Here is a 72089-nt window from a genome sequence, read left to right on the forward strand (position 1 = left end):
GCTAGAGCCTTGAGGTTTCATAGCCAGCGACAGGAGCAAGGACTGATGGAGGCTTGAGAACCCCCCGAGGCAGTGGAGGAGGCAGCAGCACGGGCAGAAGGGCGCCCCGAAACCCCAGGAAAGGGCTTGATGTGGCGCGGGATGCCAAGCAGGTGGCTGCCCGGTGCCCTGCCTGGCTATAATTACATATGAAATCACTACATGAACCCCCGAATCTTGTCTCTTAATTCAGCCAGACTCTTTTCCCAACTTTATAAAATAGCTCCTTTTTAGGAAAACCATTGCAATATTTTCTTTCTTTTATAAGCAAAAACCCTCCTTTCTGAAGCACTCTCCTTCCCTACTGTTACTCTGAAACAATCTGAATTTGTGAGCTGCTTTTCATCCTTGAAGCACTATCCTCTTAACTAGATATTAAACCTTCTGTAATAGTACTGTTATCAATAGTAGCAATATGCTACTAAGGTTTAGATAAATATAACATTTTTGTTTAGTATAGATCTCCTTATGAAACAATTTGATACAGCTGTAATTGTACAGGAAATCATGCAATATTTTTATAAATACATGGATTAAGTTAAAAATACAAGATAATAAAAGGAGAAATTAGCTAAAGAACAGTACAAGTTCATAGAATTATAAGGAGATATTAGGAATCACTGGCTTTATTTAGCGTCAATGTGGAGCTTCATTTCCCAAAGCTCTAAATTACAGTCCACTAATCTATTCGATCTGTTTTTAATTAAAATTCACTACTTCCTGTAATCCTAAACTAATCCTTGAAAATTAGAAACATGAAAAAAAAAAACAGAAAGAAAGTGGTTTTTGTTGATAGATGCTAGAGAATTATCTGGAATTTTCAGTTTATCACCTGCTAATTTCGGAAGTCTGGATTATCCTCCGGTGGGTCTCTGATATTTTATTTCATCTTCAAATAAGGAGCTGTGACTCTCTATAGTGGTGCCTGTCATTTGAGTTTTGGCTTTAGTCCTTTCCCTGTCTCAGACGATATAACTGAGGATCCGGTTGAAAGTCAGATAATAGGAATATTTTCATACCGATGACATATAGGCTAAGAAGGTTGATGCTTGAGATGTGGAAAAACCTGGATTCCCATGACTGCAGTGCCATTGTTCTTGAAAATAAACCACATTTGTGCTGACCCCGTGCTCATGCTCTGTGGGTGTGAAATAGCAAGTTTGTTACACATGATAATCTGTGATTTCCTCTAGGATAATTCTGGGGATTAAATGAAATGTGCATCTTAATTTATTTTTGTATTAAGGCACAATTTACATATTTAGTATTCATTTTGATGCTTTAACAGTCTATGTACCTGTATAGATAAAATTGTGGCAAGCCCCCGATTCTGTGGCAGGTTGAATTGACTTCCATGGCCTCCTTCCTTTCGAGCTCTGGTTTCTACCTGAACTGCTGCTTTCCACACATAGCTTCTAATACAACAAGAAACCAACCCTTTTATGAGTTTCAACTTTAATAAATTTGTAAACTCAGTCATCTTTTTCTAAAGATTTGCGATGGTCGTGACAGAGAAGGCTAGCTGTCCACTTGTGCTGATCTGCTCGGGGTAGAACTGTTCCTGGGAAGTAACTGCCTCACCAGGACATGGTTCCTGGCTTATATTATTCCACTTCCTCTCCTCTGCTCTGACCCTATGTGCTAATTGGGGGTGAGGATGTTCTTGTGGGTCTTGAGAGTCCTCCTAGCTTCTGTGCCGCACCCTTACTGACGCTATCTCAGGTCAGATAGACCCTTTTCTCCAGAACGGTACCGTCCAATAGAACCTTCTGTGATGGTAGAAATGTTATGTTGCACAAAACTGTAGCCACCTGCCATAAGTGGCTTTTGAGCCCTTGAAATGTGGCTAGTGTCACAGAGAAACTGGATTTGAATTTTTATTTGAATTACTCTGAATTTAAATAGCCACACTTGGCTAGTGGCCATTGTATCCTTGCTCCAGTCCTTGCGATTAAATACTCAGAAAAGTCTAACTCTAGTCTTCCCTTAATAGAAGATGAACTTCTTAAAATCCCGAGTATAAATTATGATTAGCATCTGTTCTAGTTTGCAAGCTGCTGGAATGCAATATACCAGAAACAGAATGGCTTTTTAGAAGGGGGATTAAATAAGTTGCAAGTTTACAGCTCTAAGGCTGTGAAATTGTCCAAATTTAAGCAAGTCTATAGAAATGTCCAAAATAAGGCAGCAACAAGAGGTATCTACACTCAAGAAAGGCTGATGAAATTCAAGTTTTCTCTCTCAACTGGAAAGGCATGTGGTGAACCTGACAACATCTGCTAGCCTTCTCTCCAGGCTTACCATTCGATGAAGATCTTCCAAGGATGTTTTATTCTTCATCTCCAAAGGTCTCTGATGGAGTGGGCTCTCTGTTTTGTCGTTCTGGTGGCTGTCTCAGATCTCAAGCCTTTTCCATAATACTTCCTCTTTTAAAGGATTACAGTAAAGTAATCAAGACCCATCTGGAATGGGTAGAGTCACATCTCTAATCAAGTCTAATACCCACAATTGGGTGAGTCACATCTCCGTGGAGATAACCTAACCAAGTTCCCAACCTACATTATTGAATAGGGATTAAGTAAAATGGTTGTCCCCACAAGATTGATAAGGATTAAAACACGGCTTTTCTAGGGTGCACAAATCCTTTCAAACTTGCATAGCATCCATGTGCAATTCTATCTCTTTTTAAGCAATGGCACTCAAACTTTATTGTGCAAAAATAAATAAATGAATAAATAACTTGGCAACTTGGGATTTTGTCTACAGAAATTGTGATTCAGTAAAGCAGGGAAATTGCTCCCCAATGTGATCAGGAATTCAGGTGATTCTCATGTAGGTGATATAGACCAAGTTTTGAAGAAAACCGTCTTGAGGCTATTAATAAGGATAAACTTGGAACAATTTAAAGCAGCTTTTATATTAAGCTAGTCTATACACATTTAGGATTTTTTTGTTAAAGAAAAAAACAAAAGCTCTCATGCTTGGACCAGCAAGGTTGGGCCATACCTCTGGACTCCCAGACAGAGTTTTCTCTCTTTCCCTTCAGAATTCTGTGGTGGAAAAGATGAAAGGTACTGGGATTTTAACCTTTAAAAAAAGAGAAGGAAGCCATGTGAAAGAGATTTTTCATTCCTCTTCGCTGTCATCATTCATCCACCATTCAATCACTGTTTTTCTGACTGCTGAACGTGCTATAGGTAGTGTATTCAATGTTGGGATACAATGCTGCTTTCGTGGTGCTTACTGTTTAGTGTATGGGGGAAGCAGGGATACTGAGCACTTAGTATGTTCCAGGCATCCTGTTAAATGATTTCCAAGTATTATCTCACTTTTAATCCCCCCACAACAGCCATACGCAGATAGATGATGCTGTTGTTAGTCAAATAAAAACACTTCAGAAGACACCAAAATGTTCTATATAGAAATCTCTAGTCCAGGCCATAGTAGGAAAGGAAAGAGAAAAATACTGCTTGGGAGCTTTAATAGAAGCAGGTAGAACAATTTCTAATCAGAAGACAGGAAAAAAGGAAAGCAGGTAGAACAATTCCTCATCAGAGGACAGATTGTGTTCTTCAATACAGAATCTAGTCACCTTTGGATCTGGGAGCTGCGAAGTCTTGGGATAATGGGAATATTTGGGGAAACAGATGATATAGGTTATCTACCACCTTAGGTTCAACTCTGAAAACTTTTCACCATAGAAAATTATTGTTATATCAGTCATTCATTTCTTTTGGAATAGTACACTTCAGTGTACTACGTGTTTGATCAACTTATGATGAAATTTATTTCTAATATACATTGTGAAAGTAAAACATGTTGTCTTTGGCGTATGAAATTAAGCTTAACTGTAAGAAATAAATCAGACAATATCACTGTGCAAAAAAAAAAAATCATTGTGCATTGAATGAAATCTACCACCCACAAATACTACTCACAATGTCAAAAGGTGACTTGAGTTGCCAAGGAGAGTCTTTGAGCAGGATCTTGGGAGAATGATTTTATTGACATGTAAAAGTTGTAATCTATTGAACTGCATTTTATCTAGTCTTGAAAGAAAATGAAGAGAACAAGAAAAGACTAAAGAAAGAAAAAGACAAAGCAAAAAGAAAGAAAGGAAAGAAGAAAGAGTGAAGTGACAATGAAAGAGAATTGGTGAATAAAAAAGGAGAAGGAAAAATAGTAAGATCCTTTGGCAATGTGTCATCAGCAGTGTCTGGGGAATATAAAGTTTTGGCTCCCCTGTGTAATATGTTGTCCTTATAATACATGTGATAACTCTTCATTCTTACAATGAAGAAGGATTCATCAGCTTAACAAATGTGGTAAGCCTCATTTTTTAAAACTTTTTTTAAAATTGTGAAACATAAGATAAACACACAAAAGCAATAAATTTCCAAGTACAGTTTAACAAGTAGTCATACAACAGATTTTAAAGTTTGATATGGGTTACAGTGCTATGAGTTTTTGTTTTTTCTTCTAGCTGCTCCAAGACACTAGAAATATCAGTATAAACAACAGAAACATCAATATAATGATTCAGCAGTCATACTCATTTGTTAAATCCTATCTTCTCTGTTATACTCCTTCTCTTTAAATAACATATATACAGAAAAGCAATAAATTGTAATAAATACATCACAACAATTAGTTGTAGAACAGATTTCAGAGTTTGGTATGGGTTGCAATTCCATGATTTTGGGTTTTTATTTCTAGCTGCTCTAAGGTACTGGAGACTAAAAGAAATATCAACGTAATGATTCAACATTCATACTCATTTGTTAAACTTGACCTTTTCGGTATAACTCCACCATTGACATTTCTCCAATTCTTTAGGGGTTTTTTGGCCATGTCCACTCTAACTTTTTCATGTTGGAAGGGGCTGTCAGTAATACAGGGTAGGGGGATGGAACAAGTTGACGTTCTGGAGAAGCTGGTCCCTCTGCATTTCAGGATTTATCTGGTCCATGGACTCATCTGGAGGTGGTAGGTTTTGAAGAGTTATCCTAGTGCATGGAACCTTTGTAGGATCTTATATAGTGTCCTAAGTATTCTTTAGGATTGGCAAGAATGGTTTTGGTTGGGGTTTGGCCAAGTTTTGATAGGTAACAATGTCTAACTGAAGCTTGTGCAAGAATGACCTCCAGTATAGCCTCTCGACTCTGTTTAAACCCTCTCACTCTCAGCCACTGATACCTTATTTGTTACACTTCTTTTACCCCTTTTGGTCAGGATGGTATTGTTGATCCCACAGTGCCAGGGTCAGGCTCATCCCTGGGAGTCATCTCCCATGCCACCAGGGAGACTTTCATCCCTGGATATCATGTCCCACGCAGGGAGGAGCTTAACAATTTCACTTGCAGAGTTGGACTTAGAGAGAGAAAGGCCACATCTGAGTAACAAAAGAGGTCCTCTGGAGGTGACTCTTAGGTATACTCAAAGGTTGTCTAAGTTCCTCTGCTATATACATAAGTTTCACAAGAGCAAGCCTCAAGATCAAGGGTTTGGCCTATTGACTTGGGTGTCCCTAATATTTGGCATAGTAACTGGGGTTTCTCTGGTGTTAAAGTTAAATAGTTCCATAAATTTCTCCAATCCCTCAAAGGACTTTGCCAATACTTGATTATCTGCTTAATATACTCTGGGATGTATCCAGGCATTACATTAAGCTATACAGGTTTAAAGGCTCTCATTCTTATTCTGGACTCTGTGTTTGGATTGTTGAAATGATCTTTTCAGACAGGTTGAGTTAGATTATGTGCTACAGAAAACCTAGGTTCTAGGCATAATAAAACTTTTTTCTTTTGTTCTCAAGGAATAGGTGAAGTTGTAAAATACAGGCAATGTCTTCCTTACTCCTGTATTCTGAAGTATCTTAATCCCAACTCAATTGGCTTCATTCTTTCTCTAAATACCAGGTAACTCTCATTTTAAAGACCTGCAAATTTTCTTTCCTAGTTTTTATTTCACTCTCTTATGAATCTACCTAGTTTAATCTACTTTTTTTTCTGCTAAGTGAATATTAGGAATGTTTCTTATTGTAAATTACTACAACTCTTGTTTGTGAATTTGCTGGTTGTGAATTATCCCCCAGTAGTAACCAAATCTGTATTTACTGAGCCACTGTTGTTGAGGCCAAAGACAGAATAGACTGATCTGAGCATTACCCTGTACCCAGAAGCCCAATCTAACCTCCAGCTTCATCATATTTTGACTGTGACCCAGATATTTGAATCAAAGCTTTTTATCCTTATTGCAGTTATTAACATCATAAGGAGAAAAGTTAACATTAAGTAATTTAACAAAAGTTAACATTAAGTAATTAAGTAAGAGCCCACTATGTCCAGGTATGATGCAATGTATTTTGTGTTCTTATTTGTTCTTCATAACAACCTTATTAAATAGTATTGTAATCCTCAAAGAATAACCCTCTAAACTGGAAAGTTTTTTTCATCAACCAAGTTTCAGGGTCCAGAACAAGCCATTGGGGAGGAAGAGACGCCTGCTTTGTTAGCTTGACTAGCAAAATCAACCCTGACTATAAATGTGTTGTTAGAAATTGTAGCCGAATTTCTCTCACATCCATGTGGCTGCTATGATTCCCACTTTATAGAAGAGAAAAATAAGGTCCAGCTTCTGAAAGTGCTAAAGTAAACTTCCTCATAGCCATGAATTTAGTTAGTGACAGAGCCAGGATTTTTGCTCAAGATTGCCTGACTTCAAAGTTTGCATTTATTTCCTCAGATATGTTTACTCCCTAACATTTGGTAAGTTGGATGTTAGCTTTTCATTAAAAACAATAAGTATGCATTCCTAAACCATTAAGTAGACTGAAATCTGCCTGTGGGAAATTTGGGAGATCTGTCTTTGGCTGTGAATTCTGAAGATACCCCCTGTAACTTAAATATTTGCACATGTAGAAAGTGAGTCACAACTGTGGGAAAACTTTCCCCCATTGACTAGCAGATGTTTGAAATTTTACCAGTTAGGATTCTATCAATTTAGCATGAAAACTCATCTGGCTTCCTCAAGCCCTCATCCATCCATACCCTGGGACAAACTATAGTTTTTACTCTGCAAATTAAGGAATGAGGAGTCTGAGAACTTGGGGGTGGCCCAAAGGTGAGAGAGACTCTAGAAGAATAGAGGAAAGAAAATACAAACTTGACCAACTAAATAATACAACCTAACAAAATTACTAGTAGGATTCCTACTGGTAATTATGGAATGGTGTTCAAGAACCAAAAATGTAGAATTCGTAGCAATAACTCTTGCTGTTGCAAATAAACTACTGATGCAAAATCATTCTAGAATTACAAGTCCCTGCTTGACATTTCTTATTAACCACAAAAATGACTCTCTATAAATGATGGGAGTGGAAACACCCTGCCCTATGCCAGCCTCCATACCTTTTCCTACTTCAACTCTCAGGCTTCTCTTCACTGAAAGTCAAAGCCCTGTTGACATTCAGAAGTCTACTGGATTTAGGTGTTTAAAGAGTCCAGCTGAATCAACAGGTTAGTGAATGGACTCTAAGCAAGGGCTAAGCCCCGGGTATTTCCTCATAGCCAGTTGCCTCTTGATTTCATCTGTGAAATCTGCCATTGTTGTGCTCCCTGTAGGTATTAAGGTGAGCACAACTCCATTGACTGGGATACCAGTGTTTACAAATAGTTGAGCTGAACTCCATATTGGAGGGTGACACAACCAGAATTTAAATTTCCTGCAAGGTAGAAATAATTGCAAATGTCTTTTTCTCTGAGACTTATACCTTGAACCTAAAGGAATTATATGCCTTTCCTGACTGGATCCTTGAGCTTCATCATGACAAAGTCATGCAGCATTAAATTTCAATTAAAACAATAGGAGCAAAGCCAAATATTTGAGCTTCCTATAAGTAGCAGGAACTAGTGTGACCAGTTCTGGATCAGAATTCTCCTCAATAACAAAAAAGAAACTGAGTTTACTCCCATGCCTCTATAATGCTCTCAGAGATGTGAGAAGCTAAGGACAAACATGATTCACTCTACTGCCAACCCCTTTGGAAGTGCAAAACTTGTACCCACAGAAATAAAAAGCAATGCCTTAATAGAAAGCCATTCCCCCCAGCTTTAACCTTGATTGAAATCTGTTTTCATTTTAAGTGAGAATGCTTAGATCTTGGGGACTGTGACCCTAAGACCACACTAAAAAGTTAAAATGAACCAGAATCAAGGAGAAAGAAATTATTCAGCAAATTCTCAAACAATTTTTCTACTCCTTCTACTTTCTATGTAATTCATATCATGGTTACAAACCTATTGAGTTGAAACACACATATGAAATAATAATCCATTCTTTTGAAGAAATTTTTGAAGAACCAAATCTATAGACATAAATGAAATTGAGTTTTTAGTAGTGGGAGCTAGGGTGAAAAGTAATTTATTGATGGACAATACACACACACACACAAAAGTAATTTATTCAAATATGTGCTTTTCCTAATATATTTTTATTATATGAGTGTGAAAGAATCAGGCCAAGAACATGGAGCTCCTTTCTAACATTATAATTCTCTGTTAAATCATACTTTAAAAAATGAATTTAAATCTGCTGGCCTTTTTTAAGTACTAAGTTTATAGCACTACCTCAAGTTCTGTTTGTCCTTTAAAGGAAGAAAAAAATCTTATTAATTAATATCTTAAAATAATTTCAAAATGTTGACTTTCCTTAGCATATAGTACATTCTCTTTCATTCTGAAATGAAGTTGCATTCAAACTCCTAGCACTAACAAAATCATTCTAGTATAGATTTATCCAATAAGCATTCATTGAGCATCTACTTTGTTTAAGATCAAGCTAGGTCTTGAGGATATACAGAAAATCACAGTTTCAGGCAGTGGGGTTGACCATATACGCAAGTAAAATTGATGAGGTATACAGAACAGTACATAAAGTATTAAATCCAGTGGAGCTTAATCATACTTGGAATTTCCCCTAATCTTCAATAGCCCTTAGCATCTCTTAAAGCTACTGAAAAGAAATAGAGTCTGAGCTACTCTAAAGAAATATAAGAAATAAAGAGCTGTTTAATTTCATCATGTGGTAACTATTAGGCACAGAGTCGTTAAAGAATCCACTCAAGATAGTGAGTCAAAGTTTAACAGATTTATTGAGGGGAGAAAGCAGGGAGAAAGCAGGCAGGCAGGAGCCAGTGAAACTTGCCACAAAAAAAAAAAAAAAAAAAAAGGAAATGGCTCCAGCTCTCTTTCTGAGAGCTGCATTTTAAAAGAAAAATCATACCAGGTGTGTTATCAAACAGAGACGCATGCCTGTTTATCATCTTCTGATGGGTGTGATGCCAGGCCGGCATGCCTGGGGATCTTGCTGCCACAACTGGTTCTGCAAAAGAAGTGAGCCACCTGAGTCAAAAAGTCTCTTTTATATGTAATGTTCTTTTTCTGAGACCTTACATTAACAGAACATGCAACTGATATGTGTGAAATATATCCCAAGAAGTCTTTCTCACTATCACAGAGAAATGGCATAGTCTATCTTCTTTTTCTCCTTAGTAGGTCTCACTCATTATTTCACATCTAGGAGATCTCATTCATTGTTTCACGACTTTCTTATCATTATGAATTCTTCCTGTTTTTATAAACCTTGCGCCCAAAAAATTAGATAAGAAGATATAAGACAACAGTATATCCCAGGTTTCCTCTCTCTGAGAACATTATCTGGGAGAGTCGTACAGAGATAAATAAGGACAGAATGAGAGGCTGACCCCGAATTAGTCATGTCAGACTGTTAAAACTTTCTGTCAATGGGGTGCCAGATATAAAAATAAGATCACCCTTACCCTCCTTATCACATATCTATTTGTACATATATCCATTCACCCTTCCTTGTAATGTGGCTCTATTGCAGCTTGCATTTATATTCATTTTATGTCATGAATAAATATGCCAGCAATCCATATACTCCTTTTCAAGGCACAGGGGATGCAGCAATGAGCTAGATAGCACTTGCTCACTAGTGAGGGATACACATTTAATTAATAATAATTAAACACAAATATGAATAAATGAATTCATGTAGTGGCAAGTGCTGTAAAGAATAATGAAGTTGGAAAGAACATGGGGCAAAGAATATTGGGGATATAAAATAAGGTCTTTGGGAGGCCCTTTCTGAAAAATAACTTTTGAACAGACACCAGAATATCTTGAATGAGAAATACATGGAAAACTGGTTGAAGAACACTTCCATGTAGACATAAAAATAAAGTTCCTGATGTGAGTACGAGGTTGGCATGTCTAAGATATGACAGAAGACAATATTTGGAGTGAGTAATTGAAGGAAGAGGGGGCTCAATTCATCAACAGATAAATTATAAAGAAGAGAAAGGGATGGAGTACGACTCTTTAGGTTAAAAGACACTTAAAAGACATATTGTGGTCGGGCAATGGTGACTCAGTGGCTAAGTTCTCACCTGCCATGCAATAGGCCCTGGGTTCAAATCCCGGTGCCTGCCCATGTCAAAACACAAAGCAAAACAAAAGTCAATAAGATAATGAATTGCAATGTAATAAAACCCCAGACAAGTAAATTCAATAGGCACTCTACAGAAGAAAATGTTAAAAAAAAAACAAATGCATACTGTGAAGAAAAATAGCCAAGACTAAACTGACAGTGTCTAGGGAGGCACATTTGGGTGATAGAACCATAAAAAAACTCAAAAAAGCAATTAATATACAAGTCAAGCTAATGGTTACTTTTGGAGGCACTGAAGGAGGAAGTTATGATTGGAATGGAGCATATGGTGGGGCTTCCTGACGGCTGGCAAATTTTTGTTTTTTGACTTGGTTTTCAGGATGTTTAACTTAGAATAATTCATTAATCTTTTTTTTGTGACTGTGGTTTTCTGTATCAGAGTTTTATTTTAAATGAAAAAGTTAAAATAATGACCTGTGAGACAAATGGGAAAAAAGGAGGAAGCAAGTATTTCAGCTCTTTAGATGCCAATGAGAAGTCTATTTAGATGAAGACTTAAAACTGGACATTGAACTTACTGCAATGGAGTCATTTGTGATTTTTACAAGAGCTGTTGTGAATGAAAATGATGGAAAAAACCCTGTTGGGAGGAGTTAAAGAGAAATAAGAAGAGAAAAATGGAGGCAATGAATATAGTTGTCTTACAAGTTAAAACACAAAGGGAAGCATAGAGAAGTGATTGATGGATGGAGTAGATAGGATCAGGAAGGACCTTTTATGTAACTGGGAGCTATTATAGCATGTTAATATGCTGATGGGAAAGATCAAGGAAATATGAAGTAGAGGGACTGAACTCAGATAGGAGGATGGGAGTTCACCCACTTAATAGGAAGAAAGGTAATACGTACGGGGGTAGATATAGGCATGTTGGTAGATTTTGAGATGGGGAAATGATTGTAGATCTTTTATGATTATTTCTACTTTTTCATTGAAGTAAGATGAATTAAATTTTGAGAGTAAAGAGGGGCACACATGTGATGGAGGATTAAGGAGAGATATGAACAACTGTCACAGAGATTTTTGGAGTCAATGACTAAGAAAATGTGATAAGTAGTTCAGAGTCCATTGAGATTTGTGGAAATAAATTTAAAATATACAAAGCTCAGTCCATCCAAGTTGGCCCTCATATTCTTTGCAAGAATCTAGATATTTCCTCTGTTGTCATTATTCTTTGCTTATCACACATCATGAGAAGCATTTGGGAAGCTGTCTTTCACATGAGCCCATATACCTGTGCAATTACCTGAAGGAGCAAGTCTGTAGCCCTGACAAGCCACTTTTATTTTTGGAATGTAACTCTTCATTCATTACACAGGGATAATAGGAGCTGGTATGCTGGCACCTACCATCATTCATGGATTTAATAATCCTTTATTAAGCACCTACTGTGTGCCAGGTACCATGGCAGAAAACAATGATGAATCTAATAGGCACAGGAAGAAATAAGGTAATAAAGTGTAACATACATCACATATGCACTGCTATGGAAGCACATTGCTGTACTTGGGAGTTGTCCAAATTCAGCTTATATTTAACTCTGGAAAGTTGAGTAGCTGATATTTGAGTTTAACATTAATGGAAGGATTATATCAGTGGAGAAGCAATCAAAATAAACAAAGACATGGAAAGCAAATATATTCAGGAGACTGCAAATAATTCAGTATAATTGAATACTTGGACAGGTGCAGAGTCACAGAGTAAAAGATGAGACTAGAAATGTAGGTTGGGAATTTAATGCCTTGTGTGCGATTGTGATGGTTGTATTATATTTAGTATAATTTAGGCATTATAGATTATATATTGCTTATATACCCATATATTTATATAATATATGAATCTATGATTTAATATGTTTTAAATTTTTTAAGTGTAAATCCTAAAATGTTTTGAGAGACATTCAAGCTTACTAAAAAGATGCAAGCCATTATATATTTTTCATCTTAAGAGGATATATCAATATCACAAAAGGTGGATTAAAGGATGAAAGTAAGAGACAGGGATATTAATAAAAATGTTATGTCAGTAGAACTGCTGTGAGAATGTAGAGGAATAACAGATGCATTTTTTTCAGTGTAAATTATCATAATTTTTGGAGGTTAGGGTTTTTATTTTATACCACTGCCAATGATTTTTTAGATAAATAATGTTTTAAAAGATAAAGATTGAATGGAAACATATATTGGATTATTACTGATGAACACAAGAGTCTGAGGATGTCATCCTATTCAGTCCAACTCTGCATGAGTTATTTCTTAGGCACGCCAAGAATTTCAAAGTATAATAGTAATTTTGATTTTTTGTAATGTAATGATGAAATCAAAACAATTAAACAGACTGTTTAAAGACATGCCAATACAGATATAAATTATAATAACTGTATTAGTGGTAGGGCTAAAACTTAAATCTCATCTCTGCTTTCTGTGTTAACTCTTCAAGCCTCAGTTTCCTTATCTGTCAGAGGAAATATCAAGAGTTACTTACTCGAGTTGTATGAGAAATACAACTTACTAGAGTTGCATGAGAAAGAACTTAGTTAATAATTTTAAAGAACTTAAATGAGTGTATGTGGAAGTGCTCCACATATATTTGAAGTATTACATAATGTTTTAATGCTAGTTTTATAAATATACATGAATATTTGAAAATTAATATTTCTGAACTCTCTACTTAAAAGATATACTGAAGTTTATTTCATTACTTTTGTCTTAAATAAACAATAACTATTTAGTGATTACCTCTTTCAAATGTACAGGGGAAACTGGACAAAGTGAAGCCTGAGAGAGAAGAAGGCTTTTTACTTTAAATTTATATATGAGTGTGTTTGGGTAGATCTATATAGATGTGTGTGATTTTTGAGCCATGTGACTGCATTACCTATTGAAAGTAGTAAAAATAATGATAGCAGTACTTAGCAATTAGTGAGCTCTAACATTGCAGCATAAACAGAATTAGGCACTATATATATTTTTTCCTTGTTTGATTATTGCAGGTAATATGTATATGAAAGTGGTGGAGGACAGTTGGGAGAGAAAGTGACGTGAGTTGAAAACCCACTGGGGAGAGGGCTTCAGGGAAGAGGTACAAACCTAGTGAAGAACTGATTAATGGTATACCTAGATAGATGGGTCTTGAGATAGATTTGTAAAGTTCCTTGATACCCAGAGTATTATGGCACCAGCAGAACAGTTTCCATTCTGACATGTGAGGAGAGGTCGTGGTCTCTGATGAGGCTTGCAGGCTGGGTGACCCAGTGTAACCTGCAAGGACCCAGGCAGCAACGTGGGTTACCTCAGCAAATACCATTGTGACACTCTCATTGAGCAACTGGTCCCTCCACCCTACTCCCATTGTTTTGGCGCTGTGAATCCCAAAGTTAGGCACGGTTTAGGGAAATTAAGGGAGGAAACCCCAAATTAACTGAGAGTAGATTTTTGCCTCCAGGTAGAACAAAGCATGACATTGATACTGTTCAAGTGTAGGCAATTCTAGAAAGACAAACTTATATATCTTGTGCCCTTGAGTTGTTGACTGAGATCCTTCTTCACTACACGTGTTCAAACAACAACCTTTAGACAAATATGTTAATCATTTAATACTGCATTCCCAATTAAATCAAGGGATTATGGGTGTAGCAATCATGGAGCACTTACATTTGGAAGACTCCGCTTATATTTAGTGCAATAACTTCATTTTACTGGGAGGAAATTCAAGTCCAAGGAGAAAAAATACTTGCCTAAATCCCCATAGAGAATTTGTGGCAAATTTGAACACAGAATATATTTTCAATCGCTTTAAGGGAAGTAAGCTTTCCCCTGTCAATAAACAACTCCATTTACTCCTAGACACTTGAATCTCCAGTTTTTTATATAAACACCTGGATGGGTAAAGGAAGTCTAAAGTACATTCAAATCTGACCAAATTTAAACATTTGAACTTTTCTAATTGTTCTCCATAGGTCTATGAACATATGGAGAAAAGGGAAACGTTTAATTAAGCATTAATTCCATCAACAGCAAATATAAATGTCAGTTGTTTTACCACAACACAATTGACAGTGTATTTAATGATACAGGATTTTTTGAGATTAGATAAACATGAAGGATAAAAGCCTTAAAATATTGATGAGTGAGGAGAGGAAGAGATGGTGGTCTAGGATTTGAGACATGGTAAAAATTATGTTTCCTACAGTAATTGTAGAAAATTTTATAGAGACAATGGGATTTTACCCAGGGTTAAAATGTTAGGTCTGAGTGGGCATAGAGAATTGGTACAGACATTCCAGGTGAGAAAAAGGAGAAGACCAAGTATGCTGCGGAAGCATAGAGGATATTTATCACTCACCAGAAACTTATTCTGTTAGCATTTATGGTCTGTTGTGTTTTGTTACATTCTTTCAGACTGCAAGTAACAGAAGCAAACCCATTGAATCTCATATAATGGTGCTTGTTTAAGTATGAGCTAGTAGTTCTGCTCTATAGTTTCCCTGACATCATTGCTCTGTTTCTGTATCTTCTTATTTATATTTGCTTCTGTTTTTCTCTAACTCTCTTGCTTCCCCCATTCCTATTCTGGAAGGGGGTAAGGGAGCAGCGAAAGATGAATAAAATATTGTTCGACACATTTTCCTTGACCTTTAGGGTTCACATCCTCCTAAATAGGAAAGACGAGAAAATGGAATGATACATGCTATAATGGAAGACAGCAGATGGTGCTATGCGGTCAACAGGAAGGGCTCCTGTTTCTGTGTGAGCAGTATCTACCAGTTCCTGGGGAGATAACTGGAGGAGAAATCCATGAGCAGAGTCTTGAAAGATGAGTCAGCTAGGTCAAGGGTTTTAAGTTTGCAGGCAGGGGAAACACAATGGACACCAGTATGCATGATTCATCGTGGTATGCCATGAAGTATTATAGTAATCTGGTATTTCTAGATTATAATGTGAGAAATGAAAGAGATAAGTAGCAACCAAGTAATATTTAGACTTGTATGCCCTGCTATAGATTTGTACTGGTCCCACAGGCAGTACATTGCCACTGAAAGGTCTTTAGCAAGAGAGCATAGAATTGCATTTGAAAAGATCATACTTTTGGCTGGGTGGAGGGTGGGTATGAGAAAGGAAAAGATGAACACTGAGTAACATAAAATATACCTCGTAATATTTCTGAATTCTATATACTTCATCCTAGTTTCCTTTTATTTGTGTCCTGGAATCATCTGTCTGTGCATTAGACAGGGTGGAGGAGATATTGTCAGAGAAGAGAGAACAATGTGGACACATTGGAGGAAAGAAAAATCTCTTTCCTTCTGGCTCCTAGTGATGCACTACAGAATGAACCAGAGATATTTTTCAGCAGTGGGCTGAGCACATCAGATCCATTTTTCATCGCAGTGTTCCCATTCTTGAAGAAAGCTAGTCAACAAGCCTCCATTGTTCAAAAGGATGAGCTGCCTGTGCAACTCATGCAAAATGCGCAATTTTAGTTTCATTTGTATGCAATGGGATTTATTGTCATCACAGAATACAAAATTCAGTGACAGACCTCAATACCAAAATCTTATCATACTCTGTCATTGATAGCATACCAAATCTCAATTGATTATTCTAGGAAAATTTTATCAAAAATCTCTTTTAGACTTGCTTGAATGTAGTATTTGTATTTTAGAAGAATAAAAGTATCTGTAATAGATAAGCACTCACAAAAGAGCCATTAGCAAATCCTGTAAGGATCTGTGAGTCCTCAGATTTCCTCAGCACTATCTCTCACCTTATTTGTCACAACTTTTGAGGTGATTGAACTAGCTCGGTTTCGAAATTAAGAGGATGTAAGGGTAGGTAATTAATTAAAGTAACTCCAAAACGAGGTTGCCAACACAGGAAAACAGATTCTATGATGAATTTTATTCTTCATAGTAAAATATCACTCAGAACAGTTATATTCTTCATACAGGATCCTGTAACAATAGATGTCGGGGTAATGCAGTAAAAATAAATTTGTTATTGAGAAAAAAGAAGAGATAATGGATTTTTTTTTTACTTGAATTACTCAGGTTATTTTCTTAGTGAATTTAGTGGATAATTTGGGGACATTCCATCCAACTTTGCTTTTTACCAACTACTTAAGATAGTGTAGTGAATGCCATAGGCTTTCAAATATGCCAGACAAAAATGAAGAAAAGGATCGCGTAACTACTAACCCAGACAGACATGTGGATAAGTCAGTGGTGCTGATGCGAGATGCAGGCTTTGGTCCATCTGAACAGGACCCTAATGCACATTCCTCGTGGCTGCATGTTAGAATGTTCCATTTCTATTATGTATATTTTCCAAGGAAAAGGCTGAGTGTATTCTATGAGAGGATGTTTACTTTGCCAATAATTCCTATTCCACAGGGAAAGGGTGGGCTAACATTGTGTAAAAATCTGCAAGATCCCACTCCAGCTCTGGCCTTATTTCCATATTGAACTCCAAACAGCCCTTTCCTACTGCAGCTGGCCATACCACTGCTCCAAATTCACCAAGCTCCAAATGAAGGACCAGGGTGGAGAGTCAGAGAAATGGAGCCATTCAACTCATAAGCAGTATTGCACTCCATAAGGAATCCAGTTCATAGAACTAATTAAAGTTGATTGATTATTTTTGTGTCAAAATACACACAGAGAAAGAAGCCAAATCAATAGCATTTGGCTTATTTTTGTTTTAAGGATTTTTGTTTTAAAAGCAACACTTTGGAAAGACCACAGAGGATGCCAATTTTTTTTTTTTTTTTTTTTTGCAGAATTCCCTTCCCGGCTTCACTGCACAAAAGAATGTGTTCCTCTGAAGTTTGTATTTGGCTGGAGAATCTTAAATATCAAAGGTCATGGGTGAAATAGGATATCACTTTTAGAATGTTGGTTTTTAACCCATTGGCTCTTTACTATGTCCTTTTTACATTTACAATAATTCTTTCCACCACAAGAGCTGAAATATAATTGATGCTCAATAAATATTGAGCTACTTAATCATTTAAACAAGAAATATTTGAAGCAATTATCTTTATAACAAAAACAAAATCACCTACTTCTGCAAATCTTGCCAATAATTTGTTTAACACTGTTAGTTTTTATCTGCCTTAATATACATTCCTGGATTAACAAACATATATCCAGGTTTATTAAACTTTACAAAAGGAGATGTTTCTTTTCCTGAAATCTTTGTGCTTATAGTGAATACAGGCGAACAATATTTAAAGCAACGATATATTTACTTGAAAAAAACTTTTGGTAGTTTTATTTAGTCTTTTAACATTCTCATTTTTTTACTGGGAGCTTTGTCTTAATCTTTTACACTTGCTTGCATTGTTTAGATAAGCACACATGGCTTCCCTAGAGTAGATTTATTCTGGGTTGGGTCATAGAATGGGTGGGGTATAAAACATTAATAGGAAAGGAAATAAGGGATGGCAATATTATGACAAGGAAGAAAAGTCACCAAAGTTCACTTTTAATATCCGCAGATGTGTGGCCATCACACTAAAAATGATCCATCAAGTTTTATTACAGTACTGTATTATGTACTTTTTCTTTTATATTTTACAGCAAGAAAAAAAAAAAGGTCTGCAGGAATTCATTGGATTGATCTGTTTTTTCTTGGCTGTGAAAACTCACATGAAATCCTATTAACTGGCAGTTGAATCCCACAGAGCTGTTGCCTTTTAGGGATGGTCTCAGGGTGGAACTGCTCCTGGCCGAATTTCTCCACATCTGGTTACTACTGGGAGATTTTATACAAACTTTATCACGCCTTTTTAATTAGAAAAAAACAACAACAACAATCACACTAGTATGTGTCATAGCAAAGGGCACTTTCAGAAAACTCAACTGTAATCTTAACAGACACAGTCTGCAGCTGGACTTGACAAGGAGTCAATGAACCTTATGAGGAGGGAAGACAGCAGTTGCACTTAAGGTGGTTTTGTTTGAGTCAGATGGTCAAGCTGCTCCTGTTTTATCTTAAATGGTTTATGTTTCTGATGAGGGCAGCCAAATAATGCACTGGTAACCCAAGCCTGTTTATCCTCTCACCACGGGGTGTGTTACAGTATACTTTACCTTTCAACCTTAGGGGATGATCTAAGTTACAAGGTGTCATGGCTTTCCCCTCAACTGAGGTCCATCTGTCACATTAGCTTTGGAAACTTTGCGGTTGAAATAGGTCTTCATTTTGGATGAGGCAAATTTGTGTTAAGGTTCAGTGAGTTACCATAGAAACTTACATTTCTCTTTTGATGTTTGTGGGGGTTTTCCTTTTAATTGCTTTAATGTATGCTATCACCAGTGATGACCTCAACCAGTGTTGACACTGAGGTCAACATGTCTTCCCTTCTGTAGCCTGTATGTTAACTGATGGTACCGATTCTCATTAGCTTTTCAAACTAGAGAACTGGCAGTCATTGAATCCTTCCACTCACTAACAGTTTCAACTCTAAGAGAGTGGGCTTCAGGAGCTGATCTGTTCAAGCACCTTCCACGTGCTTACTGTACTCTCACTTTGGAATGCTGTTGCAAAAATAGAAGGGCCCAAGATTTGGGAATCTCTGGGTTTGTAGTTTGATGTCCCATCACTTTGACTTTGTTTTCCTCATGTGTTTCCAGTAGTTTGCACAACAAAAACATCATCAGAGGACACTAAGTTCTCTTTGGAATAAAAGAGGATTTCTGGGCAGGCCACGATGACTCAGAAGGCAGAGTTCTCGCCTGCGAAGCTGGAGATCTAGGTTTGATTCCCAGTGCTTGCCCATGTTAAGAAAAAAAAAAAAAAGGTTTCTATACCAAATTTCTTCTCCCATAAAAAGAAGAAAAAAGTAAAATGGAGAAGGAATCTCAAATATTTTCAAACATTTATCAAATACATTACAAGATTACAAAAATTATATCATTTTCCAGATGACTAAAAAATATTTACAACAATCATAATTCACTGATTTTTCTTCTGTTGATTTAGAATGTATACTTTCATCCTTTCTAAAAAATTGCATTATTTTATACAACATAGCATATATATGATAAAGATTTTAAAAGAGATACTAGAAACAACAAGTATTTTAAAACACAAGCACACACACACAGTAGAAGCAGAGGAAGAGGCTTAATTTAGAGTTGACACAATTAAGAAGATAATTACATTTGAGTTTCCCGGTAGGCAAAGGATGAGAGAAAGAAGCATTTAGGTTTTCAGAAGATATCCACTTAGTTATATTTATATAGCTCATCACAGGGAAATGGGCAAGTTCCAGGGATTTAAGAAAGATTCTTCTTCTAAACACCTTTGTGGAATCTGAAGTCTTTTATTTATCTTAGGCAACCTTTCTCCCACAGACCCACCCTCTCCAGGAACACACAGTTATGTTATCCTCAAATTGATCTTTTAGTTCCTTCTCAACATGCATCAAGAATGTTGACACTGGTTTTACTTGTTTATCCAAATTTTCCAGAGCTTAAGAAGCATTTCTAGCTATGAATACTTTTAAAATCATATTCATTCCCTTAGGAAAGCATCATAAATCAAATTAATGCATTTGTAAACATAATAAGATAATGACCTAAAACCTATAAATGTATCAAAAGCTTAGTATAAATAACTGATTATGAAATTAAATATTTTTTGCCATGTGAACTTTTCAGCAATATGATTTTATATTCTTTTGAATTCAGCACTTAAAGTATCCTAAGCTGACTTTTAGCTATGGATGGGTAAATTCATACAGGAATCTCTTACAGGGAATGTATCATTTTACAGTTTAAAAAGGGAAATTGAAATTCTAGGAAATAAAGGTAAAAATCTTTGCTCTCCATTTCTGACATGTTTCTAAGGCCTGACTTGTGACTTTGTTCCTAGAAGGACTGTATTCCCTTAGCACTTGAACCCTGAGACATTTCACCTTTTGGGTGGCTTGGCACATACTTCTTTAAGGTTTATCCAATAATTGGACCTATGATAAGCAAAGAAAAGCTGCCCTTTTATTCCAGTAGTTCGGTAAAGATTGTGTGCTTTCTATCTAGATTAGCAATTAGATCTGACATTGTCCTGAAACAAATCAATTGGTCATTCTATAGAGAAAGCCAAAATATGCATATTGACCAGCCTCTGTCTTCTGTGCCCCCCAAATCTTTGTAAACAGAGTATTTGCAACGGGGGGTATCTCTTCCGTGGCAGGTGAAAGGTTCACAGATACAGAGGTTGCAAAAGAACATAATTAGGTCAAAGTTCATGGTGGTTTGGTGAATAAACAAGGATCACAAAAGCTGGAAATGCAGGCAGACTTAACAGGTTTCATATTTCTGCTGACTCAAATCTCAGAAAAACAAAGGATTAGGTGTCAGTAACCAAATCAGGTGCTCTTTTTCTTGGCTGTTAAGTCAACCATATTGTGAAAGGTATCTTTTCTATGATTACCTTTATTCAAAAAGGGGCTAAAGATTAAACAACTGAAGAGAAACAAATAATGCTCTAGTTCTGTTCCATTCCATGCCATTTAGTTATTGAGCCCATCATAGTCCAATATGGTAGATGAGGAATTAAGCAAGGGGCTAAAAATATAGTTGAGGGAATAGCACAATTTAGCTATATGTAGAATACAAAGTAAAAAGCAATAAATACTGAAAGATAGTGAAAAGTGCTATGATATACACAAAAAGAGGCAGAGATTATTTCTGCCTGTGAAGATCAAATACATTTCATCATACTTAACAAATGGGTATAATTTTCACATACGTTGATCTAGATAATGGATAGGCGATTAGCAGGATTTTTGTTGTTGTTAGTCCTTACATTTACTTTGGATTGGAGAAAAGGTAGAACTAGTTCTGACGTAATCTTTGCATGGTCTATTTCCACTAAATTATTTAATCGGACTTCAAAATTCTTCACAATCTACCACATGTTCTCTAAAGGCTTTCTGAATTTTTTACAGATTCCCTCAGTAACCAGCCTTTTTCACGTTTTCTCATTTTGTGTCTTTTGCTTCCTCTGCCTAGGCTGCTCTTTTCTTACCTTGTGTATATATTGTTCTTTTAAGATCAATGTAGATTTGAAACCTTCTGCGACCTCCTAAGGCATTGCTAGTTACTAATCGTTCTATCCTTGCTGCACCCATAATCATTTATATTGACTTCTTTTTGCATTATTTCATTGTATTTGTCTGCTCTTCATTAGACTGTGAACCTGTGTTCAGTAGTTCCTCAATTTAACTGATGCATGAATGAATGAAGACGGGCATCTATCATTAAGTCTTTTCCAACTATTTCTAGTTGGAAGCATTAAAATACAAGTAATGATCCAACCTTATTTGAATTCTTGGTGAGCTTATAGCATTATAGAGTTCTGGAAACACTTTACCAGCTATTCAAATGAATATTAAAAATTAACTTGCTGGTAACATTTGGAAAGCTTCAGTAGGATTGTCTTTACACAGGCATGCATGTATTTATTCAATAAGTTTTACTGCGTGTCTTCTGTGCTCAAAGCATGGTACTACATAATATGAGAGATACAGATATAATATACTCAGAGCACTTCATAAATCTTTATAAAATGATGGTATGGTAAAACTGTAATGCGACACCAGAGAGGAATAGGCATAGTCTTCTTGGGAATTTGGGGTGGGGCACATGGAGAGGGAAAGAGCACCATCACCGATTTCAATGAAAACCTTGCACTTTGGAATCATGTTGCCTTTATTTGAATCCTACTTTGCTATTTATTGGCTGTTTTTCTGTAGCAAGTGACTTGACTTCTCTGAGTTTCAGCGTGCTCCTTTGTAAAATATAATGGAAATAATGCCTACTCATTTCCTGTAATGTTGTGAGGAAAGTCTCTGGCAAGAAAATGTCTCTTTTTTCTCCACCATCCCCCCCAACCCCGAAAATAAATGCTTAAAAGAATGTGGGTTAACTGAAATGCAGAGAGGCCATAAACTAGCTCCATCCCCCATCCCATATTATCAACAGTCCCTTTCAACATGAAAAACTTAGAATGGGCTTAGCCCAAATACCCCTAAAGAGTGGAAGTGGGAGAAAGAACAAAGTTGATGGTGGAGTTATACAGAGAAGGTAGCACTCAACAAATGGATTATGAGTGCTGAATCATTATTTTGATATTTATTTTAGTCTCTAGTATCTTAGAGCAGCTAGAAGTAAAATCCTCAAATTGTGGAATTGTAACCCATACCAAAGTTCAAAATCTGTTCTACAACTAATTATTGCCATGTACCTTGAAATTTAATGCTTTTTTGTACATATGTTATTTTTTCACAAAAAAATTTAAAAACTGTGATAAAAAAGAATATAGCTTAAAACAGTATTAAATAGCTAACTCTGAAGACAGGTGTGAATAATTATAGATGGTAAACATTTCTACACTCTCTGAACATTCTAATGTTACTACAATGACAATATATTCTGTCATATATAAATTAAGTTCTTCTGTGATATTTAGAATCTTTTTCAATTTTAAACTTTCTCCTTAGCCTTTTCCAACCCATTTACTTGAAAATTAATTAAATTTTGTTCAATTCCATGCCAATACTACTGAAAGAATATTTTTCTGGATCAAGGGATAAACTCAAAACTTTCAATAGTTTGTGCCTTTTTAGTTTTTTACTGAAGATTTGATCTTGATCTTGATAAGAAAAACAGACATTTTTATTTTTAGTTGCAAATGAATATATTACCAAGGCACATCAATATCAGTATTTCACTGAGTGATCAGATCAGAGACTATTTTGAATAGGTCACATTGTTGGGGACATTGATTTTAGCCCCAGAACTTAAAGTCTATTGGAAATATACGACCGACTGCCACAAAAATAACCAATTCCATCTATATTTCTCTCCCTGTTCTTTAGCCCATTGTTCGCTGCTGTGAACCAGTAAGGTACTTGTGCTACAGATGATCTCATTTTAGAAGTGAAGAATGTTACAGTTTTTACCCATGGGCTCACAGTGAAAAGAAATAGGGATAAAATCTGGTTCTTTATTTCAACATAGAATTCTTTGTACTATACCACCTCGCTGATCCCCTATCATGCCCGTAATTCCAACGCTGTCGTTAGCTATCACTCTCACACCCCCATCTGGTTGACCAAACTTTAGAGGACAGACAGATGTATAATCCCTGCTCGTATAGCTAGTCTTCACATTGTGCAGTCAGTACAGGTTCTATTTCCCCCTCACCCAAAGCTGGACAGTGGCTAATGGAAAAAGTGAGGAAAGCTTCTGCTGGCAATGTTTGGAGTTCCTATAAAAAAAGTTACTGAATTTACATCTTTTTGTAACCCATTTCATTTTCAAAGGCTGTGTTGGAGGCTTCACATTTACTTGTTTCTACCTGTCAGGAGAACAGGCCCTATAGAGAGATTATTTTTGCTCCTGCCCAAATTCAATCCATTTGTGCTCAGGAAACAGGTGGTGAAAGTCCCAAAGTCCTTCCAGGCTCTGAACGATCTGGGTGAAACCTCCCAGATCTCTGTCATCCAGCAAACCAGAGAGAGCTCAGTGCAGAAGTGTACAAAGATGGACCATCCGTCCCTTCCTGCTGCTTTGGTCATTTTGATGCCAGAAGAAGAATGTAACAAAATGTTTCCAAGTTGTAAGTACCCTCCCACAACCACATTTTTGTCCATTTTACCCAATTCAAAATAAAAGGCTCAGAATACTTACATGATATTTGCCTAGATTAACTTTATATCTTGAAGACTTTATTTTTCATAATTGTATTTCTTTCATTTTCACCTTAGTTCTTTTGGATTGTGGACTTCTGCTAGTTTTTTTGTGTGCAATATAGATTCAGACTCATATCTCTTTGAAAAGTGTTATAACAATGTTATTAAAGTATCATTATTATAGTAAATGATATACATATTAAGTATTTACCAATTTGTACTGAAATTGCTTCTATTGCTCTAGGTTTTATGAATTATATTTTAATTCATGCAATTCCCATTTATTGTGCATTTTATTATCAACTGCAGTACATGTAAGGAAGCATTTTTTTATAAGTTAGGTAATGTTTTAGTTTGTGAGCTGCTGGAATGCAATATACCAGAAACAGAATGGCTTTTAAAAAAGGAAATTTATTACATTGCCAGTTTACAGTTCTAGGGCCATGAATATGTCTAAATTAAGGTGAGGCTATGAAAATGTCCAAATTAAGGTACCAACAAGAAGTTACCTCCACTCAAGAAAGGCCACTGAAGTTCAGGGTTTCTCTCTCAGCTGGAAGGGCACATGATGAAGTCTGCTAGCTTTCTCTCCTGGCTCCTTGTTTCATGAAGCGCCCCCAAGGGCAGTTGCCTTCTTCATCTCCAAGTTTCTAGCTGTATTGGCTCTAAAGCTTTTTCCAAAATGGTTCCCTCTTAAAGGGCTCCAGTAAGCAACCTCACCTTGAATAGGTGGAGAAACATCTCCATGGAAACCATCTAATCAAAAGTCACCACCCACAACTGGGTGGGTCACATCTCCATGGGAATGATCAAAAAGCTCCCACCCAGCAATATTGGATGAGGATTGCAGGAATGGCTTTCCTGGGGTACACAAAAGATTTAAATAATCTTAGGTAGTGAAAAGTGATGTCTTAGATGTGAATTGCTAATGATTCCCATGCAATATCCCATTTATTCTCTTAATAGCTTTCTGGCATAGTTTGACCACAGTTCGCTGGTCAGAACTTAGTTATATGACCTCACATAACTACAAGGAGGGTGGGAAATATAGTTTATCTGTGTGCCAAGAGAAGAAAGAAATGCATAAACACATGGCAATATCTCAACAGAAGAGTTTTTACTACATGTTAAAGAAATAAATTATTTCAATATTTAAAAATGTAGAAAAAGATGGAAATCTCCCACATTCATTTTGTGAAAAAAAGTGTAGAAAACTCTAATGCCAAAACAAAATAAGAGTATGAGTAAGGAAAATTTCAAGTCATTTTCACTTATAAACATAAATGCAAAAATGCTAAACAATATCCTAGCAAACTTAAGTAATGTAGAGAAAATGTAATACATAATTTTCCTCAGAATGTAAAGTTGCTTTAAATATATATATAATATATTTAAATATATATTTATATATTATATATGTTGTCAATAATATATTATATATAATATCATTTTATATGAGCCCCTCAAAGAATGATGAATTTTATAAAAACATGGTATTTAATGTTAAGTAATCAAAACTCATTTCTTTAGGAAATGATTCCTTTTATCATTTCTTCTAGTCAATATTTTACCAGAGAGTTAAATTAGTTCTATAAGACAAGAAAAATGAATAAAAGACATAAAAATTTGAAGAAAAGAAATATAACTGTCACTAATTGTAAATGCTACATAGAATATCTAACATAATAAAAATCCAAAAGGAATAAATTGCTAGAAATAATGGTTTCAGCATGTGTGTAAATATAAAACCAATGTATAATAGCCCATTATAGTAGTAAGGAGTTAATAAATGAATACTCTTTAAAAGACACCAGTTATAATACCATAAAAACATAAAGGAAACTAAGAAAAAATCTACTTAACCATGTTTTAAAGACTATACGGAGAAATGTACAAAACTCTATTGAAAGATATTTTAAAAAACCTAAGTAAAGAGATAGATTTATCATATTAATGAGTTGAAAGATTCAATATTGAGAATGAGTCACTTTTTCACTACTTGATCTAAAGAATCAATGAATTTACAATTTCAATCATTTAAAATTCTTTTTGATAGAATTTGGATAGATGAATGAAAAAATTATGTTGAATTGCAAGGGGTCAAAAAGAGTCAAGACAACAATTGAAGAGCAAGTTGGGTGATTTGGCTCTAGCATATATCAAAACTTTATAAGCTAGGGAGGCAGGGTGTGAGGCTTATGGAGGTGTGGGATTTAAGGCAGCTAGTAAATAGCAAGGAACTGTCTGGAACAGCTCTTTGGGGGACTTCTGTGACCAGACACACTTTGCACACCATCCTGAAATGTGTGGAAGGGCTAAGATCTCAGCATAGAACTACAGGTAAATAATTCCACTCAGTGGAGGCTGGTGCCTCTTCCCCATGGCATGGCAGACGGTTCCAGAGTATCGCCAGTTGGAAAGAAACAGAAGCCCTCTCTACTAGGAGCAAGGACAGGAGAGCTCAACCAGGCTCCAATTGCAGATTTGATTAATAAATTCAGACTGCTGAATAGAAGCTCCCAGCAGTGATGAAACTATAAGGCAAACATGAAAGAAATCAGGATGTCTCTCCCCAGTAGCAAGGAAGCAGGGCTGATAAAAAAAAAAAAATCAGGTTTTTGGAGTTGGCTGAGCTCAAAATACTGGAAAATATACAGGCACATAGAGCCTGGGTCTTGATTGGTGAACCAAGGAGGCTGGGAACTCTTTTTCTTTCTTCCTTTCTTCCTTTCTTTCTTTCTTCCTTCCTTCCTTCCTTCCTTCCTTCCTTCCTTCCTTCCTTCCTTCCTTCCTTCCTTCCTTCCTTCCTTCCTTCCTTCCTTCCTTCCTTCCTTCCTTCCTTCCTTCCTTCCTTCCTTTCTTTCTTTCTTTCTTTCTTTCTTTCTTTCTCTCTTTCTCTCTCTCTTTCTCTCTCTCTTCCTTCCTTCCTTCCTTCCTTCCTTCCTTCCTTCCTCTCTCTCTCTCTTTCTCTCTCTTCTCTCTTTCTTTTTATTTATCATTATTTATTTTCTTACTTTTTAAACAGCCCATTCAAGAAAACAGCAGGCCATCACAGTGTTCATCACTGCCCCCAGGCAAGGGTGGAATTAAGGAGTGACTGAGAGGCAAAGAAACTAATTAGGTGAAGGAGAGAGTTACCTAAAGGGCACATTTCCCAAAGAAAGGGAGTGGGGAGAGGGCCCAGTGCAAGAGGCAGCTCTCATTCAGAGAATTTAGACCCCTGGGCCTAGAATACCAGCAGCAGTTTCAACCTATAAAAAGTGTAACACAGCTTTTCTCAAACATGCAACTGCCAGGGGGTAAAAGGGAGTCTGCTGGAGAGACTTGTGACTCTTCAGCCTGTGGGGAACGGTGGGCTGAAAAGGGGTCACTTCCCACCTATAACAATGAAAGAATAAGAGCAAGGCCCAGAAATAGGCCCTTTCATATAAGGACAATTGATATTTGATGGGCAGTCAGATGACTCAACTGGGACAGAGCTGCCGGCATCTTCAACAAATGGTGTATAGAGAACCATACCCCACTTATAAATATATATGGATACCATTAAAAATGTATATGGGTTTTTCATCTGTATTCATTAAAGAGGTTGGTCTGTTTTTTTTTTGTTTTTTTTTTCTGTTCCTGGCTTTAGTGTTAAGGTGATATCAGCTTCACAGGATGAGTTAGGTAGCTTTCCCTTTGCTTCAATTTTTTGAAGAGCTTGAGCAGGATTGGTACTAATTCTTTCTTAAATGTTTGGTAGAATTCATATATGAAGCCATCTGGTCCTGGACTTTTCTTTTTTGTGTATAGAGAATCCATATCCAAAAGAATGAAAGAAGACCCATATCTCACACCTTATACAAAAGTTAACTCAAAATGGATCAAAGACCTAAACATTAGAGCTGAGACCATTAAACTTTTGGAACAAAAATGTAAGGAACTATCTTAAAGATCTTGTGATAGGAGGTTACCTAGGCCTTACACCCAAAGCACAAGCATGAAAGAAGAAATGTATAAATGAGATTGCCTCAAACTGAATACTTTTGTGGATGAAAGGACTTTGTCAGGAAAGTAAAAAGGCAGCTTACACAATGGGAGACAATATTTGGAAGCCACATGTCAGATAAGGGTTTAGTATCCAGAATACATACAGAAATCCTACAACTCAACAACAAAAAGACAGAAAACAGGGCAGGCCACAGTGGCTCAGCAGGCAAGAATGCTTGCCTGCCATGCCAGAGGACCTGGGTTCGATTCCCAGTGCCTGCCCATGTAAAAAAAAGACAGAAAACACAACTTAAAAAATGGAGAAAGACATGGATAGACACTTTTCTAAAGAGGAAATGCAAATGACTCAAAAGCACATGAAATGATGTTCAACTTCTCTAGCTATTTGGGAAATGCAAATCCAAATGCAAATCTCACACCCACTAGAATGGTAGTAAAACACAAGTGCTGGAGCAGGTGTTAAGAAATAGGTACACTTAACTCAACAACAAAAAGACAGCCAACCCAATTACAAAATGGGAAAAAGACTTAAACAGACACCTACCAGAAGAAGAAATACGGATGGCCAAGAGGCACATGAAGAGATGCTCAATGTCCCTGGCCATTAGAGAAATGCAAATCAAAACCACAATGAGATATCATCTCACACCCACCAGAATGGCCATTATCAACAAAACAGAAAATGACAAGTGCTGGAGAGGATGCGGAGAAAGAGGCACACTTATTCACTGTTGGTGGGAATGTCAAAGGGTGCAACCACTGTGGAAGGCAGTTTGGCGGTTCCTCAAAAAGCTGAATATAGAATTGCCATACGACCCAGCAATACCATTGCTAGGTATCTACTCAAAGGACTTAAGGGCAAAGACACAAACGGACATTTGCACACCAATGTTTATAGCAGCGTTATTTACAATTGCAAAGAGATGGAAACAGCCAAAATCTCCATCAACAGAAGAGTGGCTAAACAAACTGTGGTATATACATACGATGGAATATTATGCAGCTTTAAGACAAGATAAACTTGTGAACCATGTAATAACATGGATGGACCTAGAGAATATTATGCTGAGTGAATCCAGCCAAAAACTAAAGGACAAATACTGTATGGTCCCACTGTTGTGAACGGACATTCGAGAATAAACTTGAAATATGTCATTGGTAACAGAGTTCAGCAGGAGTTAGAAACAGGGTAAGACAATGGGTAATTGAAGCTGAAGGGATACAGATTGTGCAACAGGACTAGATACAAAAACTCAAAAATGGACAGCACAATAATACCTAATTGTAAAGTAATCATGTTAAAATACTGAATGAAGCTGCATCTGAGCTATAGGGTTTTTTTTTGTTTTTGTTTGCTTGTTGGTTTGTTTGTTGTTGTTGTTTTTTACTATTACTACTACTTTTATTTCTTTTCTTTATATTAACATTTTATAGCTTTTTCTGTTGTGTTGCTAGTTCCTCTAAACTGATGCAAATGTACTAAGAAACAATGATCATGCATCTATGTGATGATGTTAAGAATTACTGAGTGCATATGTAGAATGGTATGATTTCTAAATGTTGTGTTAATTTCTTTTTTTTCTTTCCGTTAATAAAAAAAAAAAAAAAGAAATAGGTACACTTATTCACTGCTGGTGGGAATGTAGAATAGTGCAGCCACTCTAGAAGGCAGTTTGGTGGTTCCTTTAGAAGCTAAGTATGAACTGCTGTTTGATCCAGCAATCCCATTATTAGGTCTATACTTGGAAGAACTGAATACAGGGACATGAACGGACACTTGCAAACTGATGTTTATAGTGCCATTATTTACAATTGCCAAGAGATGGAAACAGCCCACATGTCCATCAATGGACGAGTATATAAACAAAGTGTGATATATGCATATGATGGAATATTATGCAGCTGTAAGATTGGAATAAAGTCATGACAGGCAACAATGTGGATGAACTTTGAGGACATTGATAGGTTATCAGGCAATAGAAAGAAGGTAGAGATTGGGCATTTGATGCTGAGGGAGCACAGAATGCTCAAAAGGATTGAGTGTGAAGATTCAGAAATGGATAACATAATACAGTGTGGTGGTAGCATAATATTGAAAGTATAATGAACAAAGCTGAGTGTGAGTATGATTGAAGTGGAAGGCTACAGGCATGTGTGATACCAGATGGAAAGACAGGATAAAAACTTGGATGATGTAGCTTAGCAAAATGTACAGTAGACAACCATTGTGATTAAGTGTACAAATATAGAAAGTTTTTATGTGAGGGAGAATGAATGAATGTCAACACGGTAAAAATGGGATGGTATATGGAAAAAATACCATTAATGCAAGTTAGCGTCTATAGCTAACAGTAATATTGTAATATTATATCATTAATTGTAACAAAGGTAATATACCAAAGCTAAATGTCAATAAGAGGGAGCTACATGAGAGGTATGAGATTCTTGTTGTTTCTCCTTTTTCTTCTCTGCTCCTTTCTTTGTAGAAGAAATGGATATATTCTCATATGGTGGTGAATGCATAACTATGTGATCATATTGGCAGCCATTGATTGTACATTTAGGATGGATTGTATGGTGTGTGAATAGAACTGTTTTAAAAATAAACAGAAATATATAAGTCCTGGAGAAGACATGGAGAGAGAGATATAGCTATTCACTTTTGTAGAGACACAGAACAGTGCAACCCCTCTGAAGGGCAGTGTGGTGGCTCCACAGAAGGCTAAATATAGGGTTGCCATATGATCCTGCAGCCCCTTTATTTGCATATATACTTGGAAGAACAGAAAGCAGGGACACAAATAGATATTTGCACAGTGGTGTTTATGGCGGCATTATTCATGATTGCCAATGGATGGAGGGGCCTAAGTGAACATCAACTGATGAACAGAAGGGCAAAAGTGTGGTATGTACATACAATAGAATATTGAGTGGTTTCAGGAAGGAATAAAGTTGTAAGGCATGCAGTTAGGTGGATAAGTCTTGAGGACATTATGTTGAGTGAAATAAGCCAGAAACAAAAGGACACGTATTATATGATCTCACTAATATAAACTAACTATAATGACCAAGCTCTGAGAATTGCATTCAAGAGCATTGGTTATCAGGGGATAGAAAGTGGGCAGAGATTGAGCAACAGATGATTAAAGAGTACGGAATGCTCAATAAGGCTCATTGTGATGGTTCCTAGATTGTAATCTCTTACAGCAGTCATGTCTATTCTTGAGTTTTAATTGTTATTTCTAAATTCTGAGATACAGCTCTCTTTGTGTATACCCTGGTAGGTCCCTGGGTGTATGGTACACCTGAGACTCAGTGTTAAGAGTTCTGCAGCTCTGGAAGACAGCATTACTCCATACAGTAACTGTTAAAGAAGATGAAAAAGGGATCAGACTTCCATTAAAGATATGAATGAAATGGACCTCGTTAGAACTAAAGTAAATCAGAATACAGGGTAAAAGATAATATTATCTATATTTTAAAACCTCAACTTCTGTGTGAGACTAAAGGAAGATGTGTTTATTTGCTCCAAAATTTAAATTTTCTGTAGCACACTGTCTAATGTCTGATCAGTTTATTTAAGCAACATAATTAGATGGTACCTAGAACAGGGAATGGGAGCTTGTTATTTGGTAGAGGTTAATGTAATACTCTGATATATTTCAGAATTTTGGTGGCAGAAAATAAAAAGTATTTGCAAAGTCCTCTTGGGGGATTGGGGGAAAATGTGAAACTATTAAACTTCCCCACCTGGGGCATTCTTGATATTCTCTCAAGCATCAGGGACTCCCAATTTAATAAGCCAAGCCCTCAATTTGGAGCCTGTCCTTATGAAACTTATTTCTGCAATGGCAAAGGTAAGTCTGCTTGTAATTATGTCTAAGAGTCATCTCAAGAGAACCTCTTTTGTTGCTCAGGTGCAGCCTCTCTTTCTAAGCCAAATCTGCAAATAAACTCACTACCATTCCCTCTACATGGGACGTGACTACCAGGGGTATAAGTCTCCCTGGCAACATGAACATGTCTCCCAGGGATGAGTCAGTCCCTGGCATCATAGGATTGAGAATGCCTTCTTAACCAAAAGGGAGACAAGAAATGAAACAAAGAAACTGAAAAAAGAATCCACAGGGTGAAACAAAGTTTAATTTCTGTCTAGGAAATGGCTAGTCAAGATGTCATTCTGGAGATTACTATTAGGCAAATTCCAGCAGATACTGCAAATTCCATGGTATGCCATGTTCCAACTAACAGTATTCCTGAAAACCCTAAAGAATACCCTGGGCTCTATTTAAGATTTGATAAAAGTTTTTCTTGGTAAGTTTATTTTTACAGAAATTTGAAGCCTCCAGATTGTTCCTATGCCAGATAAGCCCCAAAGCCCAGATGTACTTGTCTGTTCAAGAACATTAGCCATTTTCGTTCCTCTACCCCATAAGGTGAACACCCCTTTCCAGCATGAATTTGTTAAAATGGTCATATCCCTGAAGATTGAGAGAATGATCAAATGAGAGGAAGGAGGTGTAACTGAGAAATTAGGATTCAACAAATGATTATGACTGCTGCCTCAATATATAGGTATTTCTTCTTAGTTTCTAGTGTATCAGAATAGCTAAAAGGAAATACCTGAAGTTGTTGAACTTTAATCTGGTGGCAGTAACCTTGATCTTTTATAATGGTTGTATAACTATAACAATGATTGTATAACTACGTAACTTTTATCGTGTGACCATGTGATTGTAAAAACCTTGTGACTGACACTCCCATATCCAGTGTATGGGTAGATGAGTAATAAAATAAATATATTAATAATGATATTGAGAGGGAAAAGGGATGTGGGATGTTTTCAGTTTTCTTTTTCTTTCTATTTCTTTTTTAGAATAATGAAAATGTTCTAAAATTGATTGTGGTGATGAATGCCCAACTATATGATACTGTGAGTCATTGATGGTATACTTCGGTTGGATTATATGGCATGTGAATATATCTCAAGAAAACTGCATTAAAGTTCATTTTTAAAAAAAACTGCATTAAAATACATATTTTTTAAAAAACTTTATAGACAATGTGATACTTGCACAGGGATATACAAATCATCAAATGAAGGTAAAATAAATCCTAGTATATGTCACATACAAAAATACATTTGGAATATCACAGAGGAGATACTACAGATCAGTAGAGAAAATCAGGGCTTTTCAATAAGTAGAATTGGAACAATTGGTTATACACATGGGGAAAAGTTAATTGAGTTACTACCTTGTAACTTACAAAAAATCCATCCAGGTGGCTTAAATATAAAAGTGAATAACAAAATTTACAAAGATTATAGAAATTAATGTAGGATACTATTTTCATAGACTTGGATTTTCTTTGAAAAAAATGCAGCAAATATTAACTATAAAGATAATACTAATAAAGTTAATTAAATTAAAGTTCAAAACTTCTCTTAACCAAGAGATACCACAAAGAAACTAAAAAAAGAATACGCAGGGTGAAAGAAGATATTTGCAAACTTATATAATCAACAAAAGTTAATTATTGAAACCTATGAATAATTCATGTGAAGAGATAAGAGTAAGACTAAAAGACTTGTAGAAAATCAGATAAAAGGTATAAATTGATGTGGCCAATAAGCTGTACAATTATACACACATAGGGTTGGCAAAATTAAAAAATGGGATCAGATCAGGCATTGCCTTATGGTGTAGGCTAAGAGTTCCCGTAATGATTAGGGGAAACATTGGAGAATTTAAAGCAAAGAAGTGATCAGATTAATGTTCTGAAAAGATTCCTCTAACTGAGGTATGGAGATTGGGAAAAAAAAAGCTTGACCATATCTCACATTGGTGAGAATATAGAGCAAAGGGAATTCTTATCTTCTGCAGGGGTCAATTGTCACAACCAATTTGGAAATAGTTGGCATTTTCCAGTATATTTGAAGATGGACATTCCTCATGAACCAGGATTGTACTCTTGGTCCATACTTAACAGAAATTCTTATTTACATTTATAAAGTAACTTAGGCAACAATTTTGAGGGAAGTTTTGATGTACTAACCCTAAATAGAAACACCCAAATGCACACCAAAAATTATTGGATGACTAAATTGTGGAATATACACGCATTACAGTATTATTCTGCAGTGAATATGAACAAATAACAGCTATATACGTTATCATGGAAGAATTCTGTCAGCATAATGTTTAATGAAATAAACAGAATATACACAACGTGGTTCCATTTTAATGACATTCGTAACAGGCAAAGGATAAAATTAAAAAGGCAAAGCTAAACCATCTGTTATTTAGGAATGTGTGAATAGGAGGTGAGACTATTACGGAAAGAATTACCACAAAGGTAGGGATGACAATTACTCCTTATGGTTGACAGCAGCTGAGCTGAACTGAGAGAGCTCAGATGAGCCACCAGGTGTCAAACATAGTCAGTTAAGACAACAAGCCAAAATGAAAGTGACTGTCGAGCCTTTAATCACTCCCTGTAAGCAGGAAGCTAAGGTGGAGAGAAAGTGTTGGGTCTCCTGCTCCATTTTCACCCCTGGACGGCCAACACCAGATAAGAGCCAGCAGACTCACTGCAGACCTGAGGGATCATCTGACTGCCTGATGAGTCTTGAACAAAAGTCTCCTGCTGTTTTCATGGTCCTGGAGAACTTAGGGAGGGAGAAAGGGCTTGGGGTGGAAAAGTGTCTTCAATGTGTCCTCCTCTTCCTCTCCGAGGAAGTCTCAGTAGAGGTGCCTGAGGAAAGCTTCAGCCTAGGAATGGAGATACAGGTAAGGGGATGACCAGCCAGGGGGCCTGAGTCCTTGACTACAATTCCCTGCAGATATTGCAATGCGCTACGTCTAGGGCGCAGGTGGCGGGACGGGAGGGTGCTGCTTTCCCCCTTTGTGGCCTGCCAGGTAAAGCCTTTGTAAGTGCCTGTGGTCAGGATGGAAAAGGCACACATAGGATTTTAGCCAGGAGCCAGACTCCTTAGTGGGGAGGGGGAGGAATTCCTTTGGAGAGATACATGGGCAGCTTCTAATATACTATCAATAGTCTATCAGTTAGCCTAAATTACAGCTATAGGGGTGCTTGCTTTATTTTTATTATTCAAATTATATATATTTATATATGCTTTTGTGTTTGATTTATTTCACAAGGAAAAAAAAAAAGGAGACATTGTAATATAATACTTTCTTTGATGGATTATGCCCGATAATTTTTTTCTTTACTGTGAGAAATTAAAAAAAAAGACTATAGGTTTATTCCAATCAAAAATTTTAAAAACATAAAACATGTAAATATGTAGAATGTCAATGTATGAGCTGTGAGTTATTTATACTTTCTATAAAAAATAGTCCATACAGGGCAGGCAATGGTGGCTCAGTGGCAGAGTTCGTGCCTGCCACATCGGAGACTGGGGTTCGATTCCAGGTGCCTGCCCATGCAAAAAAAAAAAAAAAAGAAAAAAAAAATCCATATGAGTATTTCTGTTATAATTTTACCATTATTGGCACCAAAGTAGAACCATTTTCTGTTGCTAGAACTCCAAATGATATATTCCACAAGCACCCAATAATTAAATCAGCATTAATCTGAATATAAAGTCCTTATAACACTAAAAATAATAAATGTCTCCTAGCTTCCACCCTGGACGTGATTAACTTACTGAATTTTAATTTGATTTGTTGTTTATAATTTATTATCATTTAAATATCATCTAGCTAATGATAGTAAAACAAACCAAACACTCCTTACATTTGCATAGGACAGCACTACATACAAAGCACTCTTATGAGATAGTAACAACAAAGATAATTTACTGAAGAAGCAGGATGTGCAGACAGAGTCTTGTTGGCATACATGATATTTTCAAGTCTCACAAGCACCATGTGAAGAATATACTATTATTATCCTTATATTACAATTGAGAAACATTATGCTATGATGTTATCATCTGGGGAAATTGAGACAGAGAAATTGATTTCCTTAAATTACTTAAGAACCAAGAAAAACCTGTACTTTGAGGTGATTTCCAAGGCTTAGGCTATCTTAAACGAGAGTTCATATCTTTTTACTCAACGGATTGCAAAGTTTATTTGGGAGGTGTGGAAGCCGTGTGTTGACTGGTGCTGGCACAGCGTTAAGCAGTTTGTTTTTTTAAAGAAAGGACATGAAATGTTTTTGTTAGTATACTTGCTAATTCCCAATCTGACATGGTCCACACTCCTCACGTTGATGATCACACTTCATTTACCTCCTACACCCCTGTAAATTTTGGATTTTTTTCTCCTGAACAAGCTATTTTCCTCACAACAACCGTTCTTTATAATTATTATCTAAGTTAGGTAAAAACAGCCCTATTTCATAGATGGGGAAATGGATTCTTAGTGATGTTATGACAGACCTAGACTCAAATGATTCAACATTTTTTTTTCATTGAATTTTTAAAAAACTTTTTGGTGCTAAGATTCTAAAGATACAAGGGCATTCAAAGCAGAAAATTAAATCTGACCAAACAAAAATTAGATTTAATTTGGCAGATTTCATCCTCTGCCTAGGAGAAAATAAGCACATGAACTTCACCGCTGTCACAAGCCTACTGGCTTTGCTTTCATCTTAATTAGAGGAACTTTTGCCCTCTCTGGAAAAAGAAATTTAACACAATCCCAGAGGAAGGGATTTTCCTCCCTAGATTTCCTGATGTGAAACTCATTCCTCTAATGTCTCCCACCATCTCAGGGCATGACAGTTCTAAATAATATTTGTTTTCCCATGTTTCCAAGAAACAAACCAAAAAAGAAGGATGACTTTTTATCATCATCCATTGAAAATGATGACATGCACCATCAGATTCTAACTCAAACCGTGGAAACAAAATATTCTCCGTCTGTTAAAGAGCTATATACTTATTTTCTGTGTGGAGGCTTGGGATAGAATGTGGGAGGAGGTGTTGGGTAGGAAGGGAAGAGGAGTTAGTCAAGAAAAATAACGAAAAAACCAAATTACTGACACTCCAAAGGATAAAATTGAAAAGAGCTCAGTATAATTTCAGATTTAAAAAATGTTGAGACACTTTCTGTTCCTCCAACCTGTGGATCATGATTTCGCCTTTTAGCTTTAGGTAAGACATGAAAGTATCCAGTGCTGGCACAAAGCTCTGCCTAGCTGCACAAACATAAGGTTTCTCTGTACTTAGAAAACTAAGAAGTACAACCCTCAGTTGGCATGATCAAAGAACTGCTCTCCTATCAGCCTGAGAAAATGCAGGAAAAAATTACTGATAGGTCATTTTCCCAGGGGACTCATTTGAAAACACTTGGCAAACTTACAAAGAAACTAGAAACAGCCTATGAAGGCAAACATGCTAAGCAGGTGCCATGGAGTATTTTAAAATTAACAGCATTTCTTAGAGCAGACAGCCAAAATGACTGCGACTCGAACTGATTTATCTGCGGTTGATTGGTAGGAGCCAGGTCCTGAGTTTCAGCTTGAACCAGTGACTTAGAATAGTTAATGCAGATTTACAGCCTGGTGAAATCAAATATTTCCTTTAAGGGAACAACATTTTTCTTGCAATTTGATTAACATAACTACCAGAAGTTTATCACAATATGGTAACAATTTTAATCAAGGCAACTTGCCAACTTTAGTGGCTATCTAAGGGTTCTGCTTCACGGGATTTTTCCCCAAGAAACTTTTAAGAGAAAAGACTGAGATCACTTAAAAAGTGTGTGAGTCACCATCATCAATAAAGCAGAAAGAATTTATTTATTTATTTATTCACTCACTCACTCATTCATTCATTCATTCATTCAGTATTTGAGTCAATAGAGGCTTTGCTACATTCACAGTGTACTGATTGATGAATGCAGGTTCTACGTTGGGAATTCAGATGGAAAGCCCTGGGCTTCCTCTCCCGTCTGCCTGATGGTACCACTATTCTGAAGTCATTGGGAACCTTCTAGCTCTGATTGTAATATTATATATTAGAACGCTTAATACATTTTAATGAATGGATATATGTACCCATTCATTAAAATGTATTAATTTGTAGGTTTTTCATCATCCACAAATGTTCAATTTTGTCATTTGATTTTTTCATTCACCACGAAGCAGGAATATTTAATGTATAGTTGTACATTGTTCAGTATATAATTTCCCCCACCGATGGACATTTAAATTATTTCATTTTCTTTGTTATTGCTATCAATGCTACTTTGAACATCCTTGCATTGTTCATCATTTACATATGTGCAAGCATTACTCTGTTTTTCTTAGAGATATATATTAGATACAGTTAAACTGCTTTTCTAAGTATACCAATTTTTACTTCCACCAAGATGAGATATCATTTTTTCAATACCTGGAATTGCTAGGCTTTCCAAATTTTTGTAAGTCTGAGGGGTGTGAAGCAGTTTTTTATTTTTTTATTTTTTGCATTTCCATCATTTTCAGTGAAGTTCAGCATCATTTCACAGGTTTAATGGTTTTCTTGATTTCTTCTTTTGTCAAGTGCCTGTTCATATCCTGTGTTTTTTTCTTGTCTGTTGCTTGTCTTGTTGATTAGCTGGAATTGTGATTGTGAATCTTCATCAATGATATGCATTTAAATTACCTTGACACACCCTGTGATTTGATTTTTAATCTTGTTTATGGGTCTTTTGTCTAGAAGTTTGAAATGTATGTTGTTGAATATATCAATATTTTAATTTATAGTCTCTTTTTTGTGTCTTGTGAGAGAAATCTTTTTCAAATCAAAGTTCATAAAAACATTCTATTTTTCCTTCCGTAAATTTTCAAGTTTCATTCCTTAGAGGGTTTTTTGCTTCCGTTTTTAAATAAGTCAGCACTTCATAATGCTACTCTTGCATATATTAAGTTTCTATTTGTGTATGTGCTTATTTGTGGGCTCTCTATTCTGTCCATTGGTCTATTTGATTGTACCTTTAGTTCTAATTCCTACTACTCCTCGAGATTTTCTTATATTGCTGGTTTCTATACTTTCACGAATGAAAGATTAACTTGTTAAGTTCTATGTAAAGACCTGTTAAATTGTTTATTGTTATTGCTTTACATTTATAGATTAATTAAATTCACAGATTAATAACAGTTATAAATGATGTCTCTCTCCCCCACTTTCATAGTCCCTTTTGCATGCATTAGTAAATTTATTTTTTTCTACATATAAATCTTACGCCTATTTTGTTAGCTATATCCCTAAATAGTTTATAAATTTTGAGGCAATTTTAAATAACTTATATATTTAACTATTTTTTCATGGGTTCCTGCCAGCATATGGGAACACTAACATATTTATATGGACACGTAGATATGTGCTCACTACATACATACACTGAAAGCTGTTATTCTAAATGAATTTCATGGGTTATCTATGTGTTCAATCATATTTCCTGCAAATAAAGACAACTGGGTTTCTTCTTTTCAGTTTTGTGTACTTTTCATTTGTTTTATTTTTCTTGTTTTTCCATGTGGTATCTAGACATGATAAACTAGAAGTGGAAATTTTCATTTTGATCCTTACTTCAAAATGAATGCTTCTACCACTTTATAATTAGGAGTGTGGGTCAGTGGTTCACAAAGCCTGGCTGCAGACTCTCAGCATTGCAGTCACCTGGGAACTTATTAGAAATTCAAATTTGGAGAACTACCCTAGAAATACTGAATCAGAAATTCTGGGGAGAAGGGGATGATGCCAACAATCCATATTGCTAACAAGTCCTCCAGGTGATTCTCATATAAACTAAAATTTGGGAACCACTGCTCTAGAGAATTTTTTTCGATACCTTTCTATTAGGTTTTCCCTTGTTGAAATGTTGCTAAGAGTTGTCATGAAGAAATATTACATTTTATGGATTTTTCTTTTTCTGAATCTATTAAGAACATTTGGTTTTCAACCAATCAATATGGAAGATTTTATTAATGGATTTAAAAAACAATTTTTAAATATTCTTGTACTTGGAGGACAATCTCTACTTATGCGGGATGTATTTTTTTGCATGTGATTGTCAATTGCATTTAATTATAAGGTAAAATATGAAAATAAAGCAACAAAGGCTTGCTTCTCGAACATCTAAATATATAACCCAGTCGTTATTTCAGCAGCCTGTTTGCTTTCTTCATAGTAATTATTACAGTTTGCAATTATTTTATTTGTCTTGAGTCTGTGCTGCCATAGTTTATTTCCTCAAGTGCATTTAGCACTTCTGACTTACCCAAGTGTGTGGTTCCCCAGCGTTCACACAGTGCCTCGATGGAGCTAGCGCTTAGTTCGTGCGTTGGAGGCATATGCCCTCTTAGATGGTTTGTGCTGTGGACACACTTTATGACAGTCTCGGCATCGGGGCTCCTTTCCTGCTGATGTCCTTCAGTTCCCCATAGAGAATGAGCCAATATTCCTCTGTTCACGTGGGTTCTACGTCATGCCTTCTGTCCAAACTGGGCTTAGAGTTTTGCATTTTCACTGCAGATATTTTTTGACAAACCACAACATTATTTCCAAGGATGTTCTGAAATCGTGTACAGTGAGAAGTGGCTGCATGAGAGGATAGAAAACTGATTTCAGCTAGCTACTAGTTGGGTCACTTTGGACAAGTTGCTTCATGCCTCACCTCACAGAGACCGAGGCCTCATTTGCAGCATGGGATAAAAATACCTATCTTGCCAGATATTATTAGATGTGTGAAGATTAACTGAGAAAATAATTGCCAATATTTAGTGAGTATTTATTCTGTGTCCAGCATTGTTCTTAGGACTTTTATGCACTGACTCATTTAATAAACGAGATAATGAGTGTGGTGCCAGGCTCAGTGTCTGTCCCAAAATAAATAGTAACTAAAAACGGATTTTAAAAAATTGTTCAACAAAAAATGGACTGTAGATGGGAAATGAATGTGCACCAAGCACACTAAAAATGGATTTAAATTAGTTTATAAATAGATAAGTCACAGTTCTTGTCTTCAGGAGCTCCTGGCCTATTTCTTATTGTATTTCCTGAGCTTCTGGAAGGAAATGATTAATAGAAATTATAATTTCTAAGAAATTCCAATGGGAAATTTTGATTTATTATACATGAAAGGCAAAACATATCAATTAGCAAAATAAATATTTTAAATTATGCTGTGTTCACTTGGAGACAGGAAAATTAGATGATTAAAACAGGAAATTCTTCTTTTAGGTAGTTATAAAATCTGAAAGAGTAAGCTATAATTTCAGTAGGATTCCAATGATCTTTTTCTTTCTATCACAAGGACTGAAGTCACTCTTTCAGAAAATTGACTCTGTGGGTGTGGCAGCTCTTTAGTGGAAACAATAGAATCATGGAAGAGAGTGGCAAGGCCTAAATCATTTGCCATGGCAAGTTTGCGTAAAGCCCTAAATTCTAGCCAAGTCAAACAATCTAGCAAAGTGATTTAAGAATTATGCAATAAAGGTCCTTGCCTTGATCAATGGTCAGCATATCTTAGATTGAAAAGAAACAAAGGAGAAGCATTTCTATCCAAGCATTATCTACTCATAAGCAATGCATGATTTGGTTATTCAAAGTTATATGGAATTAATAGAGTTGAGATAGTTTTTATAAAGAATGATACATCACCCAGAGTTGCATAACATATGATAGGAGTTTAATTTCCTAAGCTACTCCAAGCAAATACCATGAAATGGGTTGGTGTAAACAATGGGAGACTATTTGATTAACATTACAGTCTGGGAAATTGTCCAAATCAAGGCAACATCAAGGCGATGCTCTCTTCCCAAAGATTGGCAATCCTTAGCTCCTCTGCCACGTGACATGGCACATGGTGGTATCTGCTGGTCTCCCCCTTTTCTTTCAGGTTTCATTACTTTCATCTTATTGCTTCCATGGCTTTCTCTGCTTGTCTTGATTCTGTTAATAAAGGACTTCTGAAAAAGGATTAAAAGGCCCATCTTCAATGGGGTGGGTCACACCTTAACTGAAGTAACCTCATCAAAAAGTCTTACCCACAGAAATGGGTTAAGTTTAAGAACATGTTTTTCTCTGCAGTGCATGGCTCCAGACCACCACAGTCTACCCTCTGGAATCCAAAGATATGTTCTTTCTACATGCAAAATACATTCAATCCATCAGAACATACTAAAAGCCTTAAGTTACTTCAGAAACAATGCTAAATACAAAATTTCATCAAAAATCAGTTATGTGTGTGGTCTGTCCTGGGGCATAATTCCCCTCTGTTTGTGAACTTGTGAAACCTAGAGAACAAATGATCTGCTTCCAATATATCTGGTGGGACAGGCATAGGATTTCCATTTCCAGAGGAAGAAATTAGAAGGAAAATAGGAGTCACAAGTTCCAAACAATTCTGAAATCCTGCAGGGCAATTCCATTAGATTTCAAGGTCTAAGGGTCATCTGTGGAAAGATGTTTCTTGGCCCCCCCCCCCCCCAAGTGCTTGTGCAACCCTACCCTTTCCCAGGCTCTCCCAAACACTGGGTTGGAGATTCCATACTCTTTAAGCATTGGGATGGCAGCCAGGCTCATCTGGTATGCCAGGGTACAGGTTCCAAACTCCAAGAACACTGAGGTGGTAGCTCTCTTCCTGAACAATGGGGTGAAAGATGCTCCTTTTCCAAGTCTGGTCAGACTCACCCTTTCCACATATATGGGTGGGCCCATTCTTTTGGTCTGAGATGGCATTGGTCCAGACCTCACCTTCCATGTTTCTGCCCTTGAGGTGATTTTCCCCCCAATCTGTCCCTTTTCTGTCCTATTTAGTATAGGACAGTATAGCCTGACAGTGGTTCTGTTCATACAGATCTTGTAAAATAAACTTGGCAGTTTCGCATGCAGTACATAGGCGCCCAAACCATCAGACAATACGACTTTCTGCAGATCCTTCCTGAATAACTGCACCTCATCAAAAAGTCCTACTTATATTGGGTTTACACCCATAAGGATGGGTTAGATTTAAGGACATATTTTTCTGGGGTACATACAGTTTCGAACCACCACAGTAGAGTATGCAACTTTTTAATCTGTGGATTTCCTTAACATATGGCCTGTGAAACAATGATGCTTTCTAAGGATTATGATTCTAAACAGCAGTGATTCAGACTGTTTCAGGTCTTGATGTTTGAATAATAGTGGCTTCTACAGCATTTTCTGAATTTATTTCCACATATACCTTTTATTGGCCTCAATCTTTTTACTCCTTTAAGGGTTGTTTCCATCATGATTCCTTTGGCTCAGGGTTTTCCAAACTTAAATACTCTCCTAAAATACATCATTCATCCACTCACCCAACAAATATTTATGTGACAGGTGCTGTCCTAGATGCTAGGGTACAGCAGAGAACAAAAGAAAAGCAAAACATTTGGCTCTTAGGAGATTTACCTCCTGGTGGGAGGCTTGAAGACCTCCTGTTTTTCTCTGTGGTGTTATATTATGTGCTTGCTTGCAACATTATCTTCAGTTCTTTCACCTCATGCCTGGCTGACCTCTCTAATTATGCAAATATTAACTTAAAAGTCACTTCTTCAGGTAGGCTCTTAATCTATTTCCCAATACTAGGTTAGGCTTCCAATATATAAATTCTCATAACTCATTTTATTTTCTTCAATGTATTTATTACAACATCAGTAATGTACTTGTTTGTGTAAGTAGGCTCACTAGACTGTGAGCCCCCTTAGGTAGGACACCATGCTCTGGCTTATTTACCACTAAATTCCTAGAGCCTAACACAGTACCTAGAATAAAGAAAATACTATGATAATTGTTTTAGTTTCCTTGTTGCTAAAGAAAGTACCATTCAATGGGCTGACTTAAACAATGGGCACTTGTTGCCTCAGAGTTTTGAAATTAGAAGTCCAAATCAAGTTATCATCAAGGTGATGCTTTCTTTCCAAAGGTTGGCATTCTGGGGCTAGCAGCCAGTGATTCCTGGTCCTGTACTCTTCTGTCACATGGCAATGTATGTAGTAGTCTCTCTTGGGCTTCTCCTTTCTCTTCCAGGTTCCACTGACCTTCAGCTTCTTATTTTCCATGGCTTTCTCTTTAACTGTCTGAATTTCATTTTGCTCATAAAGGACTCCAATAGTAAGATTAAAACCTATCCTGATCAAGTTGGGTCACACTTTAACTGAAATAACTTCATCAAAAGTTCCTTCTTAGAGTGGGTTTATATCCACTGGAATGGATTAAGTTTAACAACATGTTTTTCTGAGGTATATAGCTCCAAACCACTACAGTAATCCATTTGTAAGAAAACTTTGAAAGAGGAAGATTCATTTCAGGTCGAAATTGGGATATTTTAATTTATGAGCACACATATGTTACAAAGACATTCCAATTCATTGTCTGGTTGCTTCCTTCCCTGTACTCCACCAGGTTGCTGACTTCAATATCCCATAAGTGCCTCCAGGTCTCATCCTTTGGGTCCAAAACACCAATACCAACCTCTTGATATGGATATTCCAATTTCAGTGTTCACATTTATTTCCTTTGTGATACTTGCAGGTATCTTTAGCTTTTCTTTCTTGCTATATGGCATAGAAAACCTGACAATAGCACAGATAAGCTTCACAGAGCACTAGTTAATGACAATGAAGCAATATTTAATATCCTGTTCTTCCCAATTTCTCTCCATCCCACCCAACTCAGTGTTTTCCCATATTCACCAACAACCTACTATGGAAATCCCATTTCACCTCCTGTCTCTTCAATCTTAACCGTAGTAAAATGATTTTTACATTTCTTTCTTTCCTCTCTTCAACTTTTCTTCCTTTATCTTCCCTCTTCAGGACCCACATAATTTGTGCAGCCCAGCACAAAATGAAAATCTGAGACCCCTCATTAAAACGTATTAAGAATTTCAAGACTGTGATTGTGGAGCCAGTTGCTATATGGTGCATCGCTACGTGGTATATCATGGCAACACAGGCTCATGTACGACAGAAATTTTCAACAAATGGCTGCTTTATTATTTACAGAGCACATAGGGTCCAAAAGAGCAGAGGTCAGCCGACATGGCTGGTGGATGGCAACTCTACAGACCCCACTTAGTATCATAGAGGAGAGACAAATCTGTGCTGCCCAAGGACACTGTATTGATACAACTTGGGGGAAGAGGGTCCTGCCACTGAGAATTCCCACCCTGATAAGAAGCTGGGGCTGCTTTTTCCTGGTTTTGTGTTTAAGGTATGGCCAAACTTTTTCATTAGACCTGACATCTCCCCTGGGCTTCAGAATGGAAACATCCGCACATAATAGAAAAGGAGGCAGGGATGGAGGGCTGAGCATTAAACTTTCTAAGTGCAAGGCCCTCACCACTGCACAGATCAGAGGTCCATGAAGCTGCTCCTGTCCTGAATTTTATTCTGCCTATTCTTTTCCTCACGCCAGTGCATTCCGCATGATAGCCATCTCTCGCTGACAAATGCCCTCATTTCTCTGTTCTTTCTTCATGAATATTTCCAATTCCTGGATGAGGCAAATTGGAATGAAATTGAAGTGAAAATAAAAAGTAAACTATAAAAAGTAGAAATATGAGCTTGTGTTTAAACTCATTCACCCAGGATTTATTATATGAATGTAAAACTGCATTCTTTGAATGAATTTCCAAGTGATAATGAGTTTTACAGGGAGCTAGCTTTGTTTTTAAAATAAATAATCCCTGGTAATTCTTCCAGGATGGCTACTCTCTTATTTCTGGTTTTACTTAATTAACCTGGCTGAGAGGAACAGGGAGTATGATGAGAAAGAAAGAATCTAGGGAGTGCCATCTTTTCTGGGGTCTGCTTTCCTTATATTGCTCCCTGGCCACCAATTCAAATTGGGTTTCCTCATCCTGAAGCCCACTTCCCCCAAATTTAGCATCTCACTGTCATGAATCCTGCAAACAGCACCCAGCCACAAGGAAGCCAGTATATCTAATACTTGTCTCCTTCCCAGTCCTATACCTGGGACAGTTCACAGCCTCTCTTTCATCTCTGCAAGTCTCTCTGCTCTGGATTCCTGCACCCTCGAGTGCCAACTCTGTTTTGCAATAAACTAACTTGCTCCCAGAAGGCAGCCCTCTTCACTGTTCTACAGAGAAATCCACTCCCATGCAGCATTCCAAGATTCAGAAGACTTGACTGAAGACTTGAAGGTTTAAAGGAAAGGATCATCATATTGTATTCCCTCTGTCTTCATCCATCTGCCTCCTCACTCATTCTCATTTTACCTCTGCAACCTAACCCTCCCATCCCCACACCTCTGCTAAAATACAAGCAAATTCCTCCTCTACTTATGCAAAACAAGAATTTCACCTACCTCCTATTCCCTTAGGGTCTTATCTACTATCCTCAAGCCTTCATCAACTTATGTTTCTAAATACGGTTCCCTTCTTAACATGCATTCCTGTGACAAATGTTAAATAAGAATATTTTTCATCTTGTTACATCTATATAATAATTTCCCCTCATGGAAATTAGCTTCTCTTGTGTTCCATAATTTCATCAACCAGGAAATTTGGCCTTTCCTTTTTTCAAATTTCAAATATTCTGTCTTATAGCCTGCATGAGCATCCTCTACTTATATACAGAAGTAGTGCTAATGTTTAATTAGAAAATGTATCCATTACATATTTCTCTCTTAGATATTTGACCCAGATAGCAGGTTTCCTGCAACAGGTAATAGGTTAAAAGAGACCCCAGCTCTAAAATGAGACTGCCACTGTAGATTATTCCCATATCCCTTGACCTATCATGTTGTTAGCTGTTGCCATTTTGACCTTGGGTTTGCTTGGTTTGACTTGCATATTTGTTTTCCATGGAATCTGGTTTGCTTTATACCTGACCTGAACTGCTTTCTATCACAGAAACCTGCTGACAGGTTTTCCCACAGAAGTTTTATTTTTGGGTTTTGAAAACAATACATGGTCACTGAAAGAAATTTGGAAGCTATAAGAATGTAAAAAAATAAGTAAATAAAAATAATTTCTGATACTGCTCCCAGAAATAGCACTTGCTAACACCCTGTTTAATATATTTTTTCTAGACATCAATTTAACAAAACTAGAATTATTTAGATATATAATTTTGTATTCTTTTTCTCTCACATAACTTTATATCGTTATCATTTTCCTATGTGTCTTTACCTAGGATTCTGATAGAGCAGGCCCTGGGACTTTATTTTAGAATATAATCTAGAGAGCAGGAAGGAGCAGCAAAGGAAGGAATGCACAGAAGAGGGAAAACTAATATAAAGATGTTATCTCAAGCTGTTTCAAAAAGTGCATTGCTAATTTAGTCTTGGGATACATTCTATACAAAATTATATAAACTGTGTCAGGAGATTTCATCTAGGAGAAAAAGAAGGATAAATTCATACACTGATTCCATTTCCTACCGAAAAATTCTCCATGGGACATGAATGTGCTGTGCTAGCAATTAGAGATAAAAGAATAAATGAGACAATCCCACTTCAAGGTGCTTCTAATCCAGTGAGAAGCTGCCTTCTTGTTACAAATGAAACTCTTTATAAAAAAAAAGCATTTCTCAACATAATTTGCAGGTGAGAAAAATGGGACAATTTATTTGCAATTTGAATAGTGATATAACCCAGAAAATCGATTCTAGTTCTCAACAAAAATCAAAATGCTGATTTGAAATGATGTATGTACCCTAGAAAAGCCATGTTTTAATCCTAATCCCATTTTGTAAAGGCAGCTGTTTCTTCTAATCCCTATTCAGTATTGCATATTTGAAACTGTAATCAGATCATCTCCCTGGAGATGGGATTTAATCAAGAGTGGTTGTGAAACTGGATTAGGTAGAGGTGTGTCTCCAGCCATTGGGTGGGTCTTGATTAGTTTCTGAAGTCCTATAAAAGAGTTAACATTTTGGAGAATGAGGGAGATTCAGAAAGAGATTCAGAGAGAGCAGAGAATGCTGCAGCACCACAAAGCAGAGAGTCCACTAACCAGCACTTTGGAGATGAAAAAGAAAAACACATTCTGGGGAGCTTCATGAAACAGGAAGCCAGGAAAGAAAGCTAGCAGATGACGCCTTGCTCGCCACTGAGAGAGAAACCATGACAGTGTTCACCATGTGCCTTCTCACTTGAGAGAGAAACCCTGAACTTCATTGGCCTTCTTGAACCAAGGTATCTTTCCCTGGATGCCTTTGATTGGACATTTCTATTGACTTGTTTTAATTGGTACATTTTCTCGGTCTTAGAATTGTAAACTAGCAACTTATTAAATTCCCCTTTTAAAAAGCCATTCTGTTTCTGGTATATTGCATTCTGGCAGGTAGCAAACTAGAACAATCAAGTAGGAAAATAGGGCAGTTTTCAAGGCAGAATGTTTTTGAGAGTTAGAGAAGATTGAATCCAATGTAGCCTCCTAGCAACAATGGCATTGAATGGGAGAAAGATAAAATGTCATTGTTGAAACCTCTCATTTTGCAGTTGTTTCACCTAGAATTAGTTCTTTGTGCCAAGGGAGAGCTGAGTCAGTTCTCCTCTGTCTTGTCCTGGAATGAGGCTGTGAGTGAGGAAGGGAATTAGCATCTTTGTGCTGGATATTAAAATAGTCTCACATTGCCCATGATGTGGAGCTGAAAATCCTATGAGCTAAACATTCAGTATCTTATACCTCAATGGTTACAGTGATAAAAATTTTAAGATGAAAGTTGAAGCTTAAATTGAATCTGAATCAGGTCCCCTAATTTGAATCTGTGTGACTGCCAAGGCACCTATTAAACACTGCTCATTTTGTGGTTTAGCACCTTGATTCTGTTTGGCACAATGTGAAAGCTGGTTATAACAATCAAAGCAATAATTGGGCTGTCTTTAACGGATAGTTTTCACAAAGTAGTAATGATGTCTGTTCCAAAATCCTGACAGGGATCTCATTGGAATTACTGGAGTCTGTGTAGTTAGAAAATCACACTGCTTTTTTATTGCACTACCTTCCCTGAAGTGATTAAAGCCATAAAATATTGTAAAATGGGACAAAGAGAGAAGCAGCCAAATTGATATTGGTTGTGGGACCCCTCAAAGCAATAATGCAAGCTTCTCACTGTCTTCTCTGTTCTGCTCTCTGCTCCTCTCTCTTCTTCCTCCCTCCTTTCCCTTCTTTCCTTCCTCCCCACTCCCTCCCTCCCTTCCTTCTTTCCTTCCTTCCTTCTTTTCTTTCTTTCCTGTAGTGCTGTGATCTTTCCTCCCCCCATTGGTAAAATTTTAAACAAGTATTTCTGGATTTCATTTTAAACCAATACTTCTCACTCACGCCATTAATACTCATCTCCAAAAAGATGTTGGAAAATAATTTGCTGAGAGATGCTTTGTGAAGAATTTTGGAATTATAGCAAAGAAGATGATTGTTTCAAATTTATTCTGTTTTGTATATGACATAAGTATTTTAATCCCATCAAATATGTTTGCTTTGTTAAATGTGCCTTTTTGAAAGCAATACTTATAAAATTGAGCTTTTTCAGTAGGAGTACTTTTCATTATTGACTACATGATTTCTTCTTTCTGAACATATTGCCTTTGAGCTATAGATTTTATAAAACCAGAATGAAAAGGTTAAGAGGATAATACTTCTACCTTCTATTTTCTGTGTAGTTTCTGACCTGTTAATAGCTCTTGCCATTAATTAACTTCCTCTTTGACTTTGTTCCATTTCTGTAAGTCTTAGTTTTACTTTGCTTCCCGAATACCTTTTGTCTTCTTGGTCCCATAAGGAAAGCCTCTGAAGTTTCCTATCAGATAATCTGGAACTGATGGAATTGTGTGTTCTCTCTCCAGGTAGCTTTTGTGAGAAAGCTCTGCTGAAAAAGTCTTGTGTTGTTTCCAAGATAGTGGCACCTATCCAACAACATGTCCAAATTGTCAAGAAGGTCTGGCTGAAGCCCTTTATTATCATACGTTGGTGAAATAATTCGCCTGAAGGGGAAATGGCACATTAGTGAGGGAATGAATTGCACATTGTTTTTGCCTAATACTCACCCAGCTTCTTCCTTGTACCATACATTCCTGACATTTCCTTCAAATGGTCGACTTCTTTCATGAGCCTGCGTATTAGAATTGAAACAGCAGCCTTGTATACACATAGAAGATGCCATAGTTACCTGAGAGAACAGAATCAGAGTTGATCAGAAAGCCTTTTATATTTTCTCTTATAGGAGAAATTGTTACAAAATGTATCTATTTAGTCTCATAGACATCTTTTCAAACTTGAAGCCTCAATTAAACAAAGGATTTGTCAGTTCTCAATTCCTGTGCTGCATCAATAAGAAACAAAGCTAGCTTTGCACTAGACATCTTGCAGCACAAACATTTAAGGTAGTTGGACTTCTTTACAAAACCATACTCCCCGCCCGCCCCCATCTAAATGGTTTTCTTTCTGGGTCTTGACAAATACTATTACTAATGAGACACTCTCTCATTTTTTTCCCATTTAGAAATTGGAATCGATTTACAACTTTGCACAGAAAATGGCCAGAGGGGAAATGATTTACTTTAATAATATGCAGCACATGAAGCACAATAACTGAAAGCTGACAAGTCCCTTGTTTTTCACTGGCTCGTGCAACCGCCAGGGAACCAGAGAACAGGAGAACTTTTGAAAGACTGAAGTTTCTCAGCAACACGCACTAATAGAAGCCTTAGTGAGAACAACTCAGGATAAGTTGGGTTGGAACAAATATTTACGCAGAAGAAAATTCAGTAATGCAATGTTCTTGAGATCACTGTTTGTGAAAACAAATGTATCACTACAAATTATAGTCTCTGAAGGGAAAATTTATAACTAAAACTATTTTAATTGCTTTGTACTTTCCTTTTAAATGATTGTTTTATTAAGAAAATGTTATAAAGAAAAAAATATCTGAAAGCAAAGGCCCTTCATTCTTAAGAGAAAGGAAAATGCTATATAAGAATTATCAAAATGTATGAATAGAAAAACAGTACATGGTCATTAGAAATTGCTATTAGAGTTTTCTCATTTCTTATTAAAGAATTCTACTGTAAAGGTACTTTTCAAGGACCCAGGTGTCTAAGAAAGTATGATTTTATTTCCCCTGAAAAATGAAAATAGAATTTTTTTCATCTTTTAAGTTACTCAGGACTCAATAATTGTTATATATACACATTTGATTTTCCTGTCACTTCTAAGAATAATGACGTTAATATTTGTAGCTTAAAAATAGCAAATAATATGATAATGTTAATTCTTTACTTATGTAGCAGTTGATTTTCATCCCTTTTTGTTATTTGTTGAACAAATATCATCTCCATCCTGAAAGCAGGAAGCAAATCATGACACTTGTCTACCCCTCCTAGCACCAGGCTTAGGAGGGAAGAGGCCTTGCAAGGCAGACTTAGATGACAGGGCCTTTGGGAGATGAGCACAGGGACTATCATAAGACAAACTACATTCAGCACCAAATTCCAAGTGAGGGAATAGTGTCTCCACCAGGAAGATGGAACACAGAGGCAGAAAATCTGAATTATGTCATTATCACCTGTAAGGCTCAACCGCTTTAAGGTTTTTGCTCATTTGTTTTTGTTTTTCAGAATAGGAACTGACAAAAGAAAAATGGCATGCAGGAACCAAAGCTGAATCTCGGTCTTAGGGACTGAGTTCATTTTGTTTGGGTATAGTGTCCCCTTGTCTAAATATTCCAAAATTTATTTGTCTATTTCACTGCTCAAGGACATTTGGGCTATTTCTGGTTTGGGGCTATTATGAACATTCTTGTGTATATATCTGGGTGTACCGGCGAATGAGTTCTTTAATTAAACTTTAATTTTATGAGCTATAATTTTTTCCATATTTTACAATATTACCATAAAAATAATTTCAGTTGCAGTACAGTATTCTAGTTTGTGTTTGTAGCAAAACATACGTAATTATTACTCTATTTAGGGCTTTTAGATGATTCCAAGTTTATCTCTATCATAAATAACACTCTAATGAATATCTCTGGAAATACATTTTTCCTTTGCTAAGTTATTTCTACAGAAAATATTTACTTACTGGCCTTCTCAGGGCAAAGGTTATGAATATTTAAACATTTTTTTATTTAATAGGGGAAAATGACTTGCCAAGGTTGCTACACACATTTATTTATTTTTTCTTCAATGATAATTTTGGTTGAGATATAATCATCTAAAGTATATAATCAGTGGTTCACAGTATCATCATAGAGCTGTGCACTCATCATTACAATCCATTTTTGAACTTTTCGTTACTCTAAAAAATAAGAATAAAAGTAAAACAGAACATCTAAAACACTCCATAACTCCCATACCCCCTATTGTTTATTTATTTTTATCTTCTTATTTTCTTATTCATCTGTCCATACATTGGATAAAAGGAGTGTCAGTCACAAGGTTTTCACATTCACACTTTCACACCCTAAAAGCTCTATAGTTAGTCAATCATCTTTAAGAATCAACGTAATTGGATTGCAGTTCAACAGTTTCAGGTGTTTCCCTCAAGCTACTCCAATACACTAAAAACTGAAAAAGGTTATCTATATACTGCATAGGTATAGCCTCCAAAAAGACATTTTGATTCTCTTTGAAATCTCTCAGCCACTGAAGCTTTATTTCGATTCATTTATCTTCCACCTTTTGGTCAAGCAGGCTTTCTCACTCCCAGAATGCCAGGACCAGGCTCCTTCCTGGAAGTCATGTCCCACACAGGGGGAGGGCAATGAATTTACCTGGGAGAGAGAGAGAAGCCACTGGTGAGCAACAAAAGAGGTTCTCTGGGGGTGACTCTTAGGTAGACTTAGCTTCTCCTCTGCAGGAATAAGTTTCATAGGGCAAGCTCCAAGATTGAGGGCCTGTCCCATCAAACTGGTAGTCCCTAGTGCTTGCAAGAATATCAGGTCTTCCCTATGTGGGGAAGTTTAATATTTCCACCTTTTCCCCAGCTCCTCAAGGGAACCCTGCAAATATTTATTTTCATGATTTACTTTCAGTAAAAAAATTGTACTTGAGAGACCCAGAATATCAGTTGGCTTTAAATTCAAATGATTTTTGTATTTTAATCACTTATCCACATTGTTTTTTAGATAAGTCAGGAAGCTGTTAACACTTTCATCTTCATTGCTGGGCCTTAATTCTATCTCTGATGGAAACTTTGGTACAGTATCCAGAGAATTTTACCTCAACCAACTTTCTGATTGGAATATGGGAACGTTAGATTGATTACAAATAATAGCAATCTAAAAATTTGATTATCCTGGTGAGAAAGAAATAAATTAGAATAAATATGCATAGTAATTGCCTGTTAAATAATTACATGCCTAATTTTAGTAAATATCCCTGAAGTAGAATTCTTTACTAAAGATTGGTATATTCACACCCAAACATGTAAAACCATACATAAAGAAAGGGAAGAAGACAAATGCTTGAAAATTAATGGTAAGATTAGAGTATGTTTTGTCTTCATTTAGCAACTGATTACATTCTGCCCAAATCCATTTGACTATTTACAGCATCATATACCAAGTTTCTTAGGCTGACCTGACTACACTTTTTATTTCCCTCTGTGATTTGAAACAAGCATTAGAAAAATGTGAAAGTAGAAGATGACAAATGGTGCTGCTTCTTCCTCAAAAGTAGACTACTGTGAGCATCATGAGTCTATGCAATTGTGATATTTGTGGAAAGGAGTGATGAAACAATGCTTCTAAAATGAAGTGTCAAGTCAGCTTCTAATAATACAAACTGGGTGAATTCAGTAGTTCTGCTTCTCAGTTGTAGAATTCACACCAGAAGAGTCCATTTATCTTACATTTGTGCCTCCCAATTAAAACATGCCCTACTTTCTGTACCAGTCTGTAACACTATTTTTTGCTTGTTATCACAAAAGAATAGAAATGCAGTGTGTATGTATGTGTGTGTATGTATACAAAACAGCACCTTTTAGGAACAAGCTTTAGATACCTTGTATTTTAAAAATGGGAAATGCATTTTTTTTTAATATGTTGACCATAGCATCAACCATGCCATTTTCTTAGACTCATAAATTAATGTTAAAAACATAAGTTTTACATTTTTATCTCTAGCCTTCTTGAAAGGGTTTCTTTCTAACTAACAGAACACCCAGTGTTATATCTAGATGTTTTCACATCTCTAACTGCAACTGTGACTCTTTTTTTTTTTTGCAGGGAACATTCCTTACTTGTTTAAATCAGGCCTCCTGGTATTTCTAGAAGGTAAAGAGCTAGAGGGCTCTAGACGGGGTTTCTAGTTTCTTTAATGTTGCCAATAAATTAGTTAGCAGTGACAATTTCAGCTAAGGATGGCATGATCCTCTTCTCTCAAGTACATCAACCAATCTTGCCATAGTACAGAGAGATTTTACAAATTGTTTATTACTTTATCATCACATTCCTCCATAAAATTCTTTAATGGTCATGGAGTTCCCTTAGGCCTCAAGGCTTTCCATCAGCTGGTCCCAGCCAAACTCAATAACCTCATTTCCCAACACCTATACCTCGTGCTCTAATCACATGGATGGCTCTCATTTCACCAAGTAAAGAATTTATCTTGCTTAAATTCATTTTGGCATGCTCTATTCCCTATTCCTAATCATATAAGAATAAATGGCCTGTCACGCATTTCTAAACATGGAAGAATCATCTTAGGGGTTACCTCCCCCTACATTTATTCCCTGACACTCTTGGCTAATCTTCAGTGTTATCCCACAAATCCCTGTGCTCGCTGTTAGCATGATCTTTATCCCACTATATGTGTTCAGATGTCCCTGCCCACCATTGCTCAAACACTGTACTAGGCACAAGAGTGTCTGGCATTTCGCAATAGGTGTTTAAAATCATACAATATATGAATGGATAAAAGTCACCAAACACAATAGAATAGAAAATAAAGCTCTAACTTCATAACTTATGGTATAGGTCCAGATAGTTGGAAAATAAAGAACCAACACATTTGCTTACCTGTTCTTAATTAAGTAATTAAGTAAACGCCTTTAAATCCAGTAACTAAATGATATGGTCTCAATTTTGAATGTAACTCATTTTATCAAGTCTTAAACATGGAACGTAGCAGTTCTTATTTAGGGGGATTAAAATGAATCTTTATGAATACTCTTTCAGGGAAGCATTTAATTTACACCTTTCCATTCTCATGAGTCAGATTAAGCATGATGCATTCAAGGCCAGAAGTCAGCAAGCAAGCTTAGATTTCATTACCACTATGGCATGATGGACACAGAGGAGGTCCACAAAGCTTTTTATGCAGAGCCGTGTCCATTTCCCAGATCACAGAAGGAGGCTGGGATGCAGAATCCAAACTTCTGTGTTTTTTTCCATGTTCCTACTTGGAACAGAGATGAGAAAATGCACATTACAGCATCCACATCATCAAAATCAGGAGAAATTGCTACCTAAGAAGCAATTGTGCTTTAGTTTTCTTCTTTGATTTAAACTCATAGCAAAATTAGTTCATTAAAAACATAAATAAACTCGTGTTACTACAAAAGAATAAAGAAGATGAAAGCTAATTTGGTAACTTATAGTGAAATGAAAATTTACAGCTGGGGACACAAGGCTTCTCTCACAGAGTTTCACAGAGAGGGTTTTAAACTTTCTTTGTCACAAACCTCTTTGAGGATCTGAAGAAAGCAATGGTCTCTCTCCTCACAATAATACATAAATACTCATCCACACATAATTTTGAAACTATTAAAATGTTTATGAATCCCTCCCCACTACAAACCCAATAGTAGAAACCTGTTTGTGTCTCATATTAGGAATCTCTTTCTAGGCAATTTTTGGTGAAGTGGTAGAAAGAATTGGTTGCACATTCTCTACTCCATATAAAAATTATAAAACTGGACAATATATTAAATACCACTATTTACAGTCATTGAAAATAGTCTAAAATCAGACAGAAGCTGGAAAAGAACACAGTCTTGAAAATCTGCAACTGGAAAGAGTAAGAATTGTGAGTTTTTGGCTTTCTTACCCAAGAGATTCTCTATTCCCCTGATCACAATGGTAGAAAAACCCAGCTTTCCTGTCTTAGTTCTTGGTGGCAAAGAACAGTGCTCAGTGTTGAAAGATCAGCTAGATATTGGGAAAATAATCCTTACAGTAACAGAACCAAAAGGTGAGAGTTTAAATCTGAGTTACATTTCTGTACAAACTTCTGGCTGACTGATAACCTATGCAGTGTGGAAGAAAAGCAAGAGGCACCAACAAAAAGAGGTGGGGGTGGGCAGTACGACAGTGGCTCAGCAGGCAGAATTCTTGTCTGCCATGCCTGAGACCTGGGTTTGATTCCTGGTGCCTGCCCATGCCAAAAAAAAAAAAAAAAAAAGAAAGAAAGAAAGAAAAACCATGTAAAGAGGCAGGGACCAGAAAGGAACCTAACCCTGAACGTGGTTGTTGCACCAAGTGAGATTATTGTGAGTTTTCTATTCATTTAATTTAGTACATTACTCAGATCACGTGTAGATCAAGTTACAGAAAGCCGAAGCCTTGCTAGTTTGAAGTGTCAGAGGACAGAGCCCAAGTCTAGCTGAGAGGCAAGAAATATAGGGGGATTCCCCAGGAACGATGAAATTACAGAGATTGTAAATCCCAATATCTGAATATAAACTCCACTCACTTCCTTGGCTGAGAGCTAAATTATGCAAATCCAGGGGGATAACTAGAGAAGCAAGTTAAAAACAAAAAACAAAAAGCTCAAGCTGTAATAACTGAACAGATATATCAGCTACTGCACACAATAAGAGAGATACAGTTTGAAATTTGAGTGCAAAAAAGTTAACTGTCTACTAGAATAAAAATAAGCAGTAATTGAAAGGCTGCAAGAGAATCAGAGTTCCTATTAAGTATTATCTAGATTATCCAATTTACAACTAAACATCATGGGACCTACAAATAACCAGAAAACTGTGACCCAAATTCAGGAAAGCTAAAATATCAGTCAATTGAAATGGACAGAGAATTGGTATAGATAGTGTATTTAGCAGAAGACTTCAAAGACACTGTCAAAATATGTTCAAATAATTAAAGAAAAACACGTTTAGATGAGTAAAATAAAATTGATCTTAATGAATGAAAAGTTAAAATATCTTAATGGAAAAAAATGGAAACTATTACAAGATAGAAGTTGAAAAGTGCAATATCTGAAATGAAAAGTTCACCAGATAGCCTCAAAAGCCAACAGCATATATCAGATAAAAGAATCAGTGAATTGAAAGTATATCAATAGCAATTACCCAATTCAAAGAACAGAGAGATAGAGGATTTACAGAAAATGAACAGAGCTTTGTAGACCTGTGGAACGATCTCAAACACAACATATATGTAATGGGAGTTCCAGTAAGAAAGGAGGAAGAGAAAGGGACAAAATATAGCGGAACAATACCTGAAAATTTCCCACATATGGTCAAAAATATTAAATTACAGATTCAAGAATCTCAAAAAACACCAATCAGTGTAACGCAAATAAAACTACTACACAAATCAGAGTCAAATTTCTAAAAGCCAATCATAGTAAGTAAAATTTTAAAGCAGGTAGAGGAAAAAAGGTAACCCATTACAATCAATGTCTGACTTCTCATTGGAAGCAATGGAAGCAATAAGATCGAGAAAGGACATATTCTAACTGCTTAGAGGAAAAAATAAGTTTTGGAGACATTAATACACCATTTTCATTAATAGATAGAACAACGAGGCAGAAGATTAACAGTACTGATTTCCTTGGATTTCCAGAATTCATCTTTCATTTCAAACAGATACCCAAAATTTTCAGCACCATTTGTTGAATAATCTTTCTTTCTCTGTTGAATTGTTTCCATCACTAAAGAGGAATGTGTGCACTGCTGCTGCTGTCTTGAATGTTCTACATGTACCTATTAGGTCAGCTGGGTAAACTATTTGAACAGATGTTTCCAAAAGCGAATACACATTAAAAAAAAAAACTTGGCCACTTCATAGAAAGTAAAGCATGCACTTTTCTCAATGGCCAAGAAATCGCATACTTATGAATTTATCCAAGAAAAATGAAAACATGTTCTCACAAAGATATATAAGAACATTTACAGCATTTTTATTCTTAATAGTCAAATACTAGAAATAACCCAAATGTTCATTAACATGGGAAGGATGAATAAATTGTGGTATATCCATGCAATGAAGTACTGCTCCGCAATAAAAGGAATGAACTGCTGATGCACACAATAATATGGATGGACCTCAAAAAAAAAACACCACTTAAGAGGAGCCTGGCACAATGGAGTATGTGTTGTTTGGTTTCATTTCTATAAAATTCAAGAAAATGCAAACTAATCTCTTATGACATAAAGCAAGTAAGTGGTTGCCATGAGCTTGTGGTAGGAATGGGTATTTACTGCAAAGGGGAATGAGGGAACTTTCAGGAGTGACTGAAATACTCTATTTCTTGATTTTGGTGGTAGTTTCACAGATATATACACTTGTTTAAACTCATTAAACTAAACATTTAAAATAAGTGAGATTTTTTAATGTTAATTATATCTCAAAAATAAACATTATATTTCTTTGAAAATGAAAGAATCTTTAAAGCATGATCTCTGGGTTTGGAAATACAGTTTCCATAAAATTCTGCAGTATGGGGTCTGCAGACAGGGAAAAAGATTATTAAATATTTAAAACCAGCTGCTGCCATTGAAGACAGAATGAACATTCACGAGGACCAACCTTATTTTAATCATAATATTATTGAGTGCCAGCTTTGGCTCCAAAGATACCTCATTTTGAGATCTTGCTATCCCAAACTTATAACTTCTATACCGATAAATTGAGAGGTGACTCATCTCTTTTTCAGAGCACTGGATTTTGCAGAATATACACTTCTCTGCCATATAGTTATTTAAGTAGCCATTTCTTTTATTACCTAAACCATGAGTCAATTTTTATCTGCTTCCTTGCAGTGACACACTTATTAGAAAAATGAATCATATGTAATTTTACTTTCCTGGATGCCCAAAGAGTTAGGAAAGTAGTAGGAGGGATGTTTGAAGTTAATATGCTGCTTCATATGGCAACAATATACCTGGAACACAGATTTTGAATACATGTTAGTGATGGCCAAACAATATTTGAATAATGTATGTTGGAGGATATGAGAGTGTAAAGGTCATAGAACACTTTAATGCCAGCCTGATCTAATCCTTAATCCCCTTTTCTTGCCTACTGGCTTTGTGATCTTGGTTACATATTTATGTGCTTTTTTGTTTCCTGATGATTTCATTGGTAAAATGTAGCAACAGCATCTACCTTGTATTCATGGCAAGAATGAAAATTAATGTGATGTGCTTCATATTATTTCTAGTCCATCATTAGTATTCAATGAAATTGTTAGAAATCAGAAATTATATCTATAATTAGAAATTATTATTATTTTTTATAAAAGATGAGGCTTAAAATTGATTCATAGTTAGAGAAGGTGTAGAGAGAAGAATTAGCAACAATGTGCATTGTGCTGTGCCAAGGGTACAATTGTTTTATTTTATTTCCATCACGTTCTCCAGATTATATGTTCCATATATTCACTCTGTTTTAAAAACTACACTTCCTTTCAGAGGTAAATCGTTCATTTATCATTATTCAATGAAGCTATATGCTGAAGCCTATTTTAAGGAAAGCTTGTTAAAAGCAATATTCTCTCACTTTTTCCCCCTAAACATTTGTGGAATGTTTGTTTTGTGGGAGGATGCTTGTAGCCCACTGTTGATTTAATAAATACAAAACTATCTTAAGAAAGTCATATTTGAAGCATCTCCATAACACTTGGTTTTATTTTAAATATAAGCAAAATTTCTGCCTAAAAAAATGTCAGTTGATTTTCAGGGTCACTATTGAGAGATATGTCTAATATGTCAGGGACACATTTTTCATTCTTTTTTTCTTACTTACAAAAATAAACATAGGGGGCATTGTGTGGCCTGGGCAAGACGAGGTGGTGAGATCACAGATTCCAGGACCCATTTGATACAGAAGTCAAAGCATCCACTTGAAGGCCAAGAGAGCCAGAATTTCCACATTGATTAGCCAACAGTGCAAATCTGAAGACATGAAAACAGGAAAAATAAATTAGACCAAACCTGAAGAGCGATGGGACAGACATGATGGAGATCGAATCTTCCTACTCGGATTTCATCTCCTATGACTAGACAGGCTATGGGCAAGTAGTCCCCAGCACCCCGGGAGACTCTGAGGCAGGGAGCCTGAGGAAGTGAGCTGAAGACATGGGTGAGCTGGTGCTGGAGGGACCAGAAGAGCAGGTGGAGGCGAGCACCCAGACAAGGAGGCAGGCAACCAGCCCAAGAGCAGTGTTGAGATGACCTTGTCTTGCATCTAACCTGACCCAGGAAGGCTGGAAGAGAAAGACCTGCTGTCTCCTCCCAGAAGGGCAGCCTCAGCAGTGGCCCAGCAGCCTCTTCACTGAACGCTGTGCCCTAACCCACAGCTTCAAGAACCCAAAACCCTACAGGTTGTGTCCCCATGTGCCTCTGGGAACCTCCATTTGGACATCCCACAGGTACCTCACATGCCACATTTCTAAAGAAGGCCTCTGGATTCCCTTCTAATGGGAACTTCAGAGCCCAAGTTCTTCATTTCTCATAAGCTTGGCAGACAGACCAGTACTGGCCTGGATGGTTATCCTGAGTTCTCACTGTCCTTATCTTGTGTCATGGAAAGGCAGCTCTGACTTCCTGGGGCCTGGGGCCACTGCCAGGGCTCTAGCCCCAGGACAGTCTCTAGGAGAGCTCAAGACCTTCTAGTTAGATGGCTGGGTTGGAGCAGGTCTTTCAGGGGAATGTCACAAGATGGTGTTGGGCAGTGGGGTTTGCCCAGAGAGCCCCAACAGCCCTGCAGGAGCAGAGACCACAGAAGGTAGGAGACTCATCTTCCAGATGCCCATGAGGCAAAATTGAGAGACTTTGAGGTGTGGACTTTTCCCTTGGCTCAGGGGCCATTCTACTGTAGCCAAATGAGCTACAGGGCCCTCAGCTCTGCCATCCTGTGGTTATGGCATGTCTGAGCTTCAGGGTTCTCATCTGTGAGGTGAGCACAATAGTCCCAAGGATTTAGAGATATTTTGCATCTAAAAGACCCTCCATTCCCGGTACTCAGGGTCTGCATTTCCTCCCACACTTTCCTGTGCCAGCAGAACCAACCCTGGGCCACATCGACCCCCGTGCCACCTACTCCCGCTCTGTTCTCCCCACCTTCAGGGCTGGGTTACTGAACCCAATGGCCTTGTCAGTCCTCGTCTTCTTCCCCTGACCAACTGCTTCAGTGCCCAGGTCCTGGGACCTGTTCTTAGCACGTTCCTTGTTAAATCCGATGGACCTTCTCTAGTTCTTACCTTACTCAGAGGGGGTGGGACAGCAAGGGTGTGCCTCCCTGCTCCCTGCTCCCTGCACCCTTCCCCCCAAGTGCATATATTCCTGCTGCAGCCTGTAAGAAAGGGCCTCGTCCGTGACCATGTCTCAGCCTCTCTGTCTTGAGGTTGACCACAGCCTGCAGAGAAGCAGAGTGGAAAGCGCGTAGGGGCCGGGAGGACCTGGCCTCCTCACCTCTTTCTCCATCTCAGCCGAGCCCACCTTCCTGGCATGGACGCCGCTCCTCACAGCCTCCTGAAAGGATAAGAGTCAGGGCGTGGGCAGCCCCGGGCGAGCCCCCCACAGGCCCGGCCTCTGCTAGACCTTGGGGTCTGCTTGACCCATTCCTAAGGTCAGGTTGACCTGGATTCAACAGGTGGAAAAGTATGGCATTTATTTTATTTTAAGATTAGTATACAAATGCTAGCTAACTTGTTGCTTTTGTTAGAAAGCTACTATGTGTCAGAAACTGTATGAAATGTTTTATATACATTATCTAATATCCACAACTATGATAATACCCATGATACAGGGGGAGAACTGAGGCCTGGGAAAGGTAAGTCCCATGACCTGGGCAGTGAGTCTTAAAAGAGCCCTCTTTCATTTTTCTTTTAAATTGAGGTGAAAGTCATATAACATAAAATTAACCATTTTAAAGTGAACAATTCAGCCTCATTTAGTTTGATCATAATGTTGTGTAGCCTCCATCTCTGTGTAGTTCCAATATTTTTTTCATCACTCCAAAATAAAACTTGGTGGCCATGAAGCGGTTACTTCCATTGGTCTAGCCCCCAGCTCCGGGCAGTCATCAATCTGATATCTTTTATGTGGATTTACGTATTCTGGATTTTTCATATAAATACAGTCATATCAAACGTGGCCTTTTGTGACTTCTTTCACTAAGCATAACATTATTGAGTTTAATCCATCTTGTAGTATGTATCAGAACTTCATTTTTATAACTGGATAATGCTTCATTTTATGGATAGACCACATTTTGTTTATGGACATTTGTCTTGTTTTCACCTTTTGGCTGTTGTAAATAGTACCACTATGAACATATACTATATGTTATAAAACAAGTACTTTGTTTGAGTCCATTTTCAATTCTTTGGGGGTGTATGCCTAGGAGTTGAATTGCTGGATCTTTTGCTATTTCTGTGTCTAATTTTTTGAGGAGTTGCTAAGCTGTTCTCCATAGGGACTGCACCATTTTACATTTCCATCAGCAGAGTATGAGGGTTTCCATTTCTTTATACTTGCCAACACTTATTTTCTGACTTTTTTTATTCTGTCTATCCTGGCGGATCTGAGGTGGTGTCTAGTTGTGGTTTTGATTTCCAATTCTCTAATGACTAATGTGGAGTACCTTTTCATGTGCATGTTGGCCATTTGTCTGTATTCTTGGGAAAAATGTCTATTAAGGTCCTTGTTCATGTTTTGATTGGGTTATTTTGTAGTTGTTTGATGAGAGTTCTTTATGTATTTTGGTTGTTAAACTCTCAGCAGATTAAAAAAAACAGGTAATTAAGCGATTACTCTTGGTTTGTCTACGGAAACAATACTAATTTACATTTGATCATGAAGTTCACTCTGTTTCTATTTAAGGGAAATATGCAAGTTATGAGCTTTAGCTATCATGTGAATAGCTTTCCTACTTTCTTCTGGGCTCCCTTTCTTTTCTCTCAATGGGAAAATGTTCAAATATCTTAGTATGTCACATAAAGCTCAGGACAATCTAATACAACCGATTTTATCAATCTTATCAACAGCTACTTTATAATATCCCCATTCTTTAGTCCAGGTATAAGCAATCCAAGACATTTAATTATTATTTAACACTAATATGGTAGCTATAATAAATGAGAACTTTTGTATGCTTTCCTCCTTTCCTATATGCGTTCTTTACCAATGAGACTATCTTTTCACTTATTACATTATCTTATTTCTTTGGCTGTTTATCTTTATACATGTTAATATTCTTATACCTCCATTAGCTGAATGTTTTTTCCAGCCTTAAATAATTTCTTTTGTGGCATGACTGAATAAGCTCCAGCCAAATCCACCCTTCCCTTGGATAACAACAACAAATTCCAGATAATATTTCTAAAAGTGATGTGAAGTACTGAGGCTAAATAAAAGCAGGCATATTTTTGAGATAAGTTGACACTTGGAAAAGGGAAATGGCACGTTATGATTTTGCCTTTTAAACGTCTTTTAGCCTAGGTGCAGGCTGAAGTTGATTCTCTATGAGGTGACGAATACTCTAAATAGAAACCTGCAAACTTTCAGGCCTGAAGAACCAGAGAACAGAGTTTAAGGCAACCATAGTCACTAGAAAATGACAGTGTGCGATTCTGGAAGGGAAAGAGTCAGAGAGGTGGATTTCTTTAATGACATTATTGCCAATTAATAATAATACTATACTAAGAGTAAAATGAAGTGAGTAGCTTACTGAATAGTGTTATGCTGAATTTTTTTCACTTAGGAATGCCAAAGCAGTATGATAACTATATGTCAAACATTAAACTACATATTGTTTTCCAAAACAGAAAGCTGGTGTTATAAATTGTAATGTTTTCTCATTGCTAATTTCACATCTATCTCTATGTCTCTGATAATAATTACAAAGAAAATAGCTCCTGTCTAATTATTTGTGCTTATTTTGAGAGGATATATCAGTAAAATCTACTCTGGTTAAGTGATAAAATTAATTAAATGATTCCTCTCAATTTTTTGTATTGTTTCTTTTCCAAACTAATAAGGGATACTTCTATAAAGAATTATTCTTTTCTAATTTAATCCATTCATATGTGGAATTATTTAACCATTTCAGTACCATAATCATAATGGACATTTGATATATATACATATTTTTCTTTTTGTTGAATTCATTTTGCTCTGTCATTTTGCACAAGTCTATGTCTGAACAAGGCTTAGGGCAAAATCCAGGTAAGGATAAAAGACTGAAAAGAAATTCAGTCAGTTCAAGGAACAAAATTTACCCTTGAATCCAACCTAATTAATTGACTGCTAAAACTAAAAGTTAATCACTCTTCAAAGGAATATAAGATAACCCAGAATCTTTACAACATAAAATTGACAAATCCTAGAATACGATCCAAGATTTCCTGACATATAGAAACCAACAAATATGCCCTATTCTCAAGGTGCAAAACAAAATAATGGAGACCAACTCTGAGATAACCCGGGATTTAGAATTAGAAAACAAAGATTTTAAAGCAGCTATTCTTTTTATGTTCAAGGGTGTAGAGGAAATATGCATAAAGTGAATGAAAAGATAGACAATATTATTAGTGGAATAGAAACTAGAAAAAAAATTTTAGAACTGTGGTTTCAGAGAGCAAAAGGAGCATGGATATCTGTATTCTGTTTTTACTCCATTGTTCATATTTTTATTTACTTTTCATTTTTTATTATGAAAATTAAAACACACACACACATACACAAAAGGAAAAGGGTGGTACATGATTAGCATCCATGTACCACTCATCCAATTTCAAAACACATCAAAATTGGTTAATCTTTTGTTTTTCTGTCTTCTGTCTCCTCTCTCTCTCTATATATTTTTTGCATAGGCAGGCACCAGGAATCGAACCCGGGTCTCTGGCATGGCAGGCAAGAATTCTGCTACTGAACCACCATCTCATCGCCCCGTCTTCCCTATTTTTAACTGGATATTTTAAAGTAAGTTATAGTCATCTTGTTATTTAATCCATAAATTCTTCAGCAAGCATCTCTCATATGGACTTTTAAAAATACCTAATCATCTTCCATCCTTATACCTGAGAGAATTAATATGAATTATTTAACATTATCTAATACCTATGCTATGTTCATATTTCCCTGATTGTCTCAAAGAAAGCTTTTTCCCCCATTTGATTGGTTTCAATTTAGCTCCAACAAGGTCTATATATTGCATTTGGCTGTTATGTGTCATAAATCCTTTTTATTCTTTAATAGTTCTATTACCCTCCTTGTTTCCATGACACTGATATCTTGAAGAAACCTGACTAATTATCCTATACGCTTTCTATACAATGGTTTTGGGTGATTCTATTTTCACATGTCTTAACAATTTCTTCTAACCCCTACATCTTTTCTAAAATCTGGAGGTTAGAGCTAGAGGTTTGATTAGAATAAAGGTTCCTGATATTTTAGGTGCTAAAATTTAGATGATGCAATTCACCTCCTATTGCATGCCATCGCTATGCTCAAAATGTCTTATTGCTCCAATTTTAATGATTATCTTTAACCTGGACTCACCAACATACCTTTACATATACCCTTCCCTTTTTTGACATCTTTAAGTCTTTGTTCAAGGATTACATTTGTGAAGGCTTTCCCTCACTTCAGCCACCTATTTACAGAATAAATCACTCATGCCTCTCTTTTCACATAACCTTTCAAATACAATTTTCAGTAACCCAAATGTAAGTAGACCCTCTCAAACAGCTCAGCTATCTTTAAGCCAATCTCAAATGTAGATGCATCTGGAAAGGCACAAATTTATCTAAGAAAGCATTGAAGAGTATACCGGATTGAGTAGCGTTCTCTAAAATTCATGTCCACCCAGAAACTCAGAATACAATCTTATTTGGAAAAAAATGGTCTGTTGGTAACATTAAGTTAAGATGAGGTCATACTAGATTAGGGTAGACTTTAGTTCCATGACTCGTTCCTTATATGACCAGAAAATAGGAATCAGGTACAGAGGCACACTGGGAGAAGTGGCCATGTGAAGACGGGCAGAGATTGGAGTTTTGCTGCCACAAGTTAAGGAATGCCTGTGACCACCAGAAACTGGAAGAGGCAAGGAAGGAATCTTCCTCATGCCTTTGGAGGGAACATGGTCAGGCTGACACATTGATTCTGACTTCTAGCCCCCAGAACTGTGAAAAGAAATTGCTGTTATTTAAGCCACCCGATTTGTGGTAATTTGTTACTGCAGCCCTAGTAAACTAATAAAGAGTAGCATCCACCTTTACTGAAGGATTCTTGAGAACCCAGAGGAAGGGGTTGTATCACACATCACACAGCAATACTAACAGTCTCACTTAGATTTCCTCTTTCTTTACCAATTGAAGTTCCACTCTTGGCAACAATTTCTTCCTCTTTCACTTTTTCTTTGTATTTCTGCACCACACTGCAATTTGGTTATTCTTGTTTAACTCCTTCCTCCTGTCAATTCCTTCAATCTTCCAGCCTCCTCACAGTTCTTGAATATTTTTTCCAAATACTTCTATCCTTGCCTCAAAGCTAGTTAATGTTTCTTCATCAACTCTGAAACTCCAGACACGACCCTTCTCAGAAAATCTGTAGCCCTGTAATCAGGCTTTGCTTATAGATGGTACTCGGAAGGTAGAGAGAAAGAAAGACAATAAATATCTATTCATTGTTATTTTATTATTGTGACTTCTGCTACAGTCATTATAGAATTTGTCATACTCTATCATTCTACTTGTTATGTGTCTGTGAAGTCTTGAAAATCAGGTTCTCATCTTTTTCTTTTTAACCTTACCTCCAATTTGTAAAATGACCAATAAGGGGTATATTTTTCTGGCATTAGTCAAATAATGTCAGTTTATTGGATATCTACAATTTATTTTGCCCTAGGTTAAGCAGATTCAATTATTAGTGCTGATATCTTTTGACTGACACACACACACACACATTAGCTATAGTACTCTATAAAGGTTCTACGAAACTAGCTTAAACTTAAAGAGTGCATAAAAATGAGCGTAATAATTTTGTGAGTTACTTCTTATTAATATCAAAAGATAAACAAGGATATTTACCTCCATTGCCTCTCATAACCCCACTAAAGTGACAGTAAAGACATGACTTTATAAGGTTTAAACATAAGGATAAATAGAAGTGGCAAATAGACAATCATAATAAATCTTTGGAAGCAAGAATGCAGATTATCAGGTAAGATGTAGTCAATCCAAATGAGGGAATATACAAGAAATAAGATGTTCAATCCCCCAAATAGGGGATTCAATGTATGAAAGAAAAAGATGGAATTGCTGAGATGAAGTTAAAGGGCTATCTCAAGTTCAGACTGGAGCAAGAGAAAGAAGGGCTCCAGGAGCAAAGGACATGTCCAGTAGGAACCTCCTTATCTATCAGGCACAGTAGGCTCAGTACCTTGGGCTCATTGTATTGTTGAGGATGCACAAATTTTTCACATATTTGAAGGTTTTGACTATTTTTTTTATCAACCATAGTTTGATTTTAATGTTCTTATCAACTTTGGGAGAAGGATGAGAGGCACATTTTTAAGAACTTAGTCCTTCGTGAAATCACTACAAATTAAAATGTGTGCAAAACATTGTCTATTTCTTCTATTGACATTTTCTTTGCTTAAGTTCTATTTATTTATTTATTTGAGGTGCCCTTTCTGTTTATTCAATTTTTTGGTAAGAGAAAAGATACATGTTCATCAATCATTTCCCCAGAAATGCCTTCACCTTGACTGGTTTTTTAAAAATGTTTTTCTTGGGTAAACATTACATGTTTCAGTGACAAGCTTAGATCACAAAACCAAAACACATCAAGATCAGTTTCCCATAACAGCTGGTTATCTTTCCTGGTTTTCCTGAAATCATGGCATTTTCAAGGTAATCCTTCTATGCTGTAGAATCATTATAAAATATAATGAAAAAATATCATAAATAAACAGCAAAATCACTAAGCCATAATAGATCATTGATACAGCTTCCCTATACAGCTGGCTTCTGTGTTGGGCAGCAGAACCATGTAATAAGTAAAGCAGAAGGTGTATCTCCTAACACTTTGAGAGGATTTACAGTTAAATAATGTCCTGTATTATTTACTCCCTACACAGCCCTGAGATATACATTTTTAAATCAATGTATTGAGAAACCAATGTTCAGATGACCATATATTTCATAAGTAGAACTTTCAGATTGAAATCTAAGTCAGTTGACTACAAGTCTAAAGACTTCTCACAAGTGTATAAGGACAGTACATCCATTCTAGGGTCAATTTGACACTTCTGATAATCAACAACCTAATACCAAGCCCATGAACGCTGATCTATAAAAAATAAATTAAGCAATAGGTGTGGAAATGTTTCATAAAATAAAACAGAATAAAGGCATGCATTTCTATATGTGATCCAATGAAGGTGTCTGTATGTGACACCAGGATTCTGAAAGAGTCTTTACCCTTAAAAGAGCCTTTGCAAAATAGATAAAATTACTTTTATCAATAGAATATAAAAATCAGCCACATAGCCATAAAAATACCTGTAAAAATGAGCAAAAGATAGTCTCTTCATAGAAGAAAAATGAATGGCCAGTTAAGATGAACAGATGCTAAACTTCACTACTTAGTAAAGAAACAATTAAAAAGTAACAATATAAAACATTTTAAGTTAAACCAGTTAAGTTTATAATGAAATATAATATCTAGAGATGCTCAGGGTGCTAAAATATGGGCTGATTATTGATTACTGATCAATTGGTACAACTTATTGAGAGGCAATTTGACAATGTCTATTAGACTTGTGTTTAATTAAAAACTGTAAATGCAATGCTACAGTGCTTCATAAAACAAATGGGAAAACTAAAATCTCACCACAACAATGCACATAGTAACAAATCTCACATATTTCTTAATATAGTGATTGTCATTCTGCATAAAAACTATGAATATTTGTCACTTTGTATTTCAACATGAATATTTTTACTTTATTATCCAAACTTTATAAATTTTAAGGGTTACACTAACATATTAGTTCCAGTACATATAGTGCAGTTTAATTACTAGTTTTCTGGCTACTAGAGATTTAGGATATTTCTATTTCACTAGCTTAATTAATATTAGGGTAAACATCTTTGTACATATGGCTTCCTGTTGTCTGTTTTCTCAAAACTTTAAAATTTAGATGCCTTTGAGTTATAAATAATCACATACATTTAACATGGACCGCAATAATTTATGCATACCACTATGTTTTTGAAGATTCAGTAGACAAAAATGAACCTTATTTTTGGTTATTATTTATCTACTACTGAAGTTACTCTCTTGTGTTAATTTCCCAATTGAGCTTCCCCTATTTGCATTGTTTATTTATCTTCTTTACTCATTATTTGTTAGTGTGCTAATTTTCTTATAGCCCATTTGCTGCATTTTCCCCCAAACTATTTGTTATTTTCTAAACCTTAGTGATATTTTAACTTTTATACATAAAATTTTTCATTGAACTAATTTTTATTTTTTTCTCAGTATGGTTAAACTTAAAAAATTCTTCTCTAACTCTTTTGTGATTATTTAAAAAACTAAAACTCTAATATATTTTGGCTCGTAAAATGAGTTGTAGGTTTAAAAGAAATTTTTATCCTAAAGCTATCTCATATGTCATCTCATTGTCTCTGATTAAATAAATTATATCCCTATTGTTTTCAGATGATTCTTTTTTTTTTTTTTTTTTTTTTTTTTTTTTAAGAGAGGGAGGAAAGGAAGGAAGGATGGAAGGGAGGAAGAAAGGGAAACATTTTTAAACATTTTCTTGTTTTATTATATTTTGTTTGTTTGTTTGTTTTTTACATGGGCTGGGGCCGGGAATCGAACCGGGGTCCTCCGGCACGGCAGGCAAGCACTCTTGCCCGCTGAGCCACCGCGGCCCGCCCCATTCAGATGATTCTTTAATAAATATTTAAATTCTTACATATAATTTTTATCTATTCTGCATCCAAGAGATTTCTTTTTGTATTGAGTAATATATAGCGTATTATTCTAGTTCTAGAAGAGCTTATCATCTGGTAGGAAAATTTCTCTTTTATTATTATTTTGTGAAATATATTCTTTCATATTTTTCCTTAAAATCTTCTGTTTCTAGTTTGCTAGGTGTCAGAATGCAATATACCAGAAGGCTCTTAAAAAGGGAATTTAATATGTTGCAAGTTTACAGTTCTATGGCCTTGAAAATGTCCCAATTAAAGCAAGTATATAAAAATGTCCAAATTAAGGCACCAAGAAGAGGTTACCTTCACTCAAGAAGGGCCAATGAAGTTCAGGGTTTCTCTCCCAACTGTAAAAGCACTATGGGGAACATGGCGACGCCTGCTAGCTTTCTCTCCAAGCTTCTTGTTTCATGAAGCTCCCCCAGGAGCGTTTTCCTTCTTTATCTCCAAAAGTCTCTGGCTATGTGGGCTCTCTCATGGCTCTCAAGATTTTTACAAAATGTTTCTTCTTTTAAAGGATTCCAGTAAACTAAACTAATCAAGACCCACTCTAATCAAAGGTTAATACCCACAATTAGTTGTGTCACATTGCTATGAAGATAATCTAATCATGTTTCCAACCTACAATCCTGAATAGGGATTTTAAAAAGTGGCTTCCTCCACAGGATGGATCAGGATTAAAACATGGGCTTTCTAGGGTACATAATCCTTTCAAACTGGCACAGCTTTCATCTAGATGAAATCAGAGCTGATTCTTTTATGTTTGCTTTTTTCTTCTGTGATGATCTACATTCCCTTCTTATTTACTTCTAGTAAACATAAATTGATTGAAAACCTTGACATATTTACAATATTTTTCAAAGTTTTATATCTTTTTGAAAGGTGTTATAATTTTTTCATAAAGGCCAAATGATTTCTCATTAATCTTATTCTTAAATATTTTATGTAATTTTTCTTATTTGAATGGGATGTACATGTGACATCTCTCAAATGACTATGGCAAATAAGAGGAGTAGATTGAAAAATAATGATCTTCTATTCATTTAGTTTATTGGCTCTTTTATTAATTAAAAAAATTTTATTTGGTAGCTTTGACTTTTCTATCCACAATATCATATTACTTCTTAATATTTCTCTCTTTCAATACCTTTTATTTCTATTCTCATTTTTTTACTGCTCATATGGAGATAGTGTGAATATTTTTTCTATTGATTTTCATGTCAGTGAAGTTACATTTATTTATTTGATCAGACTTAAATATATCATTCAATAATTTAACATAAGGATTATAGCTGTTTAAATATCTTAGAATGCAGATGCAGAAATTTCCAATATTCTAGGCAATAAAGAACTAAAAGTTGGGTAGTTTCACTGCCCCTACCATAAAATTACCTGCATGTACATACACACAGACACATAGATCGCACCATAAATATCAAAATATGTGGTACAGTTAATGAATAGTATAGGCTAACAGAAAGGATGAAGGCTACATGGAGAAGATAATATCTTCAAAGATGCATGGATTTGGTTGGAGAACAGAGGGAAAGGCGCAGTTGAGCATGGAGAAGGAGAAGCAAGAATACTGATATAGTAAAATACAGGGCACATTCCTAGAATAGGGTGGAGACCAATGTTCATGATAGAAACAGTGGCATTTGTCGTCTCTGAGCTCATTAAT

General features: G+C 36.3%; 1 long non-coding RNA gene and 1 pseudogene across 1 annotated transcript; one reads left to right on the top strand and one right to left on the bottom strand.

The window, feature by feature from the left end:
• The window catches only part of LOC143660986 (ATP-dependent RNA helicase SUPV3L1, mitochondrial-like), a 2486-nt pseudogene extending 2317 nt beyond the window's left edge, over positions 1–169 (bottom strand).
• Positions 170–34578: 34409 nt separating this feature from the next.
• LOC143673541 (uncharacterized) lies at positions 34579–52077 on the top strand. The gene is made up of 2 exons (XR_013170431.1): positions 34579–35051; positions 50716–52077. It is a non-coding gene; the product is annotated as an uncharacterized LOC143673541 (long non-coding RNA).
• The last annotated feature ends 20012 nt before the right edge of the window (positions 52078–72089 follow it).

This window comes from Tamandua tetradactyla, chromosome 2, assembly GCF_023851605.1.
Source record: "Tamandua tetradactyla isolate mTamTet1 chromosome 2, mTamTet1.pri, whole genome shotgun sequence".
In the NCBI taxonomy this organism is placed as follows: Eukaryota; Metazoa; Chordata; class Mammalia; order Pilosa; family Myrmecophagidae; genus Tamandua; species Tamandua tetradactyla.